The 56,920-nt window shown below is 39.3% G+C and overlaps 3 protein-coding genes across 7 annotated transcripts; 1 reads left to right on the top strand and 2 right to left on the bottom strand.

Annotated features, from left to right (window-relative positions):
* Positions 1-3,877: 3,877 nt before the first annotated feature.
* Positions 3,878-16,293, top strand: rraga (Ras-related GTP binding A). Its single transcript, XM_079630009.1, has 11 exons — positions 3,878-4,023; positions 5,466-5,545; positions 7,236-7,335; positions 7,887-7,953; positions 8,054-8,276; positions 9,094-9,189; positions 9,922-10,044; positions 13,338-13,429; positions 13,500-13,615; positions 14,966-15,115; positions 15,856-16,293. Exons 2-10 carry the CDS (start codon positions 5,519-5,521, stop codon positions 15,067-15,069), a joined length of 948 nt encoding a protein of 315 aa, XP_079486135.1. The 5' UTR covers positions 3,878-4,023; positions 5,466-5,518; the 3' UTR covers positions 15,070-15,115; positions 15,856-16,293.
* Positions 16,294-23,162: 6,869 nt separating this feature from the next.
* Positions 23,163-26,597, bottom strand: gjb1b (gap junction protein beta 1b). Of its 2 annotated transcripts, none has more exons than XM_079630766.1 (2): positions 26,505-26,597; positions 23,163-24,554 (listed from the first exon to the last, which is right to left on the bottom strand). In XM_079630766.1, exon 2 carries the CDS (start codon positions 24,538-24,540, stop codon positions 23,713-23,715), a length of 828 nt encoding a protein of 275 aa, XP_079486892.1. In that variant the 5' UTR covers positions 24,541-24,554; positions 26,505-26,597; the 3' UTR covers positions 23,163-23,712. The 2 variants fall into 2 exon arrangements, with proteins under 2 accessions (XP_079486892.1, XP_079486893.1); XM_079630767.1 differs by lacking the exon at positions 26,505-26,597 and adding an exon at positions 26,107-26,215.
* A 564-nt stretch (positions 26,598-27,161) lies between these two features.
* LOC307008559 (uncharacterized protein) lies at positions 27,162-43,074 on the bottom strand. Of its 4 annotated transcripts, none has more exons than XM_079631470.1 (8): positions 42,934-43,074; positions 42,453-42,738; positions 38,716-39,517; positions 38,488-38,618; positions 30,736-30,863; positions 30,065-30,210; positions 28,534-28,616; positions 27,162-28,453 (listed from the first exon to the last, which is right to left on the bottom strand). In XM_079631470.1, the coding sequence occupies exons 3-8, from the start codon at positions 39,480-39,482 to the stop codon at positions 28,383-28,385; spliced, it is 1,326 nt and encodes a 441-aa protein (XP_079487596.1). In that variant the 5' UTR covers positions 39,483-39,517; positions 42,453-42,738; positions 42,934-43,074; the 3' UTR covers positions 27,162-28,382. The 4 variants fall into 4 exon arrangements, with proteins under 4 accessions (XP_079487596.1, XP_079487594.1, XP_079487597.1 ...); XM_079631468.1 differs by having other exon boundaries at positions 27,399-28,453; positions 38,716-39,512; XM_079631469.1 differs by having other exon boundaries at positions 28,119-28,453; positions 38,488-38,615; positions 38,716-39,512.
* Positions 43,075-56,920: the final 13,846 nt, after the last annotated feature.

The following is a 56,920-nucleotide window of genomic DNA, read 5'->3' as shown; positions in this document are numbered from 1 at the left end:
CTTGTTTATTGTCCGATCTCTGTCCTACGCCGTCCTCGTGCAAAATTATTGTCATGGCTCAGGAGAGCCAACACTTTTTTTTTTTGGGTCAAGGACTTTTACCGCCTTACCATCACCAGCACCCTCGATGACGTGAGCCTGAGCACCTTGTTCCTGATTGGGGCCACATTCAACCATCCAATCGACCTCCCAGACACCACCGGACTGGACTGGAGGGAGAGTGTCGTGCCTCGATCCGGAACACAGCCAGACCCAAGGCTTCTTCACGTCATGCCTGGCCGGCCTGAGCCCTCAGCCAAGATGGCCACCGCTTGAGCCTTCAGCAAAGATGGCCGCCTCCTCACCACTTGAGCCCTCAGCCAAGATGGCCGCCGCCTCGACACTTGAGCCCTCAGCTAAGATGGCCACCTTCTCACCCCTCAGGCAGGATGGCCGCCGCCACGCCGATACCTGTCCCTGTTCCACGTTCTGTTCCTAGACCTGTTCCTACCCCAAGGACTGTCCATGTTCCCAGACCTGTTCCTGTCCCCGTTCCAGAGTCTCGTCCCGCCGAGACCGCCAGTCCAGAGGCCGCCCTGCCTGAGTCTTCAGTCCCCGAGCCTGAGTCAGCTCAACCTTGGCTCCTACCTCCCTCAGCTCCGCCGTGGCCCATTGTTTCGCCAGGCTCCCTTGTCCCCCTTCCCTCACCTCTGGACTGCACTCCTCTGGCTACGCCTCGTCCCTTCGTCCCCACGGCTCCATTGGACTCCTCACTCCCTTCTGTTCCTCTTTGGTCCTCACTCCCTCTGTCTCCACCGCGCCCTTCTGTGTCCCCGCCTGCACCTCAGTCATCAGAGCCGGCAGCTTCGCCATGTCCCGCTGGATCGTTGCCTGGGCTCGTCGGCTCTCCGGCTCCACCCTGGTCTCCTCTCCCACCTGCTCCGCCCCCGTCACTCGGCCCCCTGGAGTCGTCAGCCCTGGCTCCTCCCTCCATCGCCTCCGCCCTGGCCGCCTGCATTGTCTGCTCCGCCTTGGTCTCTCCTGCCTTCTGTCTGCCTTTCACCTGCTCTTCGTCCTCTTCCCGAGTCCCCTCCCTCCCTCCGCAGTTGGTCTATATACGGCGCGAGTCAGAAGACTCAGTATTATCAATATTAATGTCCTTAGAATGAAAATCGAACTTTTTTTAATAAATTATGCAATTTGCTTCCGACAAACAGTTTAATAAAGTTGGTTACCGTCCTTTAAAAAATAAAATAAAAATAATGCAATTTGCGCATGTGTGTTCGGCTCGAGTGCACTTTAGTAAAAGAATGCATATGCCTTTCTTTACAAAGTGACATCGCCAACTACTTGTCTGGAAGCATAATACAGCGTTATTAGTCGTTTTCGCTGATCCGTGTGAACGGGGATCGTTTTGATAACGTTATCATCTGTACAAAGAAAAAAACGTTCCCGTTTTTATCGCATCATTGTCGTGTAAACGTACCCTCAGTTAGACGTCTGACAGAAATAAAGTAATTCTGGTTAGTAATAAGTGAAGCTGGTAATGCTGTTTGTGGAGTTGTTTAATCCTGAGATCTTCAGAGATGTAATGTCTTTTATCTTCAGTTGGTTTAATCTAAGGCTGTGGCTGAAGTCAGTTGTAGTTCTTGTGTTCCTCTTTCCTTCAGTGATTCTGCTTGTTAACTGCAGGTGTTCATCACTAATGCTCAATCATCACTTAATTTCTTGACTGCAATGTATATCTTCTTTTAGTTAACTCAACTGATAACATTTCAGAGCACTCATAACTATTAAAATTAAACGAAAATTAATCTGTATCCTCAAATGTTATGAGTTATCATAACTTATTGGATTTGACTTGTGTGTGATATTGTGAGCTAGCAAGCGCTCTGAGTTCATTTACATTTTTTGTTTTAGTGGACTCGATTAAAATAAGTTCAGAGTATTCTTTTTTTATCAATTCAATTGAGGTAATCGTGTCCTCAAAATAAATGAGCTAGTTGAACTTATTTTTACTTTTCTTTAGTCTTTACCATCCACTGTTAGAGCATTTTATTTTATTTGTATGGATCCGCCCTCCTTCACCGCCATGGGTTTCCATCCGGACTCTGGGATTCTCCTCCTGCTTCTCCCTGGTTTCTCCTGTCATCACCTCCCCTGTTCCTGTCCTGACAGAATGAAGTTATTAAATTAAGATGGTTCCAGTCAATTGGAAAATAAACATGGTTTAGTCCTTATCTTTAGTCTTTATCTTTTCCAAAGGCTAGGAGAAATTCAGTTCTTTCAAGTTTACGGATTTTGATATGCAGGTGTTATTGTAAAATGTCCTAATATGTTTGACTATTATTATTTCTTTAATGGTTTTGAGATCACTTATTAATACAAAAGAATGCATGGAAGAATTACTGTTTCTGTAAAAAAAAAAAAAAAAAAAAAAAAAGAATAAAAGATATTACTACAGATCAAGCCTCCTATTGATCAATGTCAAAGAAGTGACAGAACCCGTTGTGGAGGACAGTAAAGAATGAAACATGCTAGTCTTTCTGTCGTGACATCGTGAAGCTTCACAGACGTGGCATCGGTTGTCATCCACTATCTATGACACACTAGAGAAAACGAAGGAGGGACACCCCTCGTCAAACAGATTGTGCTAAAATCGGGCTGATATCATGTAGTCTGAACCCAGCATTGGGTCTGCATCTCGCAGTGCCCCGTATTGCCGTTGCCTTTCTGCTGCTGACAGCTTCATCTACCTATTATTCAATTTCCTTAACCTGGAATGATAACCAATGTATAATTTTCAGTAAAATGACCTAGATTCCATAATACCTAGAATCCAAATAATGCAAGATGCTTAAATGTGATTGGGAACATTTGACTCATTGTCAACTCTGTTATTGTTAAACGTTTTAAACCACTAACAGAGTTGATGATAACAGAGTTGACATTTTACACCATTTTGTGCTTTAGCTCAAGATGCTAACATCCAACCAGATAGACCAAATGGCATGTCTAAAAACTGAATTTTATGTGCTTTCAGCATATTATATATTTTTAAAAAGTGAATGAGAGAATCATTGCAATATCACAATAACAGATTTGACAAATAATGAATCTACTATTGGTGTATCCTAAACATTTTGTCCAAATTAATGAGAGAAGAATAATGACATGACATACCTCAGTGCCTGAGGAAGAGACATTAGGCTACTTGGTACACGTCACCTCCTTTCTCTATGAATGCTTTGGAGATTTTTATGCTGTTTTATAACAGAGGTGACAGATTTGACCAGAACATAGGGACAGACACAATTAAACTGAAATTACAAATGATACAGAAAATAGATTGGAAATTGTTTATATAACTTATTAGAGTATGAGCACAAAAAAGTGTAGAATTAGACTTAATTATTTCATGATAATTTAAGTTGAATGCATGAATAAGATCAGGAAAGATGTTCAATAATAGGTAGTGGGAGTAATTTAGTTAATACTTAAAAAAAAATGTCCCCACATAAAGCATTATTTTTAGTGATAGTGTAAAATAATGTGTGTTATAATTCAAAACTGATAAAATAAAAATAAAAAAATAACAGGGTTTATCTGGGTTTATCAAGGCTTGTCAAAGGTTAACAAAAGAAATATAAATATATATATAAATCTGGTAAATATATAATACCTGGGGCTGGTGTTATATAATACTAACATAAAGTGCCTTTCGTCGCAAAGCTTAACACCCAATCTAAAAGGCTATAATAGACCTGTCCACATAAAAATACTGAAAAACGAGAAAGGATGAAAACAACCTTCGATAATAATAAAATGTGAAAGAAATACACATTCTCGGTATTTACCGTTTATATACTATCTGGTATTTACAAGGTAAACAGTGTGACTCTAGTCACGTGAATGACACTTGTGGGCTGACGTCATCCGAGCGGAGTGTGTCAAGTCATCGCGAGACAGCAGCTGTTAGTCACGTGCTCATCGTCACCATTCGCAAACTTGCAGGAGACAAACATCGATGGGGAGTTTAATCAGGTATGTGTTTATTTGTCAACATTACCCACATTAATAGCAAGCGTCCCTTCTACTTTGACTCTTCTGTCGTATTTAGCACAGCGCTAGTGTAGAGGTGCCGACTTCAGCAGAGGAAAATAAAGGACAGTCTTTATTCCTTAATATGGTATTTGAGATTGAGTAACGTTAAGTCATTAGCGGGAAGTGACAAACAAATACCAAATCTTGCAAAACCACAGCGCGTCCAGAATTCATCTCGACACTCAAGACACGCAAAAATGCACGATTGTGTTTGTATTGGACAAATGTTCAAAGCAAGGAGCTTGTAGCATAAGCCACATAGCATATATATTTCACAAATGAAGTTGATTAGGTTACGCATAAAAGACTAATGAATTCTGGCACTCTGTGGTTGTGGTTACTGTCTAGAACATGTGATGATGATGATAAAGATGATGATGTAGTACTTGTCAGTCTGATTGACACCTACCTGTGTGTGAACTGAGCGAAACTGACCATAACTTACATCCACTAGAAAGCGACTCTGTGCTGAATAGTAAATGCAAAAGTCTCAAAGTTAGTTCTAGGTTAAAAAAAGTTAGTTAAAAAAACATAAAAAATGTAACGTTATTTGTTTATTTTTGCATCTAATACAAATACATTTATTTAGTATCTAGTACTAATATTTCCAAAAGACACATTTATATGCAAACACCATATTAAAGTGAACTTTTCATCTGACGACCCCTTTAAAATGTTCAATTTAATTTACAGACTGAAAAAGTTTTTGTTTTAAATGTCTGGTCAGCAGTCCCTATGTAACAGAAGACACAATTCATTTAAAATGGTGGTGCTTAGCCTTCTTATTAAGATAAAAATGATAAAAAGCAGTTGTAAAAAATACACACAGACTATATATACTCATATTTGCACCAATAAAACACTTTAACAATTTGTTTTTACTACCACATTACATGTGGTATCTAATTAATTGAACTTACAGTGGAATGTTTTCCTCACTAGCTCATGATTTCGGGGCACATAATTTCCCATAATGCAAGATGGGATATGTTTAGCCTCGAATACCGCTCCGATCAGTGTGTGTCCAGGGCACTGCACTTTGGTATTTTCTAGACATGGGACAGTCTTGTGCACTTCCTGTCGCGTTCAAGTGGCAAAGAGCAAGTGTGGGAATTTGAAGAGGATCTAACAGAATCTGCAGAAAATCAGATTTGCGTGGGAGAACAGATGTCATTTGCAGAGATATCGATTGAGTATCTTTTTAATCTGATTTCATCAGTTATGTAGAATAAAGTGATCAGAACATTGCTGAATGAGAAGTCCTACAGTGATAAAAGTGGCTGAGTACTGATGGAAACCTACATTTATAGAGTTGTACATGAATGTAGTCCTGGTTATTGTGACAGAAGAGTGATGATCTGTGTGTTCTGGTCTTGTTGCAGGTTTTGATAATCTGCAGTTACAGTGGTTTACAGTGGTGAAGTTCAGCAGGGAAATGTCCAGCACAGCCATGAAGAAGAAGGTGAGTTTATCCACACTGTTATAAAACACTGACTGATGATATGTTTCACTTCACTTTTAGATATAAAACATTTACCACACACACACACACACACACACACTATACAGCCATTAACAATGTGTGCGTCTGTTGTTGGATTGTCACTGTATCTATTACGCTTTTATTTTAAATGAATATAATGTATAATATAACTTAGCTTTAGAATTAATATGCAAAGCTTTTGAAATTTCTAAGATAACATGTTTTCTAACCTTATTGAACCATATAAATTATAAACTGTAAATGCACTTGCATGGCTATATTCATATTTTATTTCAGCGGCCCTTTCAGCTTTCATAGCAGCAGTGCTGTTTTTTTCTTGCTGCGGATACACTTTAAAAATATTTTTCATAATCTCTCGATCTTTAACTTTAGCTTATCTTTAGCTTTCTTTTATTTGACATCCATTAAAAAAACAACCTCTTATCCAGTGGCGGCGATTCACATAATCATAGAGTATGACATGATTTCTTATGCCATACAACAACAACATTCCCAAGTAATCATATTATATCTAAACTAAATGTGGACAAAAATCCACCATACTACTCGAGTCCACAGACATGCACAGACTAAACAATACGAAATTAATGCAAATTCTGAAACGGACTTAAACCTACACCGTGTCTTAACCAGACACGACGCAAATTGTTCTTTTCCATGCTAACTCTTTCCCTGTCTGTGTTTTTAAAAGAAAAATGGTCAGCCACAGCGTTTGATGATTTTCACAAAAGTTTCGGTTTCACTTTATTTGGATGGTCCCTTTAACACATTCTGTTGTCTATAAGTAACATTGCCCCTTCATGTCTACTAACTATCATCAGAGTGTTAGTAGAGCATTAGTAGACTGGTAGGGTTAGGCTTAGAATAAGTTGGCATGTAGTTGCAAAGTTACTTAGTCAGTAGAGTGTCTGTTGGAGGAGCATCATAATAAAGAGTTTGCAGATATTAAGCAGAAGGTCTACTAATACTCTAGTGAGAGTTAGTTGACATGTAGTTGCACAGTTACTTATAATCAAAATAAAGTGTTACCAAAGTTTCATGGCCCTCAGAATCTTAAGATGTTTTATTCTAGCTTCATGCATAAAAAAAGCAAAATTTTGAGCAAAAACCTGAGAAAAAAAACAAACACTTTTGTCAAAGACGACGCCTGGATAGGACTCAGAACGATGATCAAAACATGTAGATCGAGTCCATCGACACCCTCAAAGCTTCACAGTCCTGTACCTCGTCTCGGGTCAAGTCATCTTCATTTATAGCGCTTTTAACAATGTAGATTGTTTCAAAGCAGCTTTACAGTAATAAACGGATACTTTAAGTAACAGAGATTGCTTTTGTCTTCATAGCGGTTCTTGAATAAAGATATTTTCCAGCTAAAGTTAGTTTTGATTGATTCACTTCCGTCGCAACGATCATTAGTTATTAACTTAGAAACCGCTAAGACAACATTGTTCTCTCTACACAGACTTTAAACGCGAACCTGTGAGAAACGCTGATGGCGCTCACGTGCGCATTAAGAATTAAGTCTATAGTTATGCGCATTTGAATATATGTGCCTCATGTATAAAGAACCTCATGTTGGAGAAGCACTGCCCTAATTTATAGATTCCAGCTCTCACCTCGTGAATGTTTTTTATTTTATTTTTTGCAGGTGCTGTTGATGGGTAAAAGTGGATCAGGAAAGACCAGTATGAGGTCAATTATATTTGCAAATTACATCGCCAGAGACACTCGCCGCCTTGGAGCCACAAGTATGACATTTACGAGATCTAGTTCACTAGAAAATGCACATTTTGTCATGTTTGATTCAAACTCATTTTGTTCCAAACCTGCATGACACCTCGAGACACATCGGGTTTTACTTCAGTGACGCCACCAGACTCTGTTGGATCGTATGTTTTGTGATCAGAGCTTCACGTTACAAAAATGCAAAAGTGCAAATGAGATTTCGGCTGCAGTGATTTTCCCAAAACACATTAAAACATTTACTGGTCCTTTGTTGATTATTTTGCTTTAACAAATAAGAAAGATTCCTATTTTTAGGGCAGTAATCTGCAGTGGTTATTGCTCAGTGGCTTAAAAAATCATTTGTGGTATTATACTTTTAATTTCTACTGTAGAGTTGCATAAAATATTAAATCATTTCCCTTTTTACATGACTAAAAATGAGACCTGATGCGGAACGGGAGATGTCAATATATATTATGACACGTATGAACTACGATCCAGGCACAATATATGTTTAAACAAATCAATATTGATCAGTGAAAGATTAAAATGAGCTGTGTTTGTCTCATTTCAGTTGATGTGGAGCACTCTCACGTGCGATTTCTGGGCAATCTGGTGCTGAATCTGTGGGACTGCGGAGGGTAAGTGTCACGAGCACCCCTGTACCAAACCGGTTTGTGTTGGATGGCTTTTGTGAAGATGCTTTCATTCTCGCTTCATCTTTACATGTGAATTGCACAGGCAGGACACTTTCATGGAGAACTACTTTACGAGTCAAAGAGACAACATCTTTCGCAATGTAGAGGTGTTGATCTATGTGTTTGACGTGGAGAGCCGAGAGCTGGAGAAAGATATGCATTACTACCAGTCGTGTCTGGAAGCCATCCTGCAGAACTCGCCTGACGCAAAGATCTTCTGCCTGGTGCACAAGATGGACCTGGTCCAGGAGGATCAGAGAGACCTGGTACGATATGAGCGCCGGAAACTGCCTTTTTTTTATTTTATTTGACTGTTAATCTCAAGAAACCTGCTTGCAAGAACATGTCTGGGTCGCATTGAATCCCAAAAATGGCCCCATTTTATATCAATGGTCTCTAACTACTATGTACTAAGATTTTTAGGGCTGCACGATATTGAAGAAAAATGCGATAACTAATTAAATAATGCGATATACGATAATGCTTAAAGTGTTAAAAAAAACGTACAATTCTATAACCTACATGTGTTTCATTCTTTTTGTGACAAAAAAACATCCATACAACTTCTGTAAGTGAACAGCAGTGTTTTACTGTAGCATAAGAAGTGTTATTTTAACATCAGTGTAAACCACAGGGTTTAGGGTTTCAGGAAGGCCTACGTTAGGTTTATTTAACAACAGAAACTGAATAATCAAATGTAAAAATAAAACACTGCTTAGTTTTCACTGTATGAATTAAATATATTCTGATTCTTAATTAAAGGTACAAAAGTTATTCAGCCAAGAGCAGTGAGTGATTTGCTCGTCTTTTGTTCATGACCCCAGTTATTGCAAGCCGTTGCAATATGCATATCGCGATCTATACATTTGCAATCTTTCGATATATTGTGCAGCCCTATTTTCTTAAGTAGAAAAGCATGTTCACCTCAAATTCTCATCACTGACATGTAAAGACAATCTCATTCTCATTACTGTAAGGTGTCTGAAGCAAGTCCACGTAGACTGTCTTCAGACTGGTAAAATACAATGAAATCGACATAAACAGTGTTAATTAATATCTGTAAATTTCTTTGTGGTTATTTAGATATTTAAAGAGCGCGAGGAGGACCTGAAAAGACTGTCTCGCCCGCTGGCCTGCACCTGCTTCAGAACGTCCATTTGGGACGAGACGCTGTATAAAGTAAGATCGTGTGCATTTGAATAAGGAATAACAAATTGTTTAAAAAAAATATATATATATATATTAGAGGTGTAACGGTTAACAAAATTCACGGTTTGGTTCGATACGACACAGTGGTGTCACGGTTCGAAAAGAAAGAAATGCCAGAGAAATTTCCTTGATTTTTAATTTATTAAAAATATATATATTATTTTTAAATTAGTGTGAGTTTTCCTACATCTTGAAGCTTTTAGTTTTATAAATAGGGGTATATTTGAAGGATGAACAAATAATGTTTTGGTCATCACATTAAAAATAACATTATGATAATATTTGAGTTTTGCTGGAAAAAGATGTGATAAGTACTTGAAAGCATTTCACTATTCCTGCCAAACGTCCATACAGTGAGTGTTACTACAGTAAATCCATGGTGAATGTTGCTGATCTGTGGACTTAAAGCCTACAACTAGTTCATTCACGGTACAATGTTTCTCCTGGTTTCCACGTCAGCGCTGTTTGATCTAATAGACATCTACGGTTAATAACTAGATCTCGCAGCGATGTTATTACTTCAGTGGCAAATTCAAATGCTTTCTTTACTGGATCTCTTAGCGCTGTGTAGTAACAGTGTCGCTTGATCAAGACACAATCTTACATACGGCTCCTTTAAAAGAATACATTTGAGTATGAATACACCAATCCGGCAGTAAGAAAGTGTACCTAATGTGTTCTGATCTGTGTGTGTGTCTGCAGGCATGGTCCAGTATCGTGTATCAGCTCATTCCTAACGTACAGCAGCTCGAGTGTAACCTGCGCAACTTCGCTCAGATCATTGAGGCAGATGAAGTCTTACTTTTTGAAAGAGCTACTTTCCTGGTTTGTACCAAACTGAAGCAGTGCTTGCACACATTACACATGCATATATTCAAAATTACGCTGCAAAATTTCAGCATGACCTCATGTTATTCCTTTATTGCCATTTTATGTTTGCAGTTTTACATGGTCAAATATAACTAAACAAAAAAATTTGTTTTATATGTATTTGTCAAACTAAATTGTAGGTCTGCAAAAAATAATTTATAATGAAAAGAATCAACTAGGGATGCACGATGATATCGGCACAACATCGGCATCGGCCGATAAAAGCTTAAAATGACCATAAAAATGATATGAATATTTCTGCCGATGAGCCTTGCCGATAGGGTGGCCTGTTTCCTATGTGCACGTGACGACCGTGAACGTAGCATGAGCGCCAGCAACGCAAACTTCCAACATGTGGAGGCATTTCGAGCATGGGCGTCAGTTTGATTTGAAATGTGCTGGGGACAGAGACTCATTCGGAAGTGCATTTTCAGAAGTGCTGGGTAATGACGCAATATTTAATTTTTTATCTTTCGCGCATGTCATGTTTTGAAAGACAATGTCCTGTAGCTTACTAATGTAAGCTCTCCAAGCTACTATGCTCTCCACAGAACATAAAATATTCATTTTATTTAATTTTCCGTGTTCGCATTTATGAGGACAAAACAATGTTACGGACGTGATAGTTCTCGGTTATGGACGTGACCGCTCTGAAATCGCCTCTAAAAGACTTGCAAAAACTTTCTCAGAGACCTCAATCAGAAAGCACAAAGCCTTTCTTTAAAGTGAATTTAGTTTTGTATTAATTGTCTCTTAATTTTAATCAATGTTTCATCAACCAATTGCCTGAATTGAATAAATAAGTAAAGCAGATAATATATCACGACACAGAGGCGCATGAACTGGAGCTCGTCTCATAAATGAACCGAAACTCAGCATAGCCTACTTGCCTCACAGACCTAAGAAATATATATATTATCTACAGAACGCTTTAAATCATACTTTAAAAACAGAACCATTCAAAACGAAAGAAAACTATGTAATCCGTATGAAATGTGCATTTTTCTCTGGCGCGTTCACTACTGCGAAGATCGCGAGTCAGCATCGTCAACTTCGTCTTTGCAGCCGGCATAGAAATAATGTCTCCTTGCTATATTTGACATATTCATAATCATTACTTTTGCCACTTCTTTGTGACAGCTTTTAGGTGCGCTGCGCTTCTCGGTGTGCGATACCTCGAGTTGTCATAGACGCGACACCACGTAACTCTCTCTGCCTGCCTTGCTTGTGCTATCAGCTGCGCAGGGCTCTCTTGCGTGCGCAATCTGCACCACAGAACTGGCTTAAACAGACAATCTGATGGGTTTTAGAAGATTAAATACAACCCGAAACTAAAAAACAAACCCGGGCTCTATTTGAGACCGGCCTTTATTTATCCAAACCTGTATGTTATCCACACCAGGCGTGTAAAAGAGACGGGCGTCTATTTGGGACTCGGCTATTATTTTAAGTTTTATGGTATACATCGGTATCGGCATCGGACAAAATTAGTTTGAAAATATCGGCATATCGAATATCGGCCAAAATCCATTATCGTGGATCCCTACAATCAACAATGAATTTAATTATTGCATGGTCATGCCTTTGCACCATACACACAACTAACTCATTGTGGTGTGGTGATTTTGACTAGAATTCACATAAAAACGGTTCATTGCTCAAGGGCACTAATATTATTGTTCTCTGGCTATACAGAGGTTGTTTTAATAAGTGTATCAAAAATGAATGACCAGGTCTGGCTCCACCCACACTGAGCGTGTGGTGAACACTGAAAAACTGCACATAGCTTCAAAATAGTTACGGTGTTGCTAGATCCCCGCTGAAGTGAAGGGTCCATTCAAATTTCAGGGGAACTTGAATGGACAATAGGGCCCAGTGGAGTCCAGAGTCGCTTGTTCCACCTTTCCCCATGTTGCCAATGAGGGCTTGTTGCCTGCCAACAAAAGGATGGTTTGAGGACAGATTTTCAATGAATTGCGATATGAATGTGCAAAACACTCTGTCAAACACAAACTTTTTATCCAGTCACAACATCATTTAAAGGAGTAGTTCACTTCAGAATTAAAATGTCCTGATCATTTACTCACCCCCACATCATCCAAGATGTTCGCGTCTTTCTTTCTTCAGTCGAAAAGAAATTAAGGTGTTTGAGGAAAACATTCAAGGATTTTTCCTGGACTTCAATGGGGTCCAACGGTTTGAAGGTCCAAATTGTAGTTTCAGTGCAGTTTCAAAGTCTCTACACGATCCCAGCTGAGGAATAAGAGTCTTATCTAGCCAAACCATCGCTCATTTAAAAAAATAAAATATATTTAGATATTTTTAACCACAAATGCTCATCTTGCACTAGCTGTGATGCGCCACATAATCACGTTGAAAGGGTCACGTGTGACGTAGACGGAAGAACTGACCTAGTGCTTACAAAGCGAATGTGCAAGGACTAAGACAAATGTTATTTACAAAATAAAAATAAAAGGTAAAACAACGATGTCGGACGATTTTGAAGTTGGAGGAGAAAATGAGATGGAGTTTTTTGCCTATCCTCCAATTTTTTGTTAACCGGAACACGAGTGACCTTTCAACGTGATTACGTAATGTGTGGCGCATTCACAGAGCTAGTGCAAGATGAGCATTTGTGGTTAAAAAATATATACCGGTAAATGTTTTTTTTTTTTTTTTTTTTTTAAGAAAATGAGTGATGGTTTGGCTAGATAAGACTCTTATCCCTCGGCAGGGATCGTGTAGAGCCTTTGATGCTGCACTGAAACTGAGATTTGAACCTTCAAACCGTTGGACCCCATTGAAGTCCTGGAATGTTTTCCTCAAAAACCTTAATTTATTTTCGACTGTAGAAAGACAGACATGAACATCTTGGATGACGTGGGGGTGAGTAAATGATCAGGAAATTTAAATTCTGAACTGAACTAATCTTAACTGAACTAATCTGAACATATTTAACTAAAATATGCAATGCAAAAAGTGAGAGTCAGCATTCTGTCATTCTTCCGCTCTCTGCCATCATGGTAAACTGGTGCCAGACGTCCTGAACGCCGATTATTTCTGTGGTCATTTTTATGACCCCTCTAGCTTAAATATCAGTTGGTGTTTGACAGGTATACAGATTCAGTCAAACTCTGCAAACGAAACACACACAAAAAAGGGAAAACTGCAGTGAACATGAACAGAACTTGTTGTGTAAAGGTGCTTTACAAACTCATTATTTGACATGTATACTTGTGTCTTGTCAGGTGATCTCTCATTATCAGTGTAAGGAACAGCGTGATGCTCATCGCTTTGAGAAGATCAGTAACATCATCAAGCAGTTCAAGCTGAGCTGCAGGTCAGTCATACTCTGGTCATGTAGTTGTAAGTGCTGAACACATGTTGACACATTTCTCTCTGTCCCACAGCAAGTTGGCGGCCTCTTTCCAAAGCATGGAAGTGCGAAACTCTAACTTTGCTGCCTTTATCGACGTGTTCACGTCCAACACCTACGTCATGGTGATCATGTCAGACCCGTCTATACGTAAGCAACCAGCATGCAGGAACAGCAATGGGTTTTGCCACCTCATAATCTCACATTACAAGTCAAGTAACCTTCATTTATATAGAGCTTTTAACAATATAGTGTTTCAAAGCAGCTTTACAGTGATAATAGGAAATTACAGTAACAGAGATAGTTGTGGCTTTACAGCAGCTCGAGAATAAAGTTATTGTCCAGCTAAAGTTAGTTTTGATTGATTCACTTAATAGATTAGTTATTACACTCAACTGTTGTCTTACATGTTGGGGAAAGAAATCTTTAATTGCCTTGATTTTTACACTGTAGCAGTGCGTATTAGGGGATATCATGACCACAAATGACCAGCTCTTATATAATCCCAAAATTATTATTTTTTTGGGTGACATTTTCATGACAATTAAGCCTTATTTCTTGACAAAAAACATTTATTTTTGCTAAATATTTTCTAAATTACTCAGAGCGGTTAATACTAGTCACGTGTTCATTAAATAAATGTAGTTGAGTAGTGTGTTTTAATTGTAGGGGAAATTATTGATTAATAGGATTTGAAGTGTGTCCTAAATCAAAGTCATAAATGCATGAACTAACTTTTTTCTGAATCAGGAAAAGACAGCATGTTTTGTAGGAATATTTAGGTATTTGAAGGGCAGTGAAACCATGCAACAAATTTTTTTTTTTTAGATGTCAACACATGTATGTGTTGGATATTACTGAAAATCATGCTGTATTACACTATTATGAATATGAAGGGTTAAGTGGTTAATTTTCCATGTTTTTTTTTTTCCTATTTAAAAGTTGAAGCCATGCCACAGAATATATTCTTAACATCTCAACCTTATTCATGACTGGGTTCGATTGATTTTCATCCCATCTCATCACTGCCATGCTTGATGATACATTAGCATATTCCATTGTATCTTCAGCAATTTATTTACTTTTATTCAAATAATGGCATTGATAGAGTGGTATGTCTTATCATTGACACAGTGGTTTATTTAAATAAACAGAAGACAAGAATGAAAGCTGATAAAAGTGGACAGAATTGACTGAAAAGTAGAGTAAACCTTTATTCCCAAAAAATCACTTGACAAGTGACTGACTATAATGAAAAATCCAGAACTATAGGGGACTTAAGATAGAGCCTTGTGGCACTCCATACTTAACTTGTGTTGGATTTGACAGTTCCTCATTTACAGAAAGATTTAGCAGCTTTCAGAACCTGCATGTAATTAGAAACAGTCCTTTGCATTTCAAAACACCTCCACATTGTTCTTTCACCAACTGCTCTCTAAATGAGGTTTGAGAAAAGCATGTTGTGACCCAGAGTAAAGCCTCTCTCTCTCTCTCTTCCAGCTTCTGCTGCTACCCTCATCAACATCCGGAACGCCAGGAGACACTTCGAGAAGCTTGAGCGTGTGGACGGCCCCAAACACAGTCTACACATGCGCATGCGCTAGACTGCCAGCATAGAGTTTGAGTGTCCGAACTTTTTTTCTCGCAATTGTGAGTTTATATCTAGCAATTCTGACTTCATATCTCGCAATTCTGACTTTTGATATCACGCAATTCTGACTTTTGATATCACGCAATTCTGACTTTTGATATCTCGCAATTCTGACTTTTGATATCACGCAATTCTGACTTTTGATATCACGCAATTCTGACTTTTGATATCTCGCAATTCTGACTTTTGATATCTCGCAATTCTGACCTTTGATATCTCGCAATTCTGACTTTTGATATCTCGCAATTCTGACTTTTGATATCTCGCAATTCTGACTTTTGATATCTCGCAATTCTGACTTTTGATATCTCGCAATTCTGACTTTTTAAGATGCAATTGCGAGTTTACATCTTGCAATTCTGACATCTTTGCAATTGTGAGTTATAAAGTCCAATTCTAAGGGGGAAAAAAGACTGACAGTTTTCCTCAGAATTGCGAGTTTATATCTCACAATTCTGACTTTATAACTCACAATTGCAACTTTATATCATGCAATTCTGAGATGTAAACTCGCAATTGTGAGAGAGAAAAAAGTCAGAAATGTGAGAAAAGTCGCAATGACCTTTTTTACTTTTTATTCTGTGTACTTTTTATTCTGTGGCACATAATGCTGTGCTTCTAAACTGTAATCTGTATGTTTGGAAAGATATATGTCTCTAGATTAACAGACAGGGTTAAAGATAAATATTATTTTGGTGGCTGTGGTTTTACTGACATTTATGCTCGTTCTTCTGCACAGGGTGGTGGGTGAACTGCTGGGAATCATCCAGAAGAATTCCTCCTGTTTTGCTGATTTCACATGCGTCTAGTGTTTCTGCCAAGAAACTAATTCTCCTGATATTAAAAGGCAATAACATGCTTGTTTCCTCACTAATGTTGCAAAGGAACTTTAGTTCTTAATGAATGTTGTAATGCTCCCTTAATATATGATTTGTGCCATAAGGTGGCTTGCGAGTTACTGATAGCCAGGAAAGCTAGATCATCAAGTCAGCATTCTTTGCCCGTGTCTTTTATATATCGTCTTATATTAAGCATTATTGGCTTGCTGTACTGTGTTTCCAAATGTCGAGCAGAGATCTGTGCAACAAAAATTTGACTAACTTATAAATGAGCTACTTGATCTACAAAATCATCTATTATAAATATTCTCAATAAATACAGATGGTTGTGTAAAGAATGTCTTTTTCTGTACAACAGAAGTAGTTAGGTAATACATTTAAATGAATCTGTGTTTTGAGGTGCCCATTAGGGGTGTAACAATATATCGCAATAGAAAAATGCACCAATATGTATCGTGACTATATATATTGTACATACTTCACCCAAATTGAAAAATACTGTGAAAAAATTAACGTTTACGGAGTTTAAGTGTCAGTACTATATTAAACGGCTATATATAATGTTGAATATAATGTATAATAATGCAATGGGGGAATATTTGTGGGTCCTGATAATGCCAAATGTCTGATGTTACCAGTAAAAGTGACCTACATTATTTTTTTACAAGTAAACAGTCAACAGCACATTTTTTTTTGTTAGCCTATATTATGACTGACCTGAATTTAAAACATTGATTCCCTGTCCTAATATTTGGGCTGTGCAATGTGGAACCACTATGATCACACATTTCATTTCAGTACAACAGGTAAAGACTTGTATATAAAATAGCTAACCAACTCTTTTGAAATTCATGGACATATTAAGAAGTTAAAATGATCCAAAATTGTATTGTATTTACATTATAATGCATTTATTTTAATGACAAAGTTGATATAACAAGCAAAAAGCTGCATCAAGGATTTCAACCAAAAAAATATTCCCAAACATATTAGCGGAGGACAGCCAGTCAATTATATTTGATTGTATGACTCTTGAAAGGTGTGTTAGGCTGTGATTGCTAGTGTAACTTTACATTGTGAGACCAGGAAACATTTAAAATCAAATAAATGCAGCCTCAAGTCTATAGTCTAAACAAGTATCTAAAATAAAACTACAAATGGAAAACCTCAAACAAAAATTCTACATTTTCAGACCACCATTTTCACAAATCATTTACATGTCAAGAAAATAATAAAGAAACTTTACTAAAAATGTAAAGAGGCATTTTGATTACATTTTAAGCCAGAAATCATTGCACATTTGTACATCAAACATACAAAGGTAAACGATCAGAAATGTATATTTTGTCAATGTAGCATTCTTAAAGGGGTGGTAAAATGCCATTTTCACAAGATGTAAAATACGTCTCTGATGTCCCCAGAGTGTGTGTGTGAAGTTTTAGCACAAAATACCCCACAGATATGTTTATATAGCATGTTAAATTTGTCACTTTTTGAAGGTGAGCAAAAACGCACCGTTTTATGCCTGGCCCTTTAAATGCAAATGAGCTGCTGCAGAGGGCGGGGTTCCAAGAGCTCATGTGTGTTAGCAGCTGCGATTACCTCACGCAGACACACTAAAATGACAGAAACTGTTCTGCCTTTAATGTTAAAACAGAGTCAGACAAAGATGGAGAGACTCAAGAAGAAGTGACAACATGTAGAAGCAACAGGACGTCTCTGAACGGTTAGTTGATGAATTAATGTTGCTGATGTGGAGTTAACTATCTTCAATTAGCATATTCTGTCATGATCATCTATAAATCGCTCGTATAGGAACTGTTGTGAGATGCACACAGAGTGACTTTCTATTGCATGTGAAAAGATGGATGCTAAAGTTTGAGCTGACTCACAAATGTGCTCGACTACAACAACTCTTCCTCTTCTCAACATGGACTGTGTTCCCGGGGGCGGGGCTTATGTACATTTTAGGCTTGCTGATGTCATTAACCCGGGAGGAATGTCGTGTAGTTCCTACCAGCCGTTTGTTGTAGTCCTTTTCTTTAAAAGCAAATATCTTCCTTTGCTTTGAACTTTGAGCGTTGTAACTTTGCAGATGTTGTTTATGCTCAAACGGCAACATTACACACTAACTAAAGTTAGAAAAGTGAAATCATACTTTACCACGCCTTTAAGGGGCGTTCATACTACACAGTATACGTCACCATATTAGACAGTCAAAATGTCAGTTATACAGTATCAACCAATGATATGTCACACTTTTGGGCAGGGGACCGCAACCTATGGCACACGTGGAGATAATCACTGGCACTTGACAATGGCTAAAAAGATGTATTTATTTGAGATAAAGTTCATCGAAGTTGCATATGGCCTTACATTTTGAGGTGATCATTCCTCAATCACATAGCCTGTTTTACTAAGTTAGGTAAATACTATTAAAGGTATTTAAAATTTGAGTTTTTTAGCTTTTAGTATGAATATGTTGGCCTTAAGGTTATGAATAAGCTGGTGTGTTCCAAAACAATGACAACATTTGCATTTAGGAGATATAAGCATTAAAAAACGTACAGTCTCTCACTTCCGCTAAAATGGATCACGTATTTTTATGACATCACTGTGGACTTCAGCTTCTCATCGCATCTTCTGTCCAATCAAATGCTCTTTAGAATCTAAAGCTCCGCCCCCTATGCTATAAACACCACCTGGCCAAAAAGACGTTGACACGTCACAGAGCAATATGGGTTGGAGATGTGTTCGGTTGCTCAAGCGCTCAAGTTTTGTCGACTTGCAGTCTGTGAGGGAAACTAAATGCTATTGGCTGTTTAAATTGGGGGAGGAGCCATTCAATATGTCCTGCCTTATGCCTTAGCTTCCGGTTTCAGTGGAAATTACGTCAATGCGTCGTACAAAGCTGCGCGTTTCAAGGCACTTCAGTGGGCCTTTAAAGGGGTGGTAAAATGCCCTTTTCACAAGATGTAAAATACATCTCTGATGTCCCCAGAGTGTGTGTGAGAAGTTTTAGCTCAAAAAACCTCAGATATTTTTATATAGCATGTTAAAGTTGTCATTTTTTGAGGGTTTGCAATAACGCACAGTTTTGTCTGTCCCTTTAAATGCAAATGAGCTGCTGCAGAGGGCGGGGTTTCAAGAGCTCATGTGTGTTATGCCTAGTTCACACTACAGGATTTTAAGCCCGATTTGCAAATCGTTGAGCTCGCCGACATGTCGGGTTGTAATCGCGTGCAAATCGCGGGGCATTAGCGGCCGATGAACGCTCGCCAATCTGTTAGTATGAAAGAGCCAACAACGCATCAAAGACGCTCGCAGACGCCTCGCGGACGCGTCGCCGAGCCCAGACAAATATCTAGCATGCTAGATATCTGGAGCTGTCGCACGACTCAACCACATGTGATGCCATGAGCTACAGCCAATCAGAGCAAGGCATGGGTTAAGGTCACTGGGAAAATACCGTTTATATACTGTCTATGGGATTTTTTTTTTTTTTTTCAGAGCAAATCATCGCGCAAACGGTTTGCAGCACTAATTTCTTTCTGACGTCCATATTCAAACAAAGACTCGCGTGTTGTGCACTTGTGTTCTTCTTCGCTGGGTAGTGGCGCGCGTGCTGTATTGCGTCATTTCCGGTTCGTTTTATTGCGTGATTTCTTCGTGATAAAACGTGGTTTGTAGACAAGATAGAATCGTTGGCTGACAGAGTTGTTGTCACCTCGTGTAGTGAGTTACCTCATGTTGCGGATCAATCACGTTGTGTCGTGTGGTGTGAACAGCTCAACAACTTGAACACTCCTGATTTCACAGAGAGCAAGTCATGTAGTGTGAACTGCACAGTTCAGCCCGACGTTTTAAAATCCTGTAGTGTGCACTTGCCTTTAGCAGCTGCGATTCCCTCACGCACACACACTAAAATGACAGAAACTGTTCTGCCTTTAATGTTAAAACAGAGTCAGACAAAGATGGAGAGACTCAAGAAGAAGCAACAGGACATCTCTGAATGGTTAGTTGATGAATTTATGTTGCTGATGTGGAGTTAAAGGATTAGTTCACTTTAAAAAAAAAAACTTTTGCTGATAATTTACTCACCCCGATGTCATCCAAGATGTCCATGTCTTTCTTTCTTCAGTCGAAAAGAAATTAAGGTTTTTGATGAAAACATTTCTCCATATAATGGACTTCAATGGTCCCCAAACGGTTCAAGGTCCAAATGACAGTTTCAGTGCCGCTTCAACGGGCTTTAAACGACACCAGACGATGAATAAGGGTCTTATCTAGCGAAACGATCGGTCATTTCAAAAATAAATAAAAAAGTTTACGTTTTATAAGCAAAAATGCTCGCCTTGCTCTGTTCTGTGAAGCGCGTTCGTTATGTCACGTAATACGCAATTACGTTGAAAAGGTCACGCTTCACGAGTCAGTGTTTACAAATGTGCGGAAGGAGGACCATACACACATATTCAAATGTCTTTGTGTCAGTTTATCGTTTAAAACTGGGTGTTGTAATAATAAAAAGCCTAAAAGACAATTTTCGTCAGGACAGAAATTTTGGACTTTTCATAGAAGCGTGACCTTTTTAACGTAATTGCGTATTACATGACGTCACGAACACGCATCACAGAACAGAGCAAGGCGGTAGTGATGGGTTGTTCACGAATGAGAATAAAAAAATAAATAAAAAAGTTTACGTTTTATAAGCACAAATGCTCGCCTTGTTCTGTTCTGTGATGCGCGTTCGTTACGTCACGTAATACCAAATATGTTGAAAAGGGGCGCAATTACGATGGGTCGTTCACGAATGAGCCGGAAAAAGAGCCGGATTGCCCATGACTACAAGGCGAGCATTTGTGCTTATAAAACTTAAACTTTTTTATTTCTTTTTTTATGACCGAACGTTTCGCTAGATAAGACCCTTATTCATCGTCTGGTATCGTTTAAAGCCCGTTGAAGCGGCACTGACACTGTCATCTGGACCTTGAACCGTTTGGGGCCCATTGAAGTCCATTATATGGAGAAATGTTTTCATCAAAAACCTTAATTTATTTTCGACTGAAGAAAGAAAGACATGGACATCTTGGATGACATCGGGGTGAGTAAATTATCAGCAAAAGTTTTTTTAAAAAGTGAACTAATTCTTTAACTATCTTCAATTAGGATATTCTGTCATGATAATCTATAAATCGCTCGTATAGGAACTGTTTACAGAGTGACTTTCTATTGCATGTGAAAAGACGGATGCTAAAGTTTGAGCTGACTCACAAATGTACTCGACTACAACAACTCTTCCTCTTCACAACATGGACTGTGTTCCCGGGGGCGGGGTTTATGTAAATTTTAGGGTTGGTGATGTCACTAACCCGTGAGGAATGTCGTGTAGTTCCTACCAGCCGTTTGTTGTAGTCCTTAAAAAACGATTTCTTTAAAAGCAAATATCTCCCTTGAGCGTTGTAACTTTGGAGTTGTTGTTTATGATCAAACAGCAGCACACACTAACTAAAGTTAGAAAAGTGAAATCATACTCATCCACCCCTTTAAAGTATGAGATTTTTGGCCTGTGCAAGTGTGCAGATCCGACAATCCATGCAATGTGATTATCCCTCCGCTCAATTACGCCGACCGCTGCCCTAGGGCTTCTGTTTTCATCCACACACACATCTTTATCTCAGCTGCTTGTCCTCTGTAGTTGAGAGGGCTACTGTTGTCAATAAATAATACATTTTAAATAACATACAATAAAATTTAAATGTTAACACATACTATCAACTCCACTTACATGCTGTTAACACAGTGAGCCTTTTTTTATGAGACGAAGGCTGAATCCGAAATCGCCTCGTTCACTATTCTCTACGTTAGTCCACTATACAGTTTACTTGAAGGAGTGAATGAAAACGAGTGAGCGAATTCGGACAGCCGTTGAGCGTACATCAGTCGTAGCCTACACTCGTTATTGCGGTGCATTGTGGGATTGAATGAGTGCACTCAATAACGTCCACTATTGTTTCGGACACCACTATAATTGGCTATAGGGGACGATTTCGGATTCAGCCAAAGAGTACAATTGTGATAGACCCTCTTTTGGTCAAATATCTTTGTACATGAATATGCAGGTCTCCAAACTTTAGTACGGAAGCAAAAGACAAACTGATACGCTGATAAAAATGGTCTTTGACGCAAGTGGTGTTCACTGAAGAGCCAATGACGTCCAGCTCCACCTCCGTGGATCTAATGGGTGGAGGGATATAGTAATGGTAATGTTAGGGTGTGGTTGGACCTTCTTCTAGCTTCACCCATTACGCCCAAATTACACCCAGAAAGGGGGAGCTGGACTTCACGGTCCACCACGGCTCTGCAGTGATCAGCCTCTCTTTTGATGTGGAAAAGTGTGTATCGCCACGTCAGGGTCTAGGCAGACGTACACTTTTTTCACAGTTCTCCAGCATATATCGCCCCATGATCACTTCTCACATGTAGAGGGGCCACTAACCTTGATCAGGCCTAGTCCACACATACACGGGTATTTTTTAGGCCCCATCCACACTACTGCGTTTTCGTTTAGAAACTGAGAACTTTTGCTACGTTTGCACCTCCCGTCCAGTCTACAACGGTAAAAATGAAGACCTAAAACGGAGAAGTTTAGAAACGCTGCCGACCCCGTTTTGCGTTTTGAATCTCCGGAGGGCATTTTAGTGAAGACGGGTCAAAATGGAGGACTTTAGAAACGATGACGCAGAGGCTCACGCTCTGCTCTATGATTGGGTGTCATCAGTCATGGCGTATCCTTCCCTGATTCGTCAGCCACCCATCACATGACCCGTCCCCGCGAAGAAAACATACAAAAACAGCCTGGACTACGTAACGTTAGTGACTGCAACGTGGATAACAAATTACAAGCATTAATGATGTTGATGTCTTTGCTAGCAGCTGTTGTGCAAGTAAATAATGCATTTTACAATCCTATAACTGCCTACATGCGCCTGTTTACACCGGCACGCACATGCCCAGTGTTGGTGAATGGTCACGTGATCCGCGTTTTCAGTCGTTTTAATGTGGACGGAGATCAATTCTAATACGCAGCTAAAACACTGGTGTGGACAGAGATCGTATTTGTTTTAACTCTCCGTTTCTAAACTAAAACGCAGTAGTGTGGATGAGTCCTTATAAACAGAGCTTTTCCTCCTTTGTTTTATTTTTTTTTGCGTCCACATGAAAACACAAAAACATGCTATGAAGTGCTGTCAAGAACATGCCAAACCAACAGGTGGCGATATAACCCTAATCGTGAAGCCATGTTGGCCAATCAGAAGCCTGGAAAAAAAGGTTATTAGCGGTTTTGGTTCCCACGTCAAGCCAAAATCTCTGATTTCATCGTCTACACGAAAACACTGCAACCGGAGTAAAAAATCACCACCCTGGCAGGAGTTCTCAATAAAGTCCAGTTTCAGTGACCGGATATTGCCTTTGCGTGTGGACGAAAGGCCAAACCGCATAGAAAAAGCTGTGGTTTTGAAAATCCCCGTGTTCGTGTGGACAGGGCCTCAAACTCACCAGCCAGGAGCTTTCTAGTAATCCTGAAGACATTGATTCGCTTCTTCAAGTGAGTTTGATTAGGGTTGAAGCTAAATGTGAACCAGTTGAGAAGCCTTGCACTAAAAGAGGCAAACCAATGACAATATATTAATATGATTTTAGACATTCACGTTCCATTAATAACTGATAGTTGAATGAAACCTCTGAGGCTGGCAAGTCTAGAAAGCAGAGCAGCGTTCGCTCTTATCTGTGGGAGGTTTACGCCCAACATTGAATTTAGGCTTGAACGAGTGCTCTGATATCAGCTGATTTATTTCATTCTGCTTGTAGGTTGGCAGTTTTTGAGAGAGCCACGGTCCTTTAGGTTGACTTACAGCGCCTTGACAATATTTGATACACCCCCGACCTATTAAATACATGACCTCTGCGATGTTCAGCAAGACACAAACTCCAGACACCGCCAGCATGAAGACAGTAAAAATGGTCTTCTCTGTGGGCCGGGACACAAAACAGTCCACTATATTGGGACAGGGGTAGGAGTCACACTTCACAAGACGAAACATCTTGACATCTGGATAGATGTAGTAAAAAATGTACAAGAAAACCACCTCGAAAATGATGCGGAAAATGATGCTTATCATGTAAGTCCACCACAGAGCACCGGCGATCTCGAACTTCTGTCTCTTTATGTTCTCGAAGTCCCTTTCACTTCCCCGGCCGGACATCTTGAGGATCTTTTTCTCGATGTGCCGGCGGTGTGCGACGTGCATGGCGACCAGCAGGGCCGGCGTGGAGACCAGGATGAGTTGCAGAGCCCAGAGGCGGATGTGAGAGATGGGGAAGAACTGGTCGTAGCACACGCTGTTGCAGCCGGGCTGCTGGGTGTTGCAGGTGAACCCAGACTTCTCGTCGCCCCACACGCTCTCAGCCGCCACCACCAGCACCATGATCCGGAAGATGAAGATGACCGACAGCCAGATGCGTCCGATGCCCGTCGAATGCCTGTTCACGCCACTGATCACGGCATAAAACGAAGCCCAATTCATGGTTGGATTGAAGACTAAAGAGAAGAGAATCCAAAGCACAATGACTTTTACATGGTTCTCGACAGTTTCATCGAGTTCAAAACACTCCCCAACTCTGAATTGAGTCTTACTTACACTATACAGCTTTGTTTTTTATTAACTAACATTAACAAAGATTAATAAATGTTAGTTAATACATTAACGTATGAACCTTATTGTAAAGTGTTACCAAATGTTCTTCACACTTAAAAAGTGTACTTAAAATGTAAAAAATAGTCATAATAAAGGATTATTAGCCCAATTCATGGTTGGTTTGAAGACTAAAGAGAAGAGAACCCAAAGCAATATGACTTTTACATGGTTCTCGACAGTTTCATCGAGTTCAAAACACTCCCCAAACTCTGAATTCAGTCTTACTTACACTATACAGCTTTATTTTTTATTAACTAACATTAACAAAGATGAATTAATACAGTAACAAATGTATTGCTCATGGTTAGTTAATATTAAGTAATACATTAACTAATGAACCTTATTGTAAAGTTACCAAATTTTGTTCATACTAAGAAAGAAAAAAACGAAACAAAAAGTTTAAAATCTGATCCCGGAAAGGTTCTTTGGGGAACCAAAAAATAGTTATAATATGACAAATGTCATTTTTTTAAGTGTACCTAAAATAAAATAAAAAGTCAAAATAAAAGATTATTAGCCCAATTCATGGTTGGATTGAAGACTAAAGAGAAGAGAATCCAAAGCAGAATGACTTTTACATGGTTCTCGACAGTTTCATCGAGTTCAAAACACTCCCCAACTCTGTGATTTGATTTAATTTGTTTATAATCAGTACAGAATTCCCATTTCTCCATTTGTGGTGTTTCTATGCCTTTACACTCTTAAAGATAAAGGTTCTCTATTGGCATCTATAGTTCCTTGGAGAACCTTTAACATCCGTCACCTTTCCAATGGACAAAAGGCTCTTTATAGTAATAATAATAAAAAAAGGTTCGGTAACATTTTACAATAAGGTTCATTAGTTAACATTAGTTAGCATGAACTAATAATGAACTGCACATATACAGCATTTATTAATCTTTGTTAGTGTCATGCTTTTTCCACATGTACTAAAATATTATTAAAATCTTGTTAACATTAGTTAATGCAGTATAATGCATAAACATTAGAACTAACACAAACAAACAATGAACAGCTTTATTTTTATTAACTAACATTAACAAAGATTAACAAACACAGTAGTAAATGTATTGCTCATGGTTAGTTCATGTTAGTCAGTTACATTTTACAATAAGGTAATAAGTTAACATTAGTGTTACCAAATGTTCTTCACACTAAGAAAAAAAAACTTAAGATCTGAATGTCATATCTGCTATATGACATCGCTGCAACAAAATAACTCCTTTAGGAGCCTTTATTTTTAAGAGTGCACCTTAAATGTAAAAAATAGTCATAATAAAGGATTTTTGACTGGTATAACATTACACAACATTAAAGATTAATGTAATCCTAACAACCAATGCTCAACCAAAAATCTTTCCTGGCACAAAATTATGAATCGGAGCAATAATTTACCAGGTTCAGCCCGTGAGAAAGCAGCTTATGCTGTACCAGGTCCAAACATGAAGCATAACAGACTGTATTCTTGGCATTTGGATACTTGGTTGACAAAAATACAAAAGATGTTCTGGTCACTTTGGAGCTTAGGCGATGGTCTACCGCATGTCGTCACCTGACACAAGACAGCCTGGCCAATAGCAAGCTTACAGTCGGCCCACACAATAACATCCAAATACAGGATATTTGCAGTGCTCAAAGCAATTCATCCATTTAAACTACATAATCCAAATTCCCACTTGCAAAAAGGATTTCAAGTTTATGATGTGGTCCAAAAATAACTGAACTGAGCACTGAGCAGTCAAATTAACATTTAATAATGGTTTAAAATTGATTTATAGAGTGGTTTACTGTACCTTCAGCTGAGATAATAAAGAGACATTTCCTCGCTTATGATCACCATGCCCTTTGCAAACGCAACGAATTTACGCGCTACTAGCCACAACCCTGCACCATGGCTGTCATATGCACTTATATAACCCATTTATACACAATGCTGCTCTTTATGGAGACAACAAGACTCTTCAGAATTCAGATCAAATGCCTTGATTTCCACCCACCCGGGGCAGAAGAAAGAATCTGTGTGGACACAATGAGCAGCAACATTATTCATTGTGCCTGGCAGGGAGAGGAAATGAGGGGCGTTTCTGACCCGCTCTCACTTTATCAGACACAGCACAATTTATCAAAGAAGGTCGACTTGAGAAATAACACTGTCAGGCTTTTGTGTATATTTCTAGGTTCAATCTGTGGCGAAATCATTCATATTATGCAAACGACAGATTTCAGACAGACTTTTAAAGAAAGAACAAATGACACAAGATCTGAAGATGGGACACCAGTCAAATAAATATTTGCGCATTTTTGCATTTTGTTGAATAGCTTTAACCCTGGCATTTGAATTATGTCATCCCGATCCTAAACTATTAAAGTATTTTACAAGTTGGCAATGTGAATTGTAAGAAAACATACAATTTTGAGACAAAAAACAAGCATAAGGTCCAGCCTGAACAATAACACCACTTGGACATAAACAGACAAAAATTTACAAATTCATATGAATTAGTCACCAATTTGCAAAAATGTAAAATGGTTATAAATTGCCACAAGATAGTGTTGGTTCTGTCTGGTTGTTGTGACATGAGAAGTTTTGAGAGCGACTCATGACATTCATTGTACGACTGCCATCATGTTTGGAAAGAGGGTCAAAGTTCATTCATCAGATCAGCTTGACAAGCAGAACAACGGTTCAGACATGAACAGAAAAACTGATTTTTATTGAGTGCTTTTCCAAATGTAACTAAGAACAGATTTCTTTTTTTTTTAAACCAAAGACATCAGTGCAAAAACAGTTCAACAGGCCCCTCTTAAATATGCTGCAGTTTGAGACGGCGAATACAAACCAGGCGTTTCAAACTTTGGCCATTGCGTACATTTTTTGTATGGCTCTTCATGAGTTTTATCCTTAAATCAGGCTGACGAATCACTTTTCGTGAGATTTCAAATCTGGAACTGTTGCTTGCAATTTAACCACCATTTTCAAGCAATACAATCTTACGCATTATTTCTTGACTACACATAGAGAGGATCTGCTAGATATGAGGGAAAGAAAGGTCTGGCGTCAATCTGTAACTGTGAATATTTCCCTTCATCATCTGTGTGCACATTCATATTAGCCTCCACGCTCAGCACGGGACGGTCCAAAACTCCCCAAAAGATAAGGACGTTATTTTGTTATTATTCTCGTCTGATCATGAAACCATTGCATGTTGTAATTACTGATTTGTCTTCTTCAAATTAAAGTTATTTGAGGCATGAAAACATGCTATAAAATCAGACTGACATCCAGACAGAATACTTTTGCAAGTGTCTCATGATGCTGGGACAATGTATATCTGCGTATTCAATGAAACGAATAATGTTTCAGTAATAGATAAAAAATAAAAATAAATAGTTGACTAAACTTCTTCGATCTTAGAACTCCCAATATTTTTAATGATGAATTAACATAATTATAAAACATCTAAACCAAGAACACCACATTCTTCAGCAATGAACATCACCAAATATCTCGTAACAAGTGTACATTGTACAAAACTAAGTGAAAGTAAAAGCACATACTAAATGTGCACAGTAAAAGATACCTAATGTAAAGTGTGTATAAGGTTGAGAACGGATCAACGACAGAAGCACAAACTTTAGTGATGACGGAACGGACAACATTATTTCCGGTTTTAACGGTAACAGGAGATCAGATACTTCTCCCACTCCAAGGACTGTTTTCGGGCTCGTTCTTGGACATCACCTGGGGGAAAAACATCAGAAATGTTACAATAAAGATTTCATGTCCATCATGTCATCTTCCTGTTATATCATGCCACTCACTTCTCTTTAACCCCTTGTGCTTGTTACATCTGTGAATGGCAAATCTGTTGTGTGCAAGTCTCTCAGAAAGGGAATCACCTCTCCTAAAGGAGTCAAACACAAAAGGACAAACATTAGGAATTACTATTAATTAAAAACTGAAGAGACTGGGGATTAGAAGCCAGGCAAATGCATTTCACTGTCAAATCTAAGGGGAAAAGTCTCATTTAAAGAGTGATCATAGCCATTTTCCATCATCGTACCTTCATTACAACATGCTTATAAAGTTATGATCACCTCTGCTATGAGCTGACAATAACTATTAATTGATGTAGGGCTACACAATTAATCTAATTTGAATCACTATCACGATTTTGGCTTCCCACGATCAAATTCGCGTGATCGTGCGATAATTTAAATGCATCATTCCGTTCATGAATGCTCCATATTAAAGTTTTTTTTTTTTTTTTGCAAAGCCAATCTAGGCACCAGCGCTCCGTAAACCACTGTCTGATCACGTGACTCCATGAGCCAATAATCAGAGTTGTCCCATGCACCGCGCAGCTTAGATTCTAAATGTAGAAACTAGAATGTTTTGCCGGACTGGACAAAAGCGAAGCGAACTGGGCGAGAGAGACTTCAAATAACAATGACTCTGAATTTTATTCACCGACATTGAGATCCCGCTTACATGGCTACCTACCAAATAAATCAATAATTTGACAAAATATTGATTTAAAAATGAGTTTATTGATTTAAAAACGATTGTATTGCTTCCGTCTAAGAACACCATGTCCATGGCAGCGGTGTTTTATCAAGAAATAACCATAGACAGTATATAAGAAATAACAGACCACATTCTACATTAGAATTTAACCAAGCCATGTAATAATAGGTAATAATAATTATAACAGAAGATAATATTCTCTAGTCTATCCTAATATTAATTATAAATACAATGTATATAAAATATAAATACAAAATAAAATAATAAATTATTTTTTAAGGAGCTGCACTGGTGGATTAAGAGGACCTATTTTATTTTGATGCACATATTTGTACATTAGCAGTAAATGTAGCACAGTATGGATGTGAAAGCAGTTATAATTAGCTATGTGACAATAACATTTGTTTTGGCACAAATCAACAAATAATCGTGATAATTAATTGTGATCTCAATATTGATCAAAATAATCGTGATTATCATTTTGGCCATAATCGTGCAGCCCTAAATTGATGTTATAAATAATAATCGACCTAGTAGCATTAGTCTATTTCAAAATGAGGGCTGGTACATAATACACCGCAGGCACCCCAAGATCTATTTAAAGACTTGAAAATGTGAGGAAAAATACAAGTTTCTGTTTTGTTTTAAATTTGCGATTAACACACAGACACGACTTTAGATTTACATCAGACAAGAAAACAAACCTTGTCTGCTAACAGTGGTTTGCTCAGGGAGGAATAATCAGTAACATTTTTTAGTTTGGATTAGCAAGGTCCACTGTAATGCTTGTCAAAATGATTGGAACGAGAATAGGGTTGTCCTTACCTCATGGCACCAATCTTTCCCTTTTCCATGTAGAGCTCAACTTCTCCTTCCGGGTAAATCCTGGCATAAAGAGTCTTGTTCTGAACTTTGCTTTTGAACCAGCTGATCGCTTCAAAAGACCAGGTTTCTCCAAATACTGGCCTCACCTGTACCATACAAGTTAAACAGCTTAAAGCATAAACAAACAACAACCCTGAAACAATATTAATGTTAAGGGTATGACGAGATCTCGCCCTATTAAAACGTGACAAGCCGTCTCATGATATCAGCTTGATGGAGTTGAGATTGTGGCAAAACCTTGTGCTTGCTTTATATCGTTAAGAACTGGAAACAGAAAATTCATGGAGTCTCTGGCGTAAGGCAAGAGACGGTCATAGAATCAGTCGGATACGACTGAAATGGTAAGATAGATTAATGTATTTTAACAGTTGTTCAAAAAACTAAAATACTTGCTTTTGATACTTTATTTGAATCAATTATTGCCTCATTGTTAGTATAGATGTATTACAAGTAATTTTAAAGGCTATTGTTCTTAGTCAATTTCAAAATGCACCTGTATTGTTTTGCATTTTGTGACTTTCAGTAGAATAAAATACGTTTTTCCAGTCATATAATTTGTCACTGAAGATTTCTTAAAAACAGTGAACCCAATATCGTGTCTCGTCACCCACATTTGCCAGTGAGGCCTGGAGCGCTTGCACGGGTCTGGACGCCACTTCTCCACTCATTTCCTTGATATCCCGAAGAGACACACAAACGTCATCTCCATAGTCAATCCTCCTGACCTCCACCTTAATATCTGTACAGAAATCATCATCAATGACCACGTTTACAGCACACTCGTAATGGGATGAGATTTAGCCAATATTGTGATTCAACTTTTTACTTTACCTAACGTGAACAATACTTCATTCAAATTGGTGCAATTAAAATCATAGTAAGCGTAGTAACCATAACCATAAACATTGTAAAATCTATCATATACCGATTTTAACCAAGTTAACACTTTATTGGCATCTATTCCACTCTTACTGAAGTGCGCATGTGCTTGTGATAAACGTGGATGATGCAGTCATGATTTGTAAACACATTCACATTTTTGGGCTGCTGAAAAAACTAAGTTCATGTTGACAACGTTGCGCGACATAATTATGCAGTATAACCTACTGAAAAATAAATAAAATTAATGCATTTAATTGAAATTTTATTGTTGAGCATAACCCCTTGAGATGAAACATCTCGTTTTCAAGGGGGTCCTCGAGACAGAAACAAAAATAATACAACACATATACATTCACACTCACAAAAGCTCTCCCTCATCCCACCTCATCCGCCCCACATACACATTTATCTACATGCATTCGCACACCTACACCCATAATCACATAAAAAGATTTTTTAAAAAGCACAAAAAAAAGAAGAATAATCATAATGCACACATTTAAAAATGACCTGATACCAGTGATACTGTCTTCTGGCCTTTGGTGATAATAATTTCAGTGAGTCATACATTACACAGTGGTGAGTGGTAAATGGACATCTTAGCACAAATCTACATATATTATTAAAAGTAACATTTAATACTTTCAAGTTTACTTCTGAGGTGTTTTGATAGACAACATCCGCATAGTCTAGTATGGGAAATATTAACTGTGACACAATTCGTAACCTAATCCTTTGAGTAAAACAGTTAATAGAGCGAAACAATATTCGCAAGTTACAATTAATCTTTTTTACAACAGAATTTATATGACATCTAAAGGAGAGTTGGGCTACGTTCACACTTAGCGTCTTTTTTGACAAAAAAAAGTTAACAACGGCGTTTTTTTAGCAAAAAAAAAAACCCGCTGCGCGTTCGGTTACAAATAGCAGCCGAGCGCGTCTTTTGTTGCTATAACAACAGCTGCAACAGTAGTGTGCCCACCACACAGCCTCTTTGTGATGTATGGTATGATAGAGTTGTGTACTCATATCAAACAGCTCCTTGTGCTCCGAAACAAGGACGATTAGTTTTTCTACCAGCACCGTGTCCATTTTTCTTGTTGTTATGGAAACGACAGGTCTCGCTACTCTCGCTTGTCATTGGTCAGCTGTCAAAAAGGCGCTTGACGTAGGGCGTTCTGTTCAGAAAAGTTAAACTTTTTTCAACTTTAAAAGATGCTCTGAGCTGCAGAAAAAGACGCCGGCGGTGGCGTTTAAAAAAGCGCTCAGGACTTTTTTGAAAAAACGGTTTACTCCATAGGGTTCTAATGTAGAACAGACGCTGGCAGTTTGAAAAAAGATGCTAAGTGTGAACATAGCCAAGTGAGTCAAGCCATAGGCCCAAATATTTAAGTTCATCAACTTGTAATAGTTGAGTATCGTCTAAAAATTTGAGTGACAGATTGTTAACTTGGTTCCGTGTAGCTGATCTGGTGGGGAACAGTATACTATATGACTTTTTTTTATTCAATAGGAGATGGTTAGATTGGAACCAAAGTTGAATAGCATTAAAGTTAGATTGCAGTGAGGATTTCAAATACATTCTAGTTTACCAAGTATAGCCTACTACAAATACTTTTATATTGGAACAACTAATTTTGTACTTAATGCACTTTAGTTATCCAGAAATAGTGCTGAGGTCCAACTAAAGATATACTAAAGTATATTTGACTGTGCTTGTGGAACTATTGCAAGTATACTTTAGATACACTTAAAATATCTTGAATTTAAAGCCTGATATTATACAGTGAGTCAAAGTCAAAGTCAAAGTTTATTTATATAGCACTTTTTAAAAACAACAGGTGTTTAACAAAGTGCTGTACACATATATGCTATATCAATAATGCAATCAACCAACATGAAAAATAAAAGGAGTAAAAAATAATAAAAACAGCAAGCATAAAACAATACTCTCACATAGTATCAAATGCCAAACTATAGTAGTGAGTTTTGAGGTTTGATTTAAAAATAGCAAGGGTTTGGGCCTGTCTGATATGCAGGGGCAAACTATTCCAGAGCTTTGGTCCAGCTACTGCAAATGCTCTTTCACCTCTACTTTTTTTTTCACCCGAGGGACAACCAACAACAAATGGTCAGCAGACCTAAGCGCTCTTGACGGAGCGTATTGCCTAATCAGTTCTGACATATACTTAGGAGCAAGGCCATGAAGTGATTTAAAAACAAACATCAAAATTTTGAAGTTAATTCTAAAATAGATTGGTGATCATACTATCCTTACTAATAGTGATATTAAAACACATTTTAGGCTTAATATTACTTAATATTAAGTAATGTGCAATAAAGAAGTATGCAATAAGGAAGTACTCCAAATAAAGTTTAATTATAATATTTATATCAGTAAGTCTCAAGTGATGTGTCAGTAAATATGTTAATGGTTTGTAGTATAATTAGTAGGAAATACACTGAACAAAATTATAAACAACACTTGTTTTTGCCCCCATTTTTCATGAGCTGAACTGAAGATCAAAGACTTTTTCTATGTACACAAAAGGTCGATTTCTCTCAAATATTGTTCACAAATCTGTCTAAATCTGTTAGTGAGCACTACTCCCTTGCAGAGATAATCATCCACCTCACAGGTGTGGCATATCAAGATGCTGATTAGACAGCATGATTATTGCACAGGTGTGCCTTAGGCTGGCCACAATAAAAGGCCACTCTAAAATGTGCAGTTTAATCACACAGCACAATGCCACAGATGTCACAAGTTTTGAGGGAGCGTGCATTTGGCATGCTGACTGCAGGAATGTCCACCAGAGCTGTTGCCTGTGATCTGAATGTTCATTTCTCTACCATAAGCTGTCTCCAAAGGGGTTTCAGAGAATTTGGCAGTACATCCAACCGGCCTCACATCCGCAGACCACGTGTAACCACACCAGCCCAGGACCTCCACATCCAGCATCTTCACCTCCAAGATCAGCTCCGGGACAGCGGCTGCAACCGGGACCTCCGGGACAGCGGCTGCAACAATCGGTTTGCATAACCAAAGAATTTCTTCACAAACTGTCAGAAACCGTCTCAGGGAAGCTCATCTGATGCTCATCGTCCTCATCGGGGTCTCGACCTGACTGCAGTTCGTTGTCGTAACCGACTTGAGTGGGCAAATGCTCACATTCGATGGCGTCTGGCACTTTGGAGAGGTGTTCTCTTCACGGAGGAATCCCGGTTTTCACTGTACAGGGCAGACAGCGTGTAGCGTCATGTGGGTGAGCGGTTTGCTGATGTCAACGTTGTGGATCGAGTGGCCCATGGTGGCGGGGGGGTTATGGTATGGGCAGGCGTATGTTATGGACAACGAACACCGGTGCATTTTATTGATGGCATTTTGAATGCACAGAGATACCGTGACGAGATCCTGAGGCCCATTGTTGTGCCATTCATCCACGACCATCACGTTGCAGCTGATAATGCACGGCCCCATGTTACAAGGGTCTGTACACAATTCCTGGAAGCTGAAAACATCCCAGTTCTTGCATGGCCAGCATACTCACCGGACATGTCACCCATTGAGCATGTTTGGGATGCAATGGATCGGCGTATACGGCAGCGCGTTCCAGGTCCTGCCAATATCCAGCAACTATGCACATCCATTAAAGAGGAGTGGACCAACCCTCCACAGGCCACAAATCAACAACCTGATCAACTCTATGCGAAGGAGATGTGTTGCACCAGATACTGACTGGTTTTCGGAAGAAAAGAACAGAGTTCTTAATGAACAGAGTCTGAAGGGGAGTAGCTATGCTAATCTTGTACAGGAGCTAAAACATGGCCGGGTCCGCACACTTTCGGATGTCTGTGGGACAATTTGAGGAGCTCCTTCAGACAGACAGTGGCACCGCATCTGACGAGACAAACCACAAACTTCAGGGAACCAATCGGCCCGGAGCAGCTGCTTAAGGTGAGCTGTCCTCTTAAAATCATCAGGGGCTACGTTTACATGCAATCAAATAAACAATCCACTGTATGTGATTGGCTAAAGCCTTTTCTGTCGCCGCAAAAATAAAATAAAAAATAAAATAAAATCGAAGCGGAAAAAAGAAGTTGTTTTTTTCGCCACGGCACATTCGCGTTCGGTGTGGAAACACTCATTACACAAACAGCTGATCAAAAAATAAAACCATCGCGCAAATTATTCGTACGTCAAAATCGCGTCCAGTGCCGCTTTCTCCTTTCCACATGCGCTTGCGCTCCCGTGGTGTCTGTCGTTGCTATGCAACCATGAACTGCGCTCTCCATGATGACGACGAGGAAGTATCAGCAAAGGATTCATTGATTTCTAGCCCTTGCATTAGCTTTACTAGGCTACTAGATACATTTATGGAGATGAGAACCAGCCCTGTTCAGCTATGATCAGCTGTTCGGCCGAGCTTTCAATGTTTTTACAGAAAGGTCGGTTGGTTTTTGACCTGCGCACCGCTTGCGGCATTCTGAAAAGTCGAGATGTTTTCATCTCGCCGAGGCATGTGGTGCGTTCAAGTCCTCCAGGGAAGTTTGTACGCACAATCTGGAAAGTCGTGTTTACGACGGCCGGTGCGTTCAAGTCACTTTCGTCGGAGTACTTTCTCTTAATTACACAAAAATACAGCGAGGTTCTTAAACTTTCGTTCTAGAAAATGAACAAATAATTGCTGAAGGTGTGCTTTGGTTTTAAGTTTTTAGTTAATTTATGAAGCCACTGCAAACTTTATCGTTACATATTACATTGTTATTTTATTATACATTTCATTTTATAATGCTATCATATTCTGTGCAGGCAATTAGCTTCCTGCGCTGTAAATAGAAAAGCCTGACAAGCTAAATATCTTGTATTGTGGTATGTTTCTCCGTGACACACCCACAACTCGTAAAGATCGGGGCTTAGAGAAAATCCCAAGCTTCCCACTGGTATTTACGACATTGTGGTGGCACGCCTGGAAAAACGAGCGTGCCGCACGCTCATCGCGCCCACGTCGCTTCTATTATGAAAGTTTGAAATAACGAATTTGCACGTTTTCCAGTTCTCGATACCCAACCCTAATCTTGATATGCCACACCTGTGAGGTGGATGGATTATCTTGTAAAGGAGAAGTGCTCACTAACACAGATTTGTGAACAATATTTTAGAGAAATAGGCCTTTTGTGTACAAAATTATCTTTGAGTTCAGCTCATGAAAAATGGGGGCAGAAACAAGACGTTGCGTTTATAATTTTGTTCAGTGTAAATGCATTTGAAATACATTTGAATAGGTTTTACTCAGGGTATTAATGGCGGAAAACATTGAAAAAGACGTTTTAGGTGCATCACCAAAATAAACCCAAGACGTCCATAGAAATGTGTTTTGCGTTAAACAAGTAGATTAAAGCCCAAAGTATACTTCAGCAGTACACGTCTGCGCACCGTTGGTATGATGTAATTTTGACGTAATGAATTGTGTGTACAACAGCACGTGTAAGTGACTTCATAATAATACGTTTATTTTATATAGCGTTTTTCTTGAGCTTGAGCGCTTGAAAACAAAAACAAAATCACTAGATCGTCCGGCGCGTGCGCACTTGTCTTTCTGCGCTCACGGCCAAGAGTATCATTTGAAAGGCTTGCGTGCTCAACTCCGCGTGAGACAGAGTGTAAAAACGATCCCCATTCACAAGGATCCATAAAACCGAATAAAAACTAGGACGTGGACGATTCTGAATCGATTCACAAATAGCAAAAATCGATTTTCAAAAAAAATGAAAATCAATAATAACGTAATATTGACGGAACGCAAAAGACGGAACTCTGAAGCGTGGAAACAATATTGTCAAAGCTTCCACCCGGCTCGGAAAGGGCAAAGCGCATTACACAATCAATCGCAACTTTTATTGCCAAGGATTTGCATCCAGTCGTTGAGAACCAGGGACGTCCCATCTCGGAGATATTTTACAGACACAGCGATCCCCACACTCTACAACAAGACCAAAACTAAAGTCATGGAATCACTGAAGAAAGCGGGTAGGATAGCTGTAACATGTGATGCGTGGACATCCGTATTTTATGTTAATAGAGATTCAGAATATGTTGAAGTTTGTTATAATTTGTTATTGTTGTGATTTTTACTGTAGTGAATTTACTGTTGTGAAATGGAAAATCAATAATCGAGAATCGTTAATAATCGAAAATCGACTGTAATCGAATCGGGACTTCAATAATCGTAATCGAATCGGGAAATCAGACAGATTAACCACCCCTAATAAAAACGCTGTATTATTCATGCCAGGCCAGTAGTTGGCGATGTCACTATGGCCGCGTTTCCATGAAATGACCCGGAACAATTTTTCTCAGCAACTTTTTTGGGGGTCACGTAGAACTGCGAGCAACTGCTCGTCGTCGGTCCATCTGTCGTATTTTTTATTAAATTCCATAGTTGCAGACAGACAACTCTTACTGGACGCACCGCAATAGATTTTTTTAAAATGGCGGTTGAAATAAAATGCTGCATGGAGTCAACTAATCAAAATGCAGCATGAGCTCAATCAATCAGCATGTTTAGCGCACAAGTCCCACCCCCTGAAAGTCCACCCCAAACTTTGAAAAAGTACTATCTCGCGAGCAGGGACTTTCGGAGGGGGAAATATTTACCCAGAACTTAATTTAGACCCTGGTCCAAGCAGTGTAAACTCACCGAGTACCACCCCAAAGTCCCTGGGGAAAGTTCATGCGGTGGAAACGCGGCTTTTGTAAAAATAAAATTGAAAAAAAGGCTTGTGTGTGCAGTCTTTCTTTACAGAGAACTCGCGGCAAACGCAAATGCCTAGACGGAGCACGTAATACGCATGTGTATGACGCCATCGTTCTCACAGATTCACATTTTTGTAGTTTGCACAGAGACAAACAAGAACGGCATTGTTTTCAAAAACTTGCACTTTGAAACAGTTTTCAAAAGTTGACATTTTCAGGGATCCAAAGCATTGATTTTGCGTAAATGAACAGCCAAAAATGCATAAAGTTTGCGGTTTTTAGCTGAAAACAGTGTCGTGTAAAAGGCCCCTAAAACTGTGGCCAGTAACACACACATACACATGAGAGTTTATTTGTGCTGTGCGTTGAGGTTTGTGAAGAATGGCGGTAAACACAACCTAGTTATGTTTAGTTACTCTGTTATATTTAGTTAGTTACTCTGATTATTGTAAATGATCACATTATTGGTGCATATGTAATTGCATATGTCCATTTCATACAAAAACATTTTTTATACAGAATTAATGCTAAAATTAGAAGTTAAAGATGAAGATTCAGTTAGCATTTATTCATCCCCATTCATACCTTGTATGAGTGGAAAAAGAAAAAGGAAAAAAAAAGTATGGTATGGTACGGGGTACGGCCAGCAGGGAAAAAAATTATGCATTTCACAGATAAAATGAATAATGAACAGGATATTGAAAATAAAACAGCTTTGTCTTACCTTTACTCAACTGGCATATTTTTCTGACTTGGCCTCGGCACCAGACCTCCTGCTTGGGAAACCATGCCATGACATAAGACCCAATATCTGGGACACTATTCATCTCTGCAAAAGATCTACTGCTATTCCTACTGGTTAATCAAAGAAAAGAGAAAAAGAGAGACACTAGTACCTGAACTGTACAGACAGTAATACAAAAATGAAGATATGCCATATTAAACTACTTACAGCATGATTTCAGACAGTTCACAAAGGTTTGTTTCCTTGTGTTGGATGAAGAACATGTTTGGGTGAACAACGCGAGTGATAACAACTGGGATCTCCTCAAATTTGCGACTCTGAAACTCTGGGATTTGGACATGTGCACCGTCCTCCTCTTCAGGTTCCTCAGTCAGTGTGTTGGAGGCTTTAGGGCACGACTCCTCTTCTGAGGGACAGGACCTCTGGCTGGAGAGGTTAGCAACTTTCCAGTCATCTTGGAAACGAAAATCGACCATTTCATTTGGGAATGGCTCTGCCGTAGAGTGATTTGTGTCTGAAAAAATATTTCCAGTGTCCCACAATTCACTATTTGTGGTAATCATCCAGCGATAGGCAACACAATCAACACTGATGTTTTTCTCAGCAAATACGGGTTCAGAAACTTTCATCTCAGAAATGACTTTATTCTCCACATCCTTCTCGGGACTGGTCAATGCCTCGACTCTCTGATCCATAGACGCCATTGCATTAATGTTTTGTTGCTGAATCAGCCTTGATGATGCCTCAGTTATGTTTGTCATATATTCGACGTCATCAGCCGGAGAAGCCAGTTCAGATGCTTGTGTTGGGTTTTGACTCCTCAGAAAGTGAATGAGCTGAGAGGACGACAACTTATGACGGCGAATTTCGTCACTACCAGCAATTTGCCGAATTGTGCTTTTTGGATTAGGATACATATCATTTGGGTTGAAGATCTGATTATGATGGCCTTTCACAGGTATTCTCAGGTGCATGTTGATCTTCTGAACTGCAAAACCTTCAGGCTGTTCTTGAACAAAACATCCAACAGATGACATGACAGTTGCAGGTATTTTTGCTCTCATTTCAGATAAAAGCAGAATATCTTTTTATTTTCTAGTTCAATGCTGCTTTTATCATTTAAACAATTTTTTAGTCATTAGTTAAAAACATTTTATAACATGGACCTGAGTCAAAATCTCACAAAGCGTGAATAAAAAGATATTTAAATGTAGAGAGTGATAAAAAAAAGTATCAGTATTCACTCTCTTAAAGGCAGTGCAGCTGATAGTGGATATATGAAGTCAAAAACTGTTTAAATGAAGTTACAGATGAGATAATGTCTTTATCACAAGTTTTTTTTTATAGCAAAGGATGATGTTGTGAAGCAGAAGGCCTAATTTTCAATTGCCTTTGCTTTGATTTAATAGCATGTTGAATTTGTGCTGGTCAGACAAAGTCTGACTTGTGCATTATTTGAGACAAATAGGTTTAGAAAACTATGCTCATATAAAAATTCCTCATGTAAAAAAAAAAGAAAGAAAAAAAGTTCCATGATCTAAATATTGCCCCTGAATAAAAGATACATTTCTGACACTGGCATAGACTAAAACATTAACGTAACAATAAAATATAAAAAAATAAGATTACTGCTCAGCGAAAATTGCAATATCACCTGATTAGCAGTTAAATAACTGGACATATGACTATAATAAAGAGTTAGTTACAGTGGTGGACGAAGTACACTTACTTAAGTATTTGATTTAAGTATAGATACCATATTACAATAGTACTTGTAATATATTAAAAGTACTTGTTTCAATTAAGCATTATTTGAAAAGAACTGATCGATTGAACATTTATTCTAGCCAGCACTAGTCAGAGAAATGCAGACATTTAATATAGAAAATTAATAAGCAAACTTTTGAACATAATACAAATACTTATACACTATCAAAACAACACAGGGCTCTCAAGTTTTGAACTGAGTTCAAGAGTGAGATTTTGGCGGCGGAGGGGTTTGGGTGGGGACAGGGCAGGGGTCTGATCTGAAAAATGTCACAAATTCATATAAAATCTAAATCTTACCTGGATACAGCAATGCTATTTTCTGATTGGCTGTTCGGTAGCTATAGTATTTTTTAGTATTTTTTAATTAGCTTTTGCGTGGCAGCAGTGGTTAAATTGGCTTTTACAGGGAGGGGGAGCCCTCATTTACGGTGAATGGTCATCATTCAAATTCATGCTGTAAAATGACTTAGTGTTTTTACACCAAAGGGGCTCTTTGTATCAATGTGTAAGGTAGAGTTGGGTAGTTATTCAAAAAAAGATCAATACTTTACAATTCACTTACTTCCTTATTATTATTTTTGCACAGGTTTTTATAGATACAAACAGGAAAAAAAGTGATCCTACTAGGGGGGTTCAGGGGCATACCCCCTTGAGAAAATTTAGATTTTCCTGATCTCAACATGTGAATTAAGGCCAAAAAAATGGACAACAGTAGCTTTAAAAGCATGTAGCATGTAGTATTTAATCAGATAACAGATTCTTAAACATGAGAATCAGTTTAAATGTCGCAATGAATTATCCACACTATAAAATGGAAATGCAGAATGTTTATGCTTATTGTTGACTATACACAATCACATATTCGAAACGGGAATGGCCTTGAATAAGAAATGATTAAAGGATATTTTGCATAGATGTTACATTTCAAAAGCCAATTTAATAATTCTGTGCCCAGAGGCATATGAGCAGTTAGTATGAGCATCAAAGTTCAGTTTCAGCTACTTTTTCTTTCCTAAATGAATCAATATTTGTGGACTAATCTATTCATTTAATCAATGGTTCAATTACTCACTCATAAAGACAGTCACTTGTCGCCGCCTTCTGGCTTAATGATGCAAGTTGCGTAAACACGAACACACGAGTGATACAAACAGGGGAAAGTCAAACATATTCGAGGTAATGTTATCAAATTTATAGAATAATAATGGCAATATATTTAATAGGGTGCTTGTGTTGTTAAATTAAGCTTATAGTATGTCTTTGATCAAACTGATTATTTCTGACGGTCATTTAAAACTTCTATCGAAAAACAGCTGTTTATACTTGCATTTTATCTCGCACGACCCGCTCTTCCAACTTCCACTCCGCATGTGCGCGACTGCGCGTGTTGCCTAGTAATGAACGTGCTTGGAACGGGAACACGTAATTTACCCGGAAACAACACATTTTAATTTCTGATTGGCTGGAAGCTGGCATTTAACTCTGTATAACTCGAGACAGATGCTATGAACTCGGCAGAGAACTTTCCTCCATTTGCCTGCGCCTCGTCCATTAATTGTATAGCGGGACAAGTTATCCCTCACTCCTCAGCGTGAGAAACACAAGGTGTGGCGTGTGAGCGTGTGCAGGGGTTGAAATGCGTGTCTCACGCCCAGTGCGTGAGACTTGAGAGCCCTGCAACATTTAAAAAAAAAGTTACGCATCTTTCCAATGTGGAAACTGGTAAATAATATTCCAATATAGACCATTTCAAGGACGAAAACAATAGCAAACGCGTATTTTAAAAATGGTGAAAAACAATTTTTGCAAGTATGTAGCGAATAAAACAAAATAAAAAAAATATATATAAAAAATATATGGGGCAATGGGTATTTTAAGAGGAACGATATGCAAAACAAAAAAGTTTTTTATTATTTGAAACTGCTAACAGTTAACGTTACAACAGCAGAGAAAATGCAATCATTTGCGTTATTTTAGCCTAACGTTACCTAGAATCGCCATACTAAGTCTGACGTGACGTGACATGGCATAACTTATCAGCATAAAGCATTTCAATGGGCTTTAACAGCTTGCCCTTCTACAGCAGAATTAGGGGGGGTTTTTTCAACTAACTAACGTATGACCTAAATATGATTTCACGTACAATAAGATAGTAAAATGCGTTAGTCACTTACTTTTCGCGCCATTGGTTGCAGGTTCAAGCTTCGCTTTCTTGGCTCGTTTTGATCAGTGAGTTGTTGATTCTTTGACCGGATCGTTGAATCAGTGAGTTGATTCTTTGATCGGATCGTTTAATCAGTGAGTTGTTGACTCAAGAACAGCAGCGATTGGATCAGTGCGATTCGCGAACAGGTTCAAGGCGAAAGAATCATCTCGCTCATGAATCGGTCATCAAGTGGCGATTTCTTCAGTTCAAAATAACAAGGAACGATATGATTTTATGGGATGTGGTCGAGTATCCTAACGTAGGGAAGTAAAAGTAAAAGTTTAGCCAAATTAAAATACTCTGATAATATACAGAAAGGCCTATTTTGCATCGAAGTAACAGTTAGAACAACTAGGCCAGTGCTGTCTACCACTAACATTAGTTAGTTAAACTAACAAATGCTTACAACATAGTAAACTTATCAGTATCAACCTTTTTTTTTTATTTACCTTCTCGTCGAAGTTTCTTCTGGTTAGAATTTATTTGTGGATGTCACCGTTTAGAGTTGTAAAAAAAAATGGCAAGCTGGTTTTCTGGCACGCTGTCGCCAGTTGAGAAGAGACTGATAAAAAAAAATAAAAAAAAGGACTGATTCACCACGTGCACAGCTGAGTACATTTAAGCAGTAGCCTAATTAGCATAAGACATTAGCACATGAACATTTAAATCTGAAGTTGTATGATAAAACATTGGAAAGAATACCCATTTTTTAAATACCTTGGTTTATGGTTTGATTAAAAATTATCATGGAAAATTCATATTAGTAAAATTGAATCAAAGTGTATAAAGATATGAATTTGCATTCATGCAGTTTACAATTGGGGAGCTAGTCATAGTGCATTATTGTGCATGTATCAAGCATTGATTCGTTTTTGCTTTGATTATGGGTGCATTGTATACGGGTCGGGTCGGCAACCAAGTCTTTACTGAAAAAAAAGATGATATTATTCAATCCAGAGCACTAAATACATCTCATACTTTAGTATAGCATAGGTGTGAAATGATATGTAAATTTTATATTTGCAATTACAGAATTAGTGTGAGGGACATCTGATTAATAGGAAAATGTTGATTTCATTTCAAATATATTTTATAATCATATTCAGAGAGCTCCCATAGTGTCCATAACGGGGTTGAAAACTAATAGTATATCTTAAAATAGTTACGAATAATAATAGGGATTTGATGCCTGAGGTGGGACAATATATTTTTCTGGAAGTTAAATATGTCATTAATGTTGTGGGGTGTTCAGAAGAAAATTAATATTGGTAAAAAAAATCCAAAAATGTGTAAGTCCAAATCGACTCAATGGGAGAGATGAGGGAAAACCTGGCAATGACCTACTGGGTGAATTTTCAACAATCAGTAAAAAAATCATCTTACTCAGAAAATATTGAAGGAGTGCTGGGAATATTCATATGATGGAGGAAATAGTTTTGGATGGAAGAGTAGAATGTGGGCAAAGGATTGTGGCATGGACAATATGATCTTCTGTCCTAATACACAAATTACTGATGCTCCGCATGGAAAGTCCCTGAACTGCTTGTTGACTTGAGCTTACTAGACAAGTCCAAAGAAGAATATATAGGAAACGATGTGAATGCTATAACACATTTTATTCAATTTTACAAATATTTACAGATGGTTCTAAGGAACTTCTCAGTCAAAAGGTTGGAATGGGTTTATATATTCTGGAATTTAAAATACAAATTAGTTTGAAGTAGCCCGATGAATTATGTGTACACTGCAGAGTTAACCGCTAATAATAGGACTACAGCGGCTTGAACAAGTCAGACCAAACAGAGTAGTAATATTCTCAGATTCTTCTTCTGCTTTAATTAGTATATTGCATGAAAAATCAGACGAGAAGTTTTTTTCTAAAATCACAGAACGATCAAGATGGAGAGGACCAAAGCGTCTGTTTGTTTGCTCTTTTTGGTGTTTGCTTGGTGGAAGATGAGGCAGCAAAGCCAAGATAAGAAGATGGAGGTTCAGCGCCGAAAGCTTATGTTGGCTGCAAGGCGAAGGAGAGCGATCTAACGACGTGCGATGCGGTTACAGCGAGAGTCGCCAGCAATGGATGGAAACGGTAAATATTTTTGTTTATTGTATAGTTAAAGCGGCACTCGGTAACTCTAGCCACCGCTTTGCTGATTTTCTCAACGAGCTCCCCCTTACAGCTGTGGTGCGTATATTTTTCACATCACTGTCGTAAAGTCACTTGCGGCGCGCCGGCACACTCCTCCCCCTTTCTACTGCTGCTCATGTGCTTTTGTTATGGTCGGAGCCGGTGTGGTGAACAAATGAGTCCCAGACGCACCAACTTTATCGTGTGGAGCATGTCTACCGAGGTGGGTAATACATCATACACAGTATCATTTAACATTGACATGTACATTTTGTATTCCGTAAAGCAGTTCGTGTTTCTCGCTCGTTCTCGCTTCTCACGAGACTTCCTATTTTCAACTTACCGGGACGTTAGTCCCAATGTTGCAAGGCTGGTTTTCCTCCTGGGAACGCTGGGGGGAGCGGGGAAAGAAACCATTCTCACCAGAACAGATTATTTAACCATCCAAATGATTTCTAAACGGATTTATTAAGTTGAAAAAGTTACCAAGTGCACCTTTAATTCGTATCTTGTAGTCGATGTAAGCATAACTTCAAATCATATAGCACGGAGTTGTTTTTATGAGTTGTCTTTTATGATTATGTATACATGTATTTATCTTTCGCATAATTAGGGAAGTAATGTTTGCAGTACCACTTTGCAAAAAAAGTAAAGTATGTAATGTATGGGTTAACACGAACGAAACATTAGCAATACATTTGTTACTGTATTTGTTCATCTTTGCTAACGCTAGATTTTCAAAAAATTCAGCTGTTGGTTCGTTAGTTTGTTCATGTTAGTTCACAGTGCGTTAACTGATTTTAACAAATAAAACATTGGAGTGTAATAATGTATTAGTAAATGGGTTAGCAAATATTTATAAATGCTGTAGAAGTGCCTTTCATTTATGTACATGTACAGATCTGTAGCATAATGTTGTTGAACATGCGTTTGGGAGGTTGAAAGGAAGGTGGAAGTGTCTCAGTAAGTGGAATGACTGCAATGTAAATGTTGCTTTTGATATGGTTGAGACCTGCAACTTGTGTGAATTGTACATGGACAGATTTATACCAGAGTGGTGTGATCCACAAACTAAACATCCTCGCGCCGTAACGAGAGAGATGAAGATGGGGAGGTGGGGGGTTTGGGTGGAGGAAGAGGAGCAGGCGGAGGGCTGGCAACAGGAGTGGGCGAAGGGCTGGAGAAGCCAGGCAGAAATTCTGGAGAAGAAGGGCTAGGTTGAGAGGTGATCAGTCCAGAGGGAAGGATGAAGATCCATGGTGGAGCCGATGGAGGGAGGAGCCATGGAGGCTGAAGGGCAGGAGGATAAAAGGGAGGAGATGGAAGTTCGCCGGGCCATGGTGGAGCAGAGGATTCAGAAGGACACGGGGAAGCCACTGGCTCGGGTGACTGAGGTGTAGACGGGGACACAGAGGGACTAAAGGCTGATTTATACTTCTGCGTCGGGTGTACGCCGTAGTGTACGTCGTAGGCTACGCACGTAGGCGACGCTGTCGTGAGCATTTATACTTCTGCGTTTATGTCTGCGTTGCTCTGCAGTTGCATCGCCGAAACGCTAGTTGGCGGGGGTGGTTTTAATGTTCCACTGTGTAAAGATTCCTCGTGGCTGTTTTGATTTGGCTACTACAAGCAATGGCGACTGAAAGAGAGCGGATCATGTTGGAGCTGGAGTTTATCTAGTTGGAAAAACAGTAAATTTTTGTGAAATTTCTGAATTTACAGAACTTCTGAATTTAAAAATGGCGGGCGGTGCAGAAGAACACGCCGGAAACGCGTAGGAGGAAACGCAATGCTACCAAGCCGACCAATCACAGATCTTGCGGTCCGCGTCGTCGCGACGTGTAGTTACATTTTTGAGGAGGTGCGCGTCAGGGTACGGCGAAGGGTACGGCGTATGGTACACGTCTATGCGTATGCTACGCCGTACCTACTACGCGCACACCCGTTGCAGAAGTATAAATTGGCCTTAAGGACCAAGTAGGAGCAGAAGGGAGTGAGGAGTCCAATGGAGCCGGGGGGACGAAAGGGACGGGACGTCGCTAGAGGAGTGCAGTCCAGAGATGAGGGTAGGTCGAGTAGGTCGACGAGCGACCAAGGCGGATCCAAGGGGATGAGGGAGCCTGGTGGAACTGGTGAACTGATGGGCCACGGCGGAGATGAAGGAGGTAGGAGCCAAGGGTGAGCCAGTGGACTTATGGGCCGATGAGGAATCCTGGAGGCGGTGGACTGCAGCAGACGTGAATTCCAGAGAGAGCGCTTACAGGTGCTGAAGAGCCTGGTTAGAAAGGCAAAAAATAAAAATTTGGACTGTTTAAGTCTCTACATAGAGAGATGTTTATGTTCTGAGAGAACTTACACTGTTTCAGGTCTCTTGTGTGGTCAGGTTTAAGTTCATGGACCATAACTTTTCTCTGTAATGGTTTACAGAACTAGAATAGGACTTATCACCCTCACAAGATTTGAAGACGCTCTGTTTTGTATTACAAAAAATCAATTCTAGCTGTTAAATATATTTCCATGTGTCACTATTCACAGTTCCTGGAAGTTCATGCAGTAAATGGCTGAATCAGTTGTAAAAAAAAAGTGCTTCATGCTGGGTCTTAGAAAAAGAATCCTGCTTTTTTTCAATCACATTCCTGATTCAACATGGTGGCCGCTCACTAAACGGCACAAGCTAATTTATGGATCAACTTGTAAGTAAATGAAAACATTTAAGTTTTCATATTTGCTTTTTGAATGTTGTAGGGATATCAAAATGAAGAAAATGTTTCATCATTAGGATGTGTTGTTTTTACACCGTGCGGTAAAGTGTGTCAGTTTCCCAGTGCTTCGTACACATTTTGAATGCCATTTTAGTGCCGCTGCTATAGTGTAATGTTTACGTCATAGCAGGAGAATAATTTTAGCGTTAACTGTTTTTTTTTCTTTCAGTCAACGCAGTCTTATGTTTGTAAGTGTGTTGCTGTTTGTTGCTAGTTGTTAGTGCACTGATCTGGTAAATGTGAATTTAATCGTACATGCATGTGAATAAACTAGCAGCTAGTAGTAACTATTTGGGACAACATTTGCTATGTGGAACTGGAACATTTGTATTGTATGGGATTGAATATTGAATACTTTTGTGATGGTTTAAACTCTGGTGAACTGAACTGTTTGCTCTGGAATATTCTGTGTCAAGCAATTAAGCTAAAGGGAAGTGTGACAAATCAATACCACCCTTAGAACTGTTGGGTCAAATTTGTTTGGTGGGAAAATTGTTGTTAATTTGAAAACCAATGTGAAACTGTTATCACTCTATAGTTTTTTTTTCTGGATTGTGAAAGTGTAACCACTCTGAGTTTTTAGTTTTTTTTGTAAGATTTTTATTTTCACAACATTTCACAAATGACCATTGATTTGCCCACACACTTCAAACATGCCCAATACCCCTCTACTACAATCCACTTTGGGGAAACTGATCCGACCTATTGACATTGCAACTCCCAACCGGCCATGTGTGCAAGAACCCCACAACAACCCAGACTACTCCAACCACCTCATGTTCCCACCTTCTACTCCTCACCCACAAAGTTCCACAGTCCCACTCCAAGAATCCAAGGTAATTTTGCCTCTCAATGGGGCAATGCTCCTCCACCAATGGACTCCATGCAGTTGTGCATTTCGGAAGCTTAACCTCCTTCTTCAGGAACCCAGCATGACTTGCCTGGTTTTCTCCCAACTCCTGGAACAGAAATGTATCAGTTGTCTGAGCAAGTACAAGGAAACTGTTAGGAAACTAAAATTATTTATTTAATAATCTGAAACAGCAAGACATCGCTTTGAAAGTACTCGCACAGAAACTTGCAGCTACCAATTCACAGCATAATGCCTAACGAAACCTACCAGTTCCCAAAATGAACGGAATGCATAGCTGATATAAAAAATTGGATGACTAGTAACTGAAAAAACAGAGATTCTAATTATTGGACAAAAAATGTCCTCACGTAATAACCTAAAAGAACTGTCTAACACTTGATGGCTGCTCTGTTAAGTCTTCGTCGTCGGTTAGGAACCTGTGTGTGCTCTTTGATACCAATCTTTCATTTGAAAGACACGTGTCTAGTATCTGTAAAACCGCATTTTTCCATCTTAAAAATTTATCTTAATTACGCCATATGCTCTCATTGACAAATGCGGAACAATTAGTTCATGCATTCATGACCTCAAGGCTAGATTATTGTAATGCTCTACTGGGTGGTTGCCCTGCACGCTTAACAAACAAACTACGCAGCAGCTCGAGTTCTTACCAGAACCAGGAAGTATGACCATATTAGCCCCGTTCTGTCAACACTGCATTGGCTCCCTATTAAACATCATATACACTTTAAAATATTGCTGATTACTTACAAAACACAATGGTTTAGCTCCCCAGTACTTGAGCGAGCTCTTAACGCATTATAGTCCTGAAGTGCCAACTAGTCTCTCCCTTGTGAAGGATCCCTTTAACAATCTACAGATAAAGCATTGTCAGGATAATTTCGGTTTCGCATATCTACCCCGAAGTGATACAATTCTGTATCAAAATTTTAAGGCCAGACAAGTAGTTTAAGGCTTTGTTTGTAGGGAATTTCAAACCTGCGCACATATATTCAAATGCGCATAACTATAGAATTAATTCTTAAAGGTATAGCGGAGGATTTTCTTCTTCCGGGTGGGTAGTGTATACTATTGGTCCACCTAAGTGTCAATCATTCTGGTGATATGTTTACGTAAGGCCGTTCACACGCTGGCGTGCGCTAAAAGCACATGTTGGGCTTCCCACTGATGCCGCAGTCGCGAAGATTCTACTAGACAGGTAAAGTTTGTCATGCTATTTGGAGAAATGCATTTAAAATCACTGCTAGTAGGCGTTCCCTCTCGGTCGGGAGCAAATAGAAATTGGAGAGGGCGGGTCTTTTCTAAAAGTAGGAAAGATCCTCCAGAATACCTTTAATGTGCACGCGAGCGCCATCAGCGTTTCTCACAGGTTCGCGTTTAAAGTCTGTGTAGAGAGAACGGTGTCTTCTTAGCGGCCTCTAATTTAATAACATTGCAAAGTCAGACTCTAAACTCCTCACTTTTATCATTGTTTGTGTTAACATGAAAAGTGCTGAAAAGTGCAGTTAAAGGCCTTGTTTACACTTTCAGTGAAATGTGACCCAATTCTGATTTTTTTGCTCATATGTGACACAGATTGGATGTGTTCTATGACCGTGTAAACAGGAAAAAAAAAATACGCATGCAATATAGCCGACTAGCCGAGACTCCTCTTTATGTGTACAGATGTGACGTAATGAGCAATATAGCCGACTAGCCGAGACTCTTCTTTATGTGTACATATGTGACGTAATGAGCAATATAGCCTACAGGCCGAGACTCTTCTTTATGTGTACAGATGTGACGTAATGAGCAATATAGCCGACTAGCCGAGACTCTTCTTTATGTGTACAGATGTGACGTAATGACCAATATAGCCAACTAGCCGAGACTCTTCTTTATGTGTACAGATGTGACGGAATGAGCAATATAGCCGACTAGCCGAGACTCTTCTTTATGTGTACAGATGTGACGTAATGAGCAATATAGCCTACTAGCCGAGACTCCTCCTTTATGTGTACAGATGTGACGTAATGAGCAATATAGCCTACTAGCCGCGACTCTTCTTTATGTGTACAGATGTGACGTAATGAGCAATATAGCCTACTAGCCGAGACTCCTCCTTTATGTGTACAGATGTGATGTAATGAACAATATAGCCTACTAGCCGAGACTCTTCTTTATGTGTACAGATGTGACGTAATGAGCAATATAGCCTACTAGCCGCGACTCTTCTTTATGTGTACAGATGTGATGTAATGAGCAATATAGCCTACTAGCCGCGACTCTTCTTTATGTGTACAGATGTGACGTAATGAGCAATATAGCCTACTAGCCGCGACTCTTCTTTATGTGTACAGATGTGACGTAATGAGCAATATAGCCTACTAGCCGAGACTCCTCCTTTATGTGTACAGATGTGACGTAATGAGCAATATAGCCTACTAGCCGAGACTCTTCTTTATGTGTACAGATGTGACGTAATGAGCAATATAGCCTACTAGCCGAGACTCTTCTTTATGTGTACAGATGTGACGTAATGAGCAATATAGCCCACTAGCCGAGACTCCTCCTTTATGTGTACAGATGTGACGTAATGAGCAATATAGCCGACTAGCCGAGACTCTTCTTTATGTGTACAGATGTGACGTAATGAGCAATATAGCCTACTAGCCGAGACTCTTCTTTATGTGTATAGATGTGACGTAATGAGCAATATAGCCGACTAGCCGAGACTCCTCCTTTATGTGTACAGATGTGACGTAATGAGCAATATAGCCGACTAGCCGAGACTCTTCTTTATGTGTACAGATGTGACGTAATGAGCAATATAGCCAACTAGCCGAGACTCTTCTTTATGTCTACAGATGTGACGTACTGAGCAATATAGCCTACAGGCCGAGACTCTTCTTTATGTGTACAGATGTGACGTAATGAGCAATATAGCCAACTAGCCGAGACTCTTCTTTATGTGTACAGATGTGACGTAATGAGCAATATAGCCCACTAGCCGCGACTCTTCTTTAAGTGTACAGATGTGACGTAATGAGCAATATAGCCTACTAGCCGAGACTCCTCCTTTATGTGTACAGATGTGACGTAATGAGCAATATAGCCTACTAGCCGAGACTCTTCTTTATGTGTACAGATGTGACGTAATGAGCAATATAGCCTACTAGCCGCGACTCTTCTTTATGTGTACAGATGTGAAGTAATGAGCAATATAGCCTACTAGCCGAGACTCCTCCTTTATGTGTACAGATGTGAAGTAATGAGCAATATAGCCTACTAGCCGCGACTCTTCTTTATGTGTAGTAATGAGCAATATAGCCTACTAGCCGAGACTCTTCTTTATGTGTACAGATGTGACGTAATGAGCAATATAGCCGACTAGCCGAGACTCTTCTTTATGTGTACAGATGTGACGTAATGAGCAATATAGCCCACTAGCCGAGACTCCTCCTTTATGTGTACAGATGTGACGTAATGAGCAATATAGCCTACTAGCCGCGACTCCTTCTTTATGTGTACAGATGTGACGTAATGAGCAATATAGCCTACTAGCCGAGACTCCTTCTTTATTTGTACAGATGTGATGTAATGAGCAATATAGCCGACTAGCCGAGACTCTTCTTTATGTGTACAGATGTGACGTAATGAGCAATATAGCCTACTAGCCGAGACTCCTTCTTTATGTGTACAGATGTGACGTAATGAGCAATATAGCCTACTAGCCGAGACTCCTCTTTATGTGTACAGATGTGACGTAATGAGCAATATAGCCTACAGGCCGAGACTCTTCTTTATATGTACAGATGTGACGTAATGAGCAATATAGCCAACTAGCCGAGACTCTTCTTTATGTGTACAGATGTGACGTAATGAGCAATATAGCCTACTAGCCGAGACTCTTCTTTATGTGTACAGATGTGACGTAATGAGCAATATAGCCTACTAGCCGAGACTCTTCTTTATGTGTACAGATGTGACGTAATGAGCAATATAGCCTACTAGCCGAGACTCTTCTTTATGTGTACAGATGTGACGTAATGAGCAATATAGCCTACTAGCCGAGACTCTTCTTTATGTGTACAGATGTGACGTAATGAGCAATATAGCCTACTAGCCGAGACTCTTCTTTATATGTACAGATGTGACGTAATGAGCAATATAGCCAACTAGCCGAGACTCTTCTTTATGTGTACAGATGTGACGTAATGAGCAATATAGCCTACTAGCCGAGACTCTTCTTTATGTGTACAGATGTGACGTAATGAGCAATATAGCCTACTAGCCGAGACTCTTCTTTATGTGTACAGATGTGACGTAATGAGCAATATAGCCTACTAGCCGAGACTCTTCTTTATGTGTACAGATGTGACGTAATGAGCAATATAGCCTAGCCGAGACTCTTCTTTATGTGTACAGATGTGACGTAATGAGCAATATAGCCTAGCCGAGACTCTTCTTTATGTGTACAGATGTGACGTAATGAGCAATATAGCCTACTAGCCGAGACTCTTCTTTATGTGTACAGATGTGACGTAATGAGCAATATAGCCTACTAGCCGAGACTCTTCTTTATGTGTACAGATGTGACGTAATGAGCAATATAGCCTAGCCGAGACTCTTCTTTATGTGTACAGATGTGACGTAATGAGCAATATAGCCTACTAGCCGCGACTCCTTCTTTATGTGTACAGATGTGACGTAATGAGCAATATAGCCTACTAGCCGAGACTCCTTCTTTATGTGTACAGATGTGATGTAATGAGCAATATAGCCGACTAGCCGAGACTCTTCTTTATGTGTACAGATGTGAGGTAATGAGCAATATAGCCTACTAGCCGAGACTCCTTCTTTATGTGTACAGATGTGACGTAATGAGCAATATAGCCTACTAGCCGAGACTCTTCTTTACGTGTACAGATGTGACGTAATGAGCAATATAGCCTACTAGCCGAGACTCCTCTTTATATGTACAGATGTGACGTAATGAGCAATATAGCCTAGCCGAGACTTTTCTTTATGTGTACAGATGTGACGTAATGAGCAATATAGCCTACTAGCCGAGACTCCTCTTTATGTGTACAGATGTGACGTAATGAGCAATATAGCCTACTAGCCGAGACTCCTCCTTTATGTGTACAGATGTGACGTAATGAGCAATATAGCCAACTAGCCGAGACTCTTCTTTATGTGTACAGATGTGACGTAATGAGCAATATAGCCTACTAGCCGAGACTCTTCTTTATGTGTACAGATGTGACGTAATGAGCAATATAGCCTACTAGCCGAGACTCCTCTTTATGTGTACAGATGTGACGTAATGAGCAATATAGCCTACAGGCCGAGACTCTTCTTTATATGTACAGATGTGACGTAATGAGCAATATAGCCAACTAGCCGAGACTCTTCTTTATGTGTACAGATGTGACGTAATGAGCAATATAGCCAACTAGCCGAGACTCTTCTTTATGTGTACAGATGTGACGTAATGAGCAATATAGCCTACTAGCCGAGACTCTTCTTTATGTGTACAGATGTGACGTAATGAGCAATATAGCCTACTAGCCGAGACTCTTCTTTATGTGTACAGATGTGACGTAATGAGCAATATAGCCTACTAGCCGAGACTCTTCTTTATGTGTACAGATGTGACGTAATGAGCAATATAGCCTACTAGCCGAGACTCTTCTTTATGTGTACAGATGTGACGTAATGAGCAATATAGCCTACTAGCCGAGACTCTTCTTTATGTGTACAGATGTGACGTAATGAGCAATATAGCCTACTAGCCGAGACTCTTCTTTATGTGTACAGATGTGACGTAATGAGCAATATAGCCTAGCCGAGACTCTTCTTTATGTGTACAGATGTGACGTAATGAGCAATATAGCCTACTAGCCGAGACTCCTCCTTTATGTGTACAGATGTGACGTAATGAGCAATATAGCCTACTAGCCGAGACTCTTCTTTGTGTACAGATGTGACGTAATGAGCAATATAGCCCACTAGCCGAGACTCTTCTTTATGTGTACAGATGTGACGTAATGAGCAATATAGCCAACTGGCTGAGACTCTTCTTTATGTGTACAAATGTGACGTAATGAGCAATATAGCCCACTAGCCGAGACTCCTCCTTTATGTGTACAGATGTGACGTAATGAGCAATATAGCCCACTAGCCGAGACTCTTCTTTATGTGTACAGATGTGACGTAATGAGCAATATAGCCCACTAGCCGAGACTCCTCCTTTATGTGTACAGATGTGACGTAATGAGCAATATAGCCGACTAGCCGAGACTCTTCTTTATGTGTACAGATGTGACGTAATGAGCAATATAGCCCACTAGCCGAGACTCCTCCTTTATGTGTACAGATGTGACGTAATGAGCAATATAGCCTACTAGCCGCGACTCCTTCTTTATGTGTACAGATGTGACGTAATGAGCAATATAGCCTACTAGCCGAGACTCCTTCTTTATTTGTACAGATGTGATGTAATGAGCAATATAGCCGACTAGCCGAGACTCTTCTTTATGTGTACAGATGTGACGTAATGAGCAATATAGCCTACTAGCCGAGACTCCTTCTTTATGTGTACAGATGTGACGTAATGAGCAATATAGCCTACTAGCCGAGACTCTTCTTTACGTGTACAGATGTGACGTAATGAGCAATATAGCCTACTAGCCGAGACTCCTCTTTATATGTACAGATGTGACGTAATGAGCAATATAGCCTAGCCGAGACTTTTCTTTATGTGTACAGATGTGACGTAATGAGCAATATAGCCTACTAGCCGAGACTCCTCTTTATGTGTACAGATGTGACGTAATGAGCAATATAGCCTACTAGCCGAGACTCCTCCTTTATGTGTACAGATGTGACGTAATGAGCAATATAGCCAACTAGCCGAGACTCTTCTTTATGTGTACAGATGTGACGTAATGAGCAATATAGCCTACTAGCCGAGACTCTTCTTTATGTGTACAGATGTGACGTAATGAGCAATATAGCCTACTAGCCGAGACTCCTCTTTATGTGTACAGATGTGACGTAATGAGCAATATAGCCTACAGGCCGAGACTCTTCTTTATATGTACAGATGTGACTTAATGAGCAATATAGCCAACTAGCCGAGACTCTTCTTTATGTGTACAGATGTGACGTAATGAGCAATATAGCCTACTAGCCGAGACTCTTCTTTATGTGTACAGATGTGACGTAATGAGCAATATAGCCTACTAGCCGAGACTCTTCTTTATGTGTACAGATGTGACGTAATGAGCAATATAGCCTACTAGCCGAGACTCTTCTTTATGTGTACAGATGTGACGTAATGAGCAATATAGCCTACTAGCCGAGACTCTTCTTTATGTGTACAGATGTGACGTAATGAGCAATATAGCCTACTAGCCGAGACTCTTCTTTATATGTACAGATGTGACGTAATGAGCAATATAGCCAACTAGCCGAGACTCTTCTTTATGTGTACAGATGTGACGTAATGAGCAATATAGCCTACTAGCCGAGACTCTTCTTTATGTGTACAGATGTGACGTAATGAGCAATATAGCCTACTAGCCGAGACTCTTCTTTATGTGTACAGATGTGACGTAATGAGCAATATAGCCTACTAGCCGAGACTCTTCTTTATGTGTACAGATGTGACGTAATGAGCAATATAGCCTAGCCGAGACTCTTCTTTATGTGTACAGATGTGACGTAATGAGCAATATAGCCTAGCCGAGACTCTTCTTTATGTGTACAGATGTGACGTAATGAGCAATATAGCCTACTAGCCGCGACTCCTTCTTTATGTGTACAGATGTGACGTAATGAGCAATATAGCCGACTAGCCGAGACTCTTCTTTATGTGTACAGATGTGACGTAATGAGCAATATAGCCTACTAGCCGAGACTCCTTCTTTATGTGTACAGATGTGACGTAATGAGCAATATAGCCTACTAGCCGAGACTCTTCTTTACGTGTACAGATGTGACGTAATGAGCAATATAGCCTACTAGCCGAGACTCCTCTTTATATGTACAGATGTGACGTAATGAGCAATATAGCCTAGCCGAGACTTTTCTTTATGTGTACAGATGTGACGTAATGAGCAATATAGCCTACTAGCCGAGACTCCTCTTTATGTGTACAGATGTGACGTAATGAGCAATATAGCCTACTAGCCGAGACTCCTCCTTTATGTGTACAGATGTGACGTAATGAGCAATATAGCCAACTAGCCGAGACTCTTCTTTATGTGTACAGATGTGACGTAATGAGCAATATAGCCTACTAGCCGAGACTCTTCTTTATGTGTACAGATGTGACGTAATGAGCAATATAGCCTACTAGCCGAGACTCTTCTTTATGTGTACAGATGTGACGTAATGAGCAATATAGCCTAGCCGAGACTCTTCTTTATGTGTACAGATGTGACGTAATGAGCAATATAGCCTACAGGCCGAGACTCTTCTTTATGTGTACAGATGTGACGTAATGAGCAATATAGCCTAGCCGAGACTCTTCTTTATGTGTACAGATGTGACGTAATGAGCAATATAGCCTACTAGCCGAGACTCCTCCTTTATGTGTACAGATGTGACGTAATGAGCAATATAGCCGACTAGCCGAGACTCTTCTTTATGTGTACAGATGTGACGTGATGAGCAATATAGCC

The sequence above is a fragment of the Phoxinus phoxinus genome (genome assembly GCF_949152265.1).
Source record: "Phoxinus phoxinus genome assembly, chromosome: 12".
In the NCBI taxonomy this organism is placed as follows: domain Eukaryota; kingdom Metazoa; phylum Chordata; class Actinopteri; order Cypriniformes; family Leuciscidae; genus Phoxinus; species Phoxinus phoxinus.
The sequence above is the reverse complement of the archived record's forward strand: the minus strand, read 5'-3'. Positions and strand labels throughout refer to the sequence as shown.

What these genes read in the sequence shown, in the direction of transcription:
- rraga (XM_079630009.1), top strand. Translation starts at nt 5,519, where the DNA reads ATGTCCAGCACAGCCATGAAGAAGAAG. An exon ending in GGGACGAGACGCTGTATAAA is followed by an intron (nt 9,190 to 9,921) that starts GTAAGATCGTGT and finishes GTGTGTCTGCAG; the next exon opens with GCATGGTCCAGTATCGTGTA. An exon ending in CAGTTCAAGCTGAGCTGCAG is followed by an intron (nt 13,430 to 13,499) that starts GTCAGTCATACT and finishes TCTGTCCCACAG; the next exon opens with CAAGTTGGCGGCCTCTTTCC.
- LOC307008559 (XM_079631468.1), bottom strand. An exon ending in TCCAGGCCTCACTGGCAAAT is followed by an intron (nt 30,211 to 30,735) that starts GTGGGTGACGAG and finishes TGTATGGTACAG; the next exon opens with GTGAGGCCAGTATTTGGAGA. An exon ending in GGAAAGATTGGTGCCATGAG is followed by an intron (nt 28,617 to 30,064) that starts GTAAGGACAACC and finishes TGACTCCTTTAG; the next exon opens with GAGAGGTGATTCCCTTTCTG.
- gjb1b (XM_079630766.1), bottom strand. Translation starts at nt 24,540, where the DNA reads ATGAATTGGGCTTCGTTTTATGCCGTGATCAGTGGCGTGAACAGGCAT.